The 69678-nt window shown below is 38.1% G+C and overlaps 1 long non-coding RNA gene across 1 annotated transcript; it reads right to left on the bottom strand.

Annotated features, from left to right (window-relative positions):
• Positions 1–2669: 2669 nt before the first annotated feature.
• On the bottom strand, positions 2670–28827 carry LOC121973463. The gene is made up of 3 exons (XR_006109620.1): positions 28619–28827; positions 3901–4255; positions 2670–2682 (listed from the first exon to the last, which is right to left on the bottom strand). It is a non-coding gene; the product is annotated as an uncharacterized LOC121973463 (long non-coding RNA).
• Between the last annotated feature and the right edge of the window lie 40851 nt (positions 28828–69678).

The following is a 69678-nucleotide window of genomic DNA, read 5'->3' on the forward strand; positions in this document are numbered from 1 at the left end:
CATCAAGGCATCATCATATCCATGGCCGAAATCTATATATCAAGCATCAACAAATCAATGGCCGAAACATGTCTATAAGGTATAGCATGAACATAACGTAATCATACCTTATCATGGCATATCATAATCAAGAGCATAACATGAAACATAGCATAATCATAAGGTGTATGCAATATGATTTTGAAAAACATGTATCCGAAAAACATGTGTATGTCTCATGATCTTTTAAACCATTTTCTTTTACATATATACTTGAAAATAATCTCAACATAAGGGGGATCCCGGCTATGTACCACTTACATATTGCGCGCAACCTTGTAGGTCCAAGGTAGCAAGTCTTGAACCCTACGAGGCAAACATACTAGGCCCTTAGTCCTAGTGGCACTTAGGAGCCCATCCCTAACGAGGTCCTTAGTCCCCGAGGCGCTTATGGAGCCCACCCTTGGTACAAGCCACTCACATATAAAGTAAAGTACATGTCATACATATCATGTATCATAAAAGCATGCATCACTTAGGCACACATCATATCATAAAAGTATGCATCACTTAGGCATACATCATGTCATAAAAGTATGCATCACTTAGGCATACATCATATCATAAAGGTATGCATCACTTAGGCATACATCATGTCATAAAGGTATGCATCACTTAGGCATACATCATATCATAAAGTATGCATCACTTAGGCATACATCATGTCATAAAAATATGCATCACTTAGGCATAGATCATAAAAACATGCATATCTTAAGCATAAAGCATATCATCAAGCATGCATGATTTAACCACATATCATATCATGAAAGCATGCATATTTTAAGCACTAAACATAGCATCAAGCATGCATAATTTAACCACCTATCATAACATAAGCATGAATAATTTAAGCACAAAGCATATCATATCATAAAAGCATGCATATCATATCATAAGTCATAAATCACAAGCATACATATTAAGCATAAGGGTGTATCTTGTGATTATCCTATCATAGGAAACATGGTATCATGTTTATCTTGGTTTTAAGCTTCCTAAACCCTTGTGGCCGAAACCCTTTAAAGCTCAATTTAGGTTAAACACAACATCCAAGCATGTGGCACCTAAATTATCATCATAACATTTTCATAGGAAGCATTATAAACATGATTAACTTAGTTTCTAAGTTCCTCAAGTCCCTAATATCATATGGCCGAAACCTTAAGGTGTGAAATAAGGTTCCATATGACATAAAAGCATGGACAACTTTAAATCATATTTATAACATTTTTTTACCAAGGAACAAGGTAACACATTTGACACATTTGAATTAGTTCCTAAGTTCTTTAAGCCCTTAACATATGTCATGGCTGAAATTTAACAAGTTCTCATTAGGGCTACAAACAAGCATACAAGCATGTGAACTTGGACTAACATTATGTATAAATTCATACAAGGCATCATCCAATAGTTATGGCCGAAACATACCCTAGCATCATTTTAGGTCATAAAACAACATATAGCAATTGAACCTTGGCTTTCTACTTATCATATTTCATGTAGAGTGACATGAGCATGTTTAATTTAAGTCCTAGGGTTTCTAGGGCATCTAAACCTTCATGGCCGAGACTTACAATGGTCCATTTAGGTCATGAAAAAATCATACAAGCATGTGACACAATCAATAGGTTATCATATTTTCATAAGAAGCATTTTAACACCTTTGGTTTAAATTCTAGGGCCTCTAGGTCATTTAAATCCTATTTGGCAGAAACTCATCAGTGTTTAAACTTGCTTCAAGTAACATAAAAACATATGAAGTCATACAAGTTTCATAGCATGTGTAAAGACAAGCATAATGAGCATACATATGAATTGTGTCTTAGGCTTTCTAGGTTTCTTTTTCTCTTTTTCTTTTATTTTTTTCTCATGGACGAAACCTACCATTCTTTAGCTAGGTTTTTAAGTGGCCTAAAGCATGAAAAACCTAAGTAAATTTCATGGTAAAATTTACTAAGAAACATATATATAAATTTGGTTCATGAACAAACTTGGACTCTTGTGGTCATACATGTCATATGTCATATAACAAATTTTTCTACACCCTAATTAAGCATGAGGGCATTAGATAACTTTCATATCTAAACATCACAGAGGTCTTGAGCATATTAAAGTTTTGTTTAAGCTTTTCTAATCTATCCATTTCATCATGGCCGAAAACCCTAAGAAAGAGTTCATGAAGTTCTAGCAATATTCAAACATACAACTTGTAACGACCACCCTTCTTACTACTACTACTCTCTAAGGATGACCGTTACTTAACTACTAACTCTACTTAACCGGTGTGATTAAAAATCACGTGGAAACCCTACCGAAAAATTTCGGCAGAGTCTCCCCTGTACCGGTGACCATAATATACACAGTCACAGGCGGCTGGAACACATATCAAACACACAAAAGGAATAACATCACCACGCAGTTTAATGAAATCAAATCATGCAAGCAATGAATAGAGGAAACAAAATAAAAACATACAATTAACTAACAGCGGAAGACTAAATGACTCATCTAATACATTCTTAATAAATGACGATCTTAATAAATTCCTAAACTAAGTCCCAAGGCTTCCATAGTCCTGGCATCACACACCATCCGCGCCACCTTGTCGCCTTCCTTGCTAAATCTTCTCTTTTCCTTTATCTGCAGTAAGAGGAAGTGTAGTCTATAAGCAAAATTTGCTTAGTAAGCGCTATCTAACTCACAAAACTCGATATGCATGTATATAAATAAAAACATGCTAAAACTGAATGCTAACATGAATAGCTACTCATGCTCATAAATAGCAAATAACAGTAAGCTAACTCATGCTCTTCTAATAGTAAAGAAACATACTGAAAGGCTAAACATGTAAGACAAGTCTATACTATCATGCTAGCATAAAGAATTTAACTCACTGAATTCTAAACACTTTCTGATTCTTATTAAACTTGCTTAAAAACTTATTCTTTTATTTCACTTAAAAACTTATTCTTTTATTTCACTTATTTAAAACTTATTCTTTAATACTTGTAAACTTTTGTAAACACATTGTTTTATTAGTTCAAAAGCTTATACTTATAATACTTCAAAATAATAATCAACTTCTTCTTGGGCCCAGGCATAGTACCATCTTATGCGCGTTCCCTAATAGGTTGGGGTAGCGAGCCACCAATCCTAAAAGAGCAGACCTCGGTCTACCAGGGCCGAGACCTCGGAATTTGTTTAACGACAACCTCGGAAGTCGGGTACTAGCCTCTTCTTAAAAGTAAAATACTTATAATCTTAATTACTTCTTCTTTAAATGCCTTGGCATTTTAATAGGCATCCTGTGTGCCAAAAATCCCTAAAGTCTCGACTTTGGGATCTACTTAAGGCCTCGGCCTTTTCTTTTCTTTTCTTTATCTTTCTTATACTTTTCTTTATCTTTCTTACACTTTTCTTTATCCCAAAATACTGTTAGGGTATTTTTCATATGCATCTATGAATGAAATTAACTATGTAACACATAATCATGTATAGAATACAAAAGAAATCTACACTTAAGCTCAATAAAAATGCTTAATAAAATTCTGCATTATAACTTAATAAAATCTGCATGTCATACTAAATTGAAGTGCCTAAAAATAACATAGTACAACACTTAAAACCTCATGATAATTAACTCTTAAAACAGAAATCAAATATACTCTTATGCATCTGGTATTTACTAGTTTTGTAAGTTGAGTTAAGCATGGATAAGCTTCGAAACTTCTAAGGAAAAACAAACTAGAACTAGAGACATAAACCTCATACCAAAACTGAAATACATTTAACAGAACTTAAACTAAATGCTAAAAGAAAATCTGAAACTGTACAGCAAGTTCCAACTCAAGCTAAAACCTGCTGGGATCTTCTCTTCAAACCTATGTAAAGCTTGTTTTGTTTCATGGTATACTAGTACAAGAACTTAATGGATCTCTTCTCCTCTTCTTTATCAAACTCACAGCAGCAAGGGAATATTAACCAAGCATGCTTATCACGGTCACACAGAAAAATCCAAATTAAAAGCTACAAATGCCAATTTCAAAGCTTGAAAGGAATCTTTCCACATACTTAACCTCTACCGTTCTTCCCCTTTCTTCCCTTGGGACTTACGGCAGCAACACAAAACAAACTATCCTTACAACATGCTACGAAATCATGGAAAACAAGAAATCCGAGAGCTACTCTTACCGCAGGTGAGTAAGCGTCTTACCTGATTCTTGAATTCAAACCGAAGGAGAAAACCTCTAGGGTTCGCGGAGATACTTCAAATTCCAACCCTTCCTCGTGCCCACGAGCTCTCTTCAACGAGGAGACCTCGAATCTGTGAAGAACCGACGGAGAGGAGTGCTCGCCGACCGCCGGAGTTGAGCCCTAAGCTCGGCTTCGTTTCCGCCCGAGAAGGAATCGCCGCCGCGCCATCGCAGAAGGGAAGAGGAGAAAAGGAGAGAAAGGTTCGGGGAAAAAGAAACTTAAGTTCTCTTTTCTTATCACTAGGGTTTCAATTTTAACATATATATATATCTCGCACCCTACCTTTTCGCGAAATACTCGCGAAAGAGTTGGTTGGCTGCGGTTTTGACCAAGTCCCAGGTCGCAGCTTCAATTCCTCAGCCGCGCACTTTTCGTTTCGATTTATTTTCAATGTTCCTAACTATACCTTATATAAATTTGTTCTCACATCTAGTTAACAAATCGAGCATAGCTCGGTTGGTCGGGCCGAGTTCTGCTTGGGCCGAGGAGCTCGGTTCGAAACCCAGCTTCTTCAACTTATTTTCCTTGCTATTATTCTCCATTACCATTTTCTACATCATATACATCTTATCTCATATATTATTAACAAAACAGCCATAGCCCAGATGGTTTAGCCGCGTCCGGTTGGGTCGTGTCTGACCCGAGACCACGGGTTCGAGACCTAGCTTTAAACACATTCGGTTTTTTTTTTTTTTAAACTTCTTCCTCTTGGTAAAAATACCAAACGAGCTCCAAAAATTACATAAAAATACTCTATAAATTCCTAAAAATCTCTAGAATATTTCTATAACATTTCTAAATATTTTTAAGAACGTTTAAAACTCCTAATGGAAAAAATTGGGTCGTTACACAACTCTTTTAAGATATTTGTATTCTATCACATGAGCATGTTTATTTAAATTTAAGGGTCTTCCTAACCCTAAACCCTTTCTTGGCCGAAACATATGAGTGGATTTTCTTTTAGTTCAAATATCTTCTAAACAAGAAAACTAATACATGATCCCTAATATTTCATAGGGAGAACCTTGTACTAGTTGGGTAAAACAATAAATTTCCCTAGCCTCTTAAAAATATTTTTGGCCGAAATTCTAGGGTTAAGTACTTCTCTGATCAAGCATCATATAGGTATAAAAACATGAAGAAGAACCCTTTTCCATGGCATAGAAAATCTATCATGTAGTGAAGACTAGTTAAACATCACTAGATTTTTGAAAGCTCTTCTTAGCCGAATTTTCTCAAACTTGTTTCTAGGTTTTAAAATCCTCATAAAATCCGAAAAACACATAAAAGCCTTGTACCACAGGTGAGGGGAAGCTTACATCCTTTTCGCTTGTGGATCTAAGGTATGGTGAAGAAGAAGTAGCCTCTTCTTCTAGTTCCTTTCCCTTGATTCCTTTGCTAAGTCCTCCTTGTATCTTAGGCTTTTTCTTAGGGAAAAATTTGGCTTTGGGGCTGAAGGTGGAGGAGAGGGGAACTGAGGTTTCGGTGAGGGAGAGGAGAGAATGAGAAAAATGAGAGAAAATAGAATTTTCCCTTTACATATTCTCTTTTATGTTAAGGGGGAAGAGGTAGCAAACTTAGTTTTTTTGCTTTCCTTCTCCCTTAGCCTTTTTTTCTATTTTATTTTTATTTTTATTTGTTTATTTATCCTCATCATTCATGGTGAAATAAGGGGGAATGAATCCCCTTAACTCCTCTTTAAGATTTCGGCAATATCAAAGAGGAAGAGGGAGAGAAAGGGAGGAAGGCAAGTTGCCTTTCTCTTGCTCTTTTCTTGTTTTCTTTTGGCTATCTTTTATTCTCACCTTTATCATGAGTTTCCCTCCTTTGCTATCAATATATTCTCTCTATCCCAATTTATTTCTACTAATTAATTCTATGAATTGTAATATAAGAGGTTCAAGGTTCAATCCTTGACCATCACTTCTTTTTATTTCATTTTATTTCTTTTTACTTCAACTCACTTCTTATTATTTTTCTAAGGCAAATTCATCATTCTCATATTTATTCTTAAAGCTTAGTGGGTGTTACAACCCTTACCTTTGAATTCCTGATTTTAAACTGAGTCACAGATTTTAGAATTCAGCAATGTATGTTGGAATTGATCCTTTGAATGCTGATTCCTTTGTCTAAGTTTCTGATTAATGGGATTTCAAGTGGAATTCTGTTAAGATATGTTCCTTACTCCATGCTAATACTTCCATGATTTGAATTGAGATCACAACAAGTGAAAACTAAAGAGGATGACTACTGCAAAAATATAAATGAATAAAGAGCAGAAATTTAGAGTGTAGAATTCTGCAGAATAAGGAATGAAGCATTTCTGTACCCATTTGGAAATCAATTTTAAGGAGCTAGAGTTGATGAAACTTGGAATTCTTTCGAGTATGCATTGATAGAGATCTTAAGAAGTAAGATGAAGGAGTATCAAGATTTTTGGCGGCTAAACAATACAAAGTTGATACAAAGTAAATTGATGTTGCTGAATTCCCAGAAATGATTTCTGAAATTTAGTCCAGCAGCAGAAAGTTTCTATTGTAATTCTGCATTTGTTGGAAGTTGCATCACTCTTAGTTAGTGTGGAGTAACCATAAACCTAAAAGAGAATTTAAGCTGATGCTCTAAGTTGCTGATTTCAGATGTTGTTGGAAGTAGAAGCTGATTTCTGCAATTTGTTACTGGAATTTTGGAGCAAGAGCAACAGATTAGGAACTGCAATTTTTTTTATTTGAGTGTGCCAGTTTTGTATCAATCTCCACAACATTGGTCCCTTTTGTTTTCAGTGACAACAACATAGACAATCTGATTTCTGATATTGCTGTTGTTGTGTTTCTGTAAAGGGTAGCAGTTGTGTATCAATTTGGACTAGTTATGTGCCAACTTTCTGTACAGCTTCCTGGTTATTGTTAAACTCAAAAGTGGATTTTAGCATGGTTGAATGTGATGAGTGCTGGGAAATTCAAAGAAGCTGGAAATTTAGAAATGCAGAATTTGGTATCAAGGTGTATCAAAAATCAGAAAAATTTAACTCAAAGTCCATCAGCAAGATGAAAGTTGTATTGCTGCTACCTCAATCTGTATTTTCAGTGCAGTAAATTGTAAGATGGGTCCTAAGCTAGTATCAGAACAAGATCAAGTGTTGATCAACAGTAGAGCAGTCCCTGTAATTGAGCATTAACATAGATCTGCAGCGTACCAAATTCTTTATGTAGATTCCTTAAAGCTTACATGCTGAATTTGTCAAGAGGAATTTTGTTAAGAGCTGTTCATTTTCTAAAATGCTGAAATTATATCCTGTTTAGTGCCAATATTTTGTGCTTTTGGATGTTATGTCAAAGGGCTGCTGTTGGAGTCAATTTTTTTTTAGGAATGAAGTTAACTGAATGGAGAGTTATGCAGCTAATGAGAAACTTAAAGTTGCTGAAGTTGGAATTCAAGAGCTCCAACTAAATGATTGCAATTTTCTGTGATAATAATCTAAGAGGATTTTCCTACACTTCTAACTGGGGAGTTTCAGAACTGAGAAGAAAAGCTAGAAGTGGCCTCTGTTATGATGAATTCAAATATGCAGAGAAAGAAAGACAAAGGAAAAATTGCAGTAAAGAAAAGCAGTGACTACAATTTGGCCAATGGATATCAGAACTGTTTTGTGCCAATAATTGATGCTATTTTTGATGGAATCAGTTTTAATTCTGTGTCCTTATCAGTATAATGTTGAAGTGAAGTTTTAATTATTCCAGAGCTGTTTGATACCCTTTGTTATACTTAATTCTTCATGATTCAAGCAAATACCTTAAATAAAGAGTATCAAATTTCTGAAACTGCAATTATAAATTGCATTATAGATATTATCAAAACTGTTCAAAACCAGCAAACCTTAAATCCAATTTTTGAATTGAGTCCTTGATCTGATTTTCTGAACCTTTTTGTTGAACTGTTTAAATGAATACAGGAGATCTACCAAAGAAGGCCTCAGAATTGATTAGTTTTGGCTTAAGAATTTGAGTTTGAACAAGGAAAATGCTTACTGATACAAAAGTCTGATGTTTGAATCTGTAAAGACAGAAACAGAGAAAAAGAAGAAAAAATCTGCAGTTTGGATACAAGAAATGTGTCTGGAAGAGTATCAAGATTGGAAATTCATGATTTGCTGCATTGTCCGAGACGACCAAATTTTAAGTGTGGGGGAGGGAACTCTTCTCCATAAGTTGAGTTGAGATTATTTGAGTCTCCAAGTGATGGAATTGAAGTGGAAAAACAGTGAAAAAAAGGGGCACATCAAAAGAGTATCAAATATGGAAGATAGAGTATCAAGATTCTATGTTAGCCATCAAATTGAAAGGGAGGTTAGCTTGATATTTTGAATTGGTAACGACAAATGGTATTCATCTCTTTTCACATCATAATGGTCAACTCATCAAGTATATTCCTCCAATACTCTCATCTTCTCATTTTCTTCATTAAATACTTTTCTTTTGCCTATTTCACTTACTTTTATTGTTCTTTTTCATGCCATTTTGATTCTTGTTGATAAATCCTTTTGATTCATGTATGCTATGTTTATAGTGGTGGAGAATTAGAAAATAAGCAAGCTTATGGTAGTGAAATGTTGTGAGTGACATTGAGTGAGTTCCACTAATATGCATTTTTGAGTGTGAGGGCTAGAATAGGTGAATACCTTGTGAGATTGCAACTTGCTTAATTTTTCAATTGGATTGAAACCACCATATTTACTGATTATTGTTTGAATTGTATTCATGATTGTTTGTGATCTTTAAGATGACCTTAGTTAATTACCTTTTACTATCTTCTAGGTATTACTAGGGAATTTTGTGGAGATGATTTTTAGTTTTCTTGACTTGAACGGGACGCCCAAGATTAAGTGTGGGGGATTTGATAACCATGATTTTTCTATATTGTTTTAATTCATAATGTATATTTTTCATGATCTTTTCATAACTTAATTTCACATTTTACCTCATATTTCATAATTGCATATGATTTTGGACCTAATTACAAATTAGCCTATTTTCATGGTATTTGATGCTAATATTTTATTATTATTTTGTAGGCATCAAAAGGGTCATGGACCCAATCAGATCAGGCCACGCTTGGGCTTAAATCTAGGGCTAAACGAAGCGATCAAGCCTTGAAGTGTTTTGGACCGTCCATTAAAGATCAAGTAGATCTGAGTCATCCGTTGAAGATCCGGCTCATCCAACCTAATGAGGAGTAGATCTGGATCATAGATGAAGATCAGTACCTTTTGATCCAGATCGGAGATGTTTTCCACCGTTGATCAAGCGCCGAGAATCCTTAGCCGTCTGATCAGAACTGAAGTTGTTTAAAACGTTGAGAAGCTACAATGTACACTTGGGCTCGGCGTGTCGTGATTTTGCTACAGTAGTTCTTCTTCTTCACCACTACACCAATGCTCCTGTTCCTCAAAACCAGATCTGAGAGCTAACTTCTTTAACGACGACGATCTCCAGCTACCGGCGTTCATCTTCCGGTGATCAGAGAGTGCTGGAGGGAGGTTTCTCGGCACGTCTTGGTTATGTTCATCGCCGCGATCCTGTGTAAGGGAGGTTTCTTGTTCAGCGATTTTCACATCCAACTGAGCTAAGAGGGAGGTTTCTTTGAGTCTTAGATCTCATTCCAACTTCCATTCCATAACATAACTTGAATGAATTGGCCATTTGATCCGGTTTGCAAAATTCACAGAGTCAAGCTCTGTTTTCTTTGGCTGGTGAGATTATCAGAAGGATGGGAGTTAGAGGGGAGGTTTCCAAAGACTATGAGCACCTACTGGTAATAGTTGGAGGTTAGAGATTAATTGTTGAAAGCTTGAGGGGAGGTTTCTTCAAGCATTTCTGTTGCTCGGCAGATTGTAGAGGTTTGAACTTGGATTTGGGTAGTGGAATGTTTAGGGTTTATGTTTTCTTTTAAATCATTCATGAATTGCTCAGATCTGAAGATCTGATAGGTAGCTTACACTTTAATCTTTGAATTTCCTTTCTTATTTCAGTTCTTGTTTGAATTTTCTTTGAAAACCCATATATGATGTCTTTCCTGTAATTCTGATTTTGTTTATGTGTTGCAATCCGAATCTTGATGAGAAATTGCATTTTAGATTCTGTTTGAATTAGAATTTCTGTTAACACAAGCTTGTTTAGTTTTGGTAATTTAGTTAGTTAATTCTTGTTCTTTACATTAGATTTGTGGTATCCGAGATGGAGTTTCAATGTTGAATGATTGACTTGAAATTCGGATTGTTTACTTCGGTTGTATGTTAATGATCATGTGTGAGAATAGATAATTTGTGAGTTGAAATTCTTGAGTTAATGATGATAGATTGATGCTAATTTGATGAAATGGAGGTGATAATGTTTAGAGGAGATCAACCTTACTTGAATCTGTTCTTGATCTCATGCGAAGAACTCAATTTGAATCAATTCTAGGATATGTATACATTTACTAGTTATCCTTGGAAAAATATGACTTGGGACTCATTACTACAACACTTGTCTTAATTTTAATGAGTTTCAATCTTTATTAATTTGGAGTGCCTCGTGACATGTGAAAAGGCCGACACCACACATCCGGTCTTCTCCACTCAGGAATCACACATCCTGACTTATCAAAATCACACATATGGTCTTCACCTATTGGGAATCGCACATCTCGACCCTTGCCAGAATCCTACATCTGGATTTTAACCTAATGGGAATTGAACATCCTAACTAGGTTTAGTCAAACCTACACACTCGGTAGCAAGGTTAGATAGCAACACATCTAACTTTAACCTATTTGCCATTCATCAAAACTTAGGTTTGACTATTGGTGCTGACTGGACCAACAAACTATGCTGACGTGGTGAGTTCTCGTCAAAACTTCATCCTTGAAGTTTATCCACGTCTGGGTATCCAGACCCCCTCCGGGCTCTTGGACCATTGACGTGGGTCGACCAGTCGTCACGCTCCAGCTCATCATGTCGATGAGTTTTGTCCGTCCAGGCACCTGGTGTTGGTTGCTACTCGAAAAACCTAGAGGTTCCACTGTACAAAAATTTTGTACAAAGGTCTGAACCTTTTCCTAGCTACCATGTGTTCTTTTAAATTAAATTTTGGATCACCTGCGGAACTTAACACGTTTGATCCAAAACTTAATCTCTTCGTTCTTTTAGGTTTTGGCATGGGTCTCCTGCGGAACTTAACACATTCGACCCAAATCACCTTAAGTTATTAATTCCATTAAATATTAATTTCCATAATTGGTTCCCAGTACTAACGTGGCGAGGCACACGACCTTTTTGGATATGGGAGCAACCACCACCGACTAGACAAAACCTTTTATGGAAAGCTAATATTTAATTTCCTAAAATAACTTTAGGTTAACCGAAAAGAACAATCAAATCACAAGGAAAAATAAAAAAAAGAACACAACATCGAAAAACATATTCGAAACACTAGAATCGTAAGCCTCTTGTATTTGGTATTATTTCCATAAATAACTAGTATGATGCGGAAAGGAAAAATTACTAGTTATACCTTCTAGAAAGACCTCTTGATCTTCTACCGTATTCCTCTTCTAACCTCGGACGTTGTGTGGGCAACGATCTTCCGAGATGAGAAACCACCAACCACCTTCTTCTCCTCCTAGCTAAGTTCGGCCAACAATAAGGAAGCTTTACCAAGGATGAATAACAAAACACCAACCAAGCTCCAAGAGATGCAAGCTTTCTCTCCTTCTTCTTCTTCTTCTCCAAGTAGTATCCGGCCACCACAAGAGCTCCAAGGGAGATGAAGCATTCGGCCACCACAAGAGGAAGAGAGGGAGAGGATGATGGCCGGCCACAACACCAAGGAAAAGAGGGAGAGAAATAATAGAGGTTGTGTCCCATGAAGGCACCCCTACCCCTTCTTTTATATTCCTTGGCTTTAGCAAATAAGGAAATTTATTTATAATAAAATTTCCTTAATTTTCTTTGACAATAATTAATTAAGAAAAATTTAATAAAATTTCTTAATCAACTAATCATGGCCGGCCACCTCAAATAGAAAAATTAGGAGAGTTTCAATCAACAATTAAAACTTCTTTATTTGTCTTTGGAAATTTTAAAAAATTAAATTTCCCTTTATAATCCCTTCATGGTTGATAAAAAGAAATTTCTATAATTTTAATTTTTCAACACGTGAATAATTTTTAAAGAAAAAAATAAAATATCTATCCAATCTACAAATAAGGAAAGAGATCTAATCTCTTTCTTTAATCTTTTGTAGATCCTTTTAAGAGAGATATTTTAATTTTAATTCTCTTTAATAAATTATATCTTCCACATAATAAAAATTAAAAATAAAAATCCTTTTTAATTTAATTATGGCCGGCCCTCTCTAGCTTGGGTTCAAGCTAGGACCATGCTTAGGCCGGCCCTAGCTTGATTCCAAGCTAGCTTGGCCGGCCCCCTTTAGGTGGGTATAGAAGGTGAGTATAGATGGGTATAATACTCTATAAATAAGAGGCTACGATAGGGACCGAGAGGAGGAATTGGTTTTGGTCTCCCGATCATCCGTGTTCATTTCGAACACACAACTTAATTTTATCAATAATAATTCATTCCACTAGAGAACTATTATTGAACTACCGCACCAATCCCAAATTACATTTTTGGGCTCCTTCTTATTATGAGTGTGTTAGTCTCCCTGTGTTTAAGATATCGAATGTCCACTAATTAAGTGAGTTATTGACAACTCATTTAATTAATATCTTAGTCCAAGAGTAGTACCACTCAACCTTATCGTCATGTCGGACTAAGTCCACCTGCAGGGTTTAACATGACAATCCTTATGAGCTCCTCTTGGGGACATTATCAACCTAGTATCTCAAGGACAAAGTTTCCTTCTATAATCAACAACACACACTATAAGTGATATCATTTCCCAACTTATCGGGTTTATTGATTCATCGAATTAAATCTCACCCATTGATAAATTAAAGAAATAAATATCAAATATATGTGCTTGTTATTATATTAGGATTAAGAGCACACACTTCCATAATAACTGAGGTATTTGTTACTTTATAAAGTCAGTATAAAAGAAACAACCTCAAATGGTCCTACTCAATACACTCTAAGTGTACTAGTGTAATTATATAGTCAAGATAAACTAATTCCTAATTACACTACGACCTTCCAATGGTTTGTTCCTTTCCATTTTGGCCGTGAGCTACTGTTTATAATTTATAAAGTACTGATAACATCATCTTTTATATGTGACACCACATACTATGTTATCTATAATATAAATTAATTGAACAACTACAAAAAAATGTAGATAAATTGACTAAATGTGATTCTTTATTTAACATAAATGTTTACAAAAGTTTAGGCTTTTAGTATACACTCCAAAAATCTCCCACTTATACTAATGACTAAGCTGCCATATCTTCTACCATACATCTGATTCTCATTCCCTCCACATGCCGATCGAAAGCTTTCGCCGGAAGGGCCTTAGTGAAAGGATCTGCTAGGTTATCCGCTGATGCAATCTTGGCGATGACAACTTCTCCTCGCTTCACGATATCTCGTATCAGGTGGTACTTGCGCTCTATATGTTTATTTGCCTTATGAGCTCGTGGTTCCTTCGAGTTTGCAACTGCACCGCTATTATCACAATAAATTGTGATGATTTTGGGTAAACCAGGAATCACATCTAAGTCCATTAGAAAGTTCCTGAGCCATACTGCTTCTTTAGTTGCCTCAGAGGCTGCTACATACTCTGCTTCCATGGTTGAGTCCGAAACGTATTTCTGTTTAACACTCCTCCATGAAATGGCTCCACCTCCTAAAGTAAACACATAGCCTGATGCAGACTTACTGTTGTCCCTATCTGATTGGAAATCTGAATCCGTGTAACCCACAGGGAGCAAATCGTCTGCTTGGTAAACTAGCATATAATCTCTAGTCCTTCTCGTGTACTTTAATATATGCTTTACCGCATCCAATGTCCTTGTCGAGGTTACTCGATATCTACGACCATGCCCACGACAAAACAAATATCATGGTATATAGCATTGCATACATAAGGCTTCCTACACCGAGGCATAAGGAACCGCTTTCATGTCTTCTATCTCCTTTGATGTCTTAGGAGACATCTCTTTAGATAGAGCTATTCCATGCCTAAAAGGTAAGAAACCTTTCTTGGAATCCATGCTAAAACGAGCAAGGATTGTATCTATATATGAAGCTTGGGATGACACAACATTCTTTTCTTGCGATCCCTTATTACTTTGATCCCAAGAATGTACACACTCTCCTAAGTCCTTCATATCAAATTGTTTGACAACCATACCCTTCGCCCGATAATATCTTGACATTGTTGCCAATTAACAAAATATCATCTACGATAGTACAAGAAATACCACCACGCCGTTACACTTCTTATATACACAAGACTCATCCGGACTTTGAATAAATCCATATGACTGGATTACTTCATTAAACCGGATGTTCCAAGATCTTGAAGCTTGCTTCAGTCCATAAATGGACCGATTGAGCTTGCACACTAGATGCTCTTTGCCTTTTTCAATGAACCCTTCTGGTTGCTTCATATGGATGTTCTCTTCAAGACTTCCATTAAGGAAAGCTATCTTGACATCCATTTGCCAAATTTCATAATCCATATGAGCAGCAATGGATAAGAGTATCCGGATAGACTTAAGCATGGCTACCGGTGAAAAGGTTTCCTCATAATCGATTCCCTCTTTCTGAGTGTACCCTTTCGCAACAAGCCTGGCTTTGAAGGTTTCTACCTTCCCATCTGTCCCTCTTTTCCTTTTGTAGATCCATTTGCATCCAACGGCTTTTACACCATCAGGTGGTTCTACAAGCTCCCAGACCTTATTAGAGTACATAGACTCTATTTCAGAATTCATCGCCTTTTGCCAAGATGCTGCATCTATATCTTGGAGTGCTTCGTCATATGTCCGGGGATCAGGTTCATGTTTACCTGGGATCAAGTCCGAAGACTCTCCCAAAAACATAAATCTCTCAGGCTACCTTACAACCCTCCCACTACGACAAGGCACTGTCTGTGGTTGTGTATCATGTGTGACACGTGTTGCAGTTTCTTGTGGTACTTCATCTTGTACTGTTGGTACTAAAATAGACGTGTCCTCTCTTTGTTAGAGTGTATACTAAAAGCCTATCTTTTGGTATAAATATTTATCTAGAAATAAGAATCACATTGGTCAAATGTCTACATTTATGATAAATGTAGTTGCTCAATTAATTTATATTGTAGATAACATGGTGTGTGGTATCACATACAGAAGATCATGTTATCGGTTCCTTATAAATTATAAACAGTAGCTCACGACCAAGATGGAAAGGAACAAACCATTGGAAGGTCGTAGTGTAATTAGGTATTAGTTTATCTTAACTATATAATTACACTAGTACACTTAGAGTGTATTGAGTAGGACCATTAGAGGTCGTTTCTTTTATACTGACTTTATAAAGGAACAAAGACCTCAGTTATTATGGAAGTGTGTGCTCTTAATCCTAATATAATAACAAGCACATATATTTGATATTTATTTCTTTAATTTATCAATGGGTGAGATTTAGTTCGATAAATCAATAAGCCCGATAAGTTGGGAAATGATATCACTTATAGTGTGTGTTGTTAATTATAGAAGGAAACTGTGTCCTAGTGATCTAGGTTGAGAATGTCCCCAAGAGGAGCTCATAAGGATTGTCATGTTAAACCCTGCAGGTGGACTTAGTCCGACATGACGATGAAGTTGAGTGGTACTACTCTTGGAGCTAGATATTAATTAAGTGAGTTGTCAGTAACTTACTTAATTAGTGGACATTTGTTATCTTAAACACAGGGAGACTAACACACTCATAATAAGAAGGAGCCCAAAATGTAATTTGGGATTGGTGCGGTAGTTCAATAATAGTTCTTTAGTGGAATGAATTATTATTGATGAAATTAAGTTGTGTGTTCGTCATCGGGAGACCAAAACCAATTCCTCCTCTCGGTCCCTATCGTAGCCTCTAGTATATAGAGATTTATACCCACCGCATACCCACCTTCTTACCCATCCAATGGGGCCGGCCAAGCTAGCTTGGAACCCAAGCTAGGGCCGGCCAAGATCAAGTGGATGAGTTATGTAGGTGGCCGGCCAAAGCTTGGGTCCCAAGCTTAGGTGGCCGGCCACTAGAATATTAAAAAGGATTTTTATTAAAATTATTTCTTATGTGGATATCATGATTTTAAAAGAGAGTTTAAAAATTAAAAATTTCCTTTTATAACTTTCTACAAAAGATTAAGAGAAGAGATTAATCTCTTTCCTTATTTGTAGTTTAAAAGGATGGTTTTAATTTTTTGGTAAAAACTTTCCTTATTTGTAAATCATCTACATGTTTAAAAGAGAGTTTAAAATTTGAAATCTTTCCTTATTTGTTGATTAAAGGAGGATTTTAAATTTTAAGAAAACTTTCCTTTTTAACCATGTTCATGATTTAAAAGAAAGTTTAAAAATTAATAATTCTCTTTTATTAGTTTCTACAAAAGATTAAGAAAAGATTTGATATCTTTCCTTATTTGTAGATTAAGAGAGATTTTAATTTTTAGAGATAACTTTCTTTTTATCCACATGTTTAAAAGAAAGATTTTAATTTATTAAATTTCCTTTTTATTAATCACCATGAAGGGAAAATTATTGGAGAAATTTTTTATAAATTTCTGGAGATAAATTAGGAAGTTTTAATTAATTAAAACTCTCCTTGTTTATAGCTTGATGGTGGCCGGCCATGTAAATTGAGAAAAGGAAAATTGTTTTTAATTAAATAAAATTTTCTTTTTCATGGCAAAAGAATTAAGGAAGTTTTTAATTAAATTTCCTTATTTGCCAAGACCAAGGATTATAAAAGAGGGGGTAGAGAAGGCTACATGGTGAACAACCTCTATTATTTCTCTCCCTCTTTTCCTTGATGTTGTGGCCGGCCAACCTCTCTTCCTCTCTTCCTCTTGGTTGTGGCCGAACCTTCTCTATTGGCTTGGAGCTCTTGTGGTGGCCGGATACTACTTGGAGAAGAAGAAGAAGAAGGAGAGAAAGCTTGTATCCCTTGGAGCTTGGTTGGTGTTTTGTTCTTCGTCCTTGGTGAGGCTTCTTTGTGTTGGCCGAACCTAGCTAGGAGGAGAAGAAGGTGCTTGGTGGTTTCTCATCTCGGAAGATCGTTGCCCACACAACGTCTGAGGTTAGAAGAGGAATACGGTAGAAGATCAAGAGGTCTTTCTAGAAGGTATAACTAGTAATTTTTCTTTCCGCATCATGCTAGTTATTTATGGAAATAATACCAAATACAAGAGGTTTACGATTCTAGTATTTCGAATATGTTTTTCGAAGTTGTGTTCTTTTGTTTTATTTTTCCTTGTGATTTGATTGTTCTTTCCGGTTAACCTAAAGTTATTTTAGGAAATTAAATATTAGATTTCTATAAAAGGTTTTGTCTAGTCGGTGGTGGTTGCTCCCATATCCAAGAAGGCCATGTGCCTCGCCACATCAGTACTGGGAACCAATTATGGAAATTAATATTTAATGGAATTAATAACTTAAGGTGATTTGGGTCGAACGTGTTAAGTTCCGCAGGAGACCCAAGTCAAAACCTAAAAGAACGAATAGATTAAGTTTTGGATCAAACGTGTTAAGTTCCGCAGGCGATCCAAAATTTAATTTAAAAGAACACATGGTAGCTAGGAAAAGGTTCAGACCTTTGTACAAAATTTTTTGTACAGTGGAACCTCTAGGTTTTCCGAGTAGCAACCAACACTCTTAGTTCTTCTAAAACAACTTTACTACTGGGCTTGTGATCCATTATATAGTCTTCTTCTAAAAACTGGGCATTGGTGCTAACAATGACCTTCTGGTCTTTAGGACTATAAAATAAACCTCCTTTCGTTCCCTTGGGATATCCCACAAACACTCGAACTTCTGTACGAGATTCTAACTTATCAGCATCTGGTTTCAGCACATGTGCTGAACTACCCCAAATCCGAATATGTCTTAGACTGGGTTTTCGCCCATTCCATAATTCTGTGGGAGTAGAAGAAACTGATTTAGAAGGTACTAAGTTCAGAACGTATACTGCTTTTTCCACAGCATATCCCCAAAATGAATTTGGTAATTCTGAATAACTCATCATTGATCTAACCATCTCCATAAGAGTCCTATTCCTTCGTTCTGCTACACCATTCTGTTGGGGTGTTCCAGGTGCAGACAATTGGGATTGAATCCCGGCCTCTGATAAGTAATTCCTAAACTCTCCTAAGAGGTATTCGCCACCACGAGTGTCTTGATACTTTTACCTAGTCGTTTCTCCACATCAGCCTTGTATTCTTTGAACTTATCAAAGCACTCGAACTTGCGGCGCATTAGGTAAATGTATCCGTATCTTGAATAATCATCTATAAAAGAGACAAAATATTCAAGACCACCTCTTGCTTGGACAGACATAGGACCACACAAATCAGAATGAACCAATTCTAACACTTCTTTGGCTCTATACCCCTTGGCTTTGAACGGCCTCTTGGTCATTTTACCTTCCAAGCAAGATTCACAAGTTGGAAAATTTTCCAACTCTAATGAACCCAAAAGTCCATCGGCTATTAGCCTCTGAATCCTACTTAAGTTAATATGACCAAGCCTTAGATGCCAAAGATATGCTTGATTCATTTCCGAAGGTTCTTTTCTCTTATTTGAGTTAGAAGATGAGTTATAAATTTCCATTTTTTGCTTTGTGGGAGAAATTGGATTTAAAATATATAAATTGCCAACTAATGTACCAGAACAGATAATCACTTTATTTCTCTTAATAACTACATCGTTACTACAGGAAACTGAATATCCATCTAAAAACAGTTTAGAAACTGAAATTAAATTTTTTCTAAAACTGGGTACATAAAGACAATTTCTTAAAACCAAATTTTTATTTCTACTAAAAGATAAGTAGACGTCTCCCACTACAACAGCTGTCACCTTAGTAGCATTGCCCATGTAGACGGTAATCTCTCCTTCAGATAGTCGTCGGGTTTCCTGGAACCCCTGCAAGGAATTGCAGACATGATCAGTGGCTCCTGTATCTACACACCAGGTGCTGGTAGATAACACCGCTAAACATATTTCAACAACTAGAGCATGAGATATACCTTTGTTGTTCTTATTCCTACGAGGACAGTCCGCCTTCCAATACCCTGACTGCTTGCAGATGAAGCACTTGCCCTTCGGCTTCTTCATTCCAGCTTTAGGTCCTGTACTCTGAGATTTATTCACTTTCTTTGTTGAACCAACTTGTTTCTTCTTCTTCTTTCCTTTCGGCTTAGAAGTAGAACCATTTTCAACATAGTGAATATGAGAGTTGTGACGAAACAATCCTTCTGCTGCCTGAAGTTCTGTCAGTAGTTCCGCCAATGAATATACCCTTTTGTTCATATTGTAATTCAGGCGGAATTGCTCAAGACTTCTAGGTAGTGTTTGGAAGATCATATCGATCTGGGTTTCCCCATCAATTTCTCCTCCAAGAATCTGTATCTCGTTCAGATAAGCCATCATCTTTAGGATATGATCCCTCACAGTAGTACCCTCTTGCATGGTGGCTGTCATTATCTTTCTCATGGCTTCTTGTCTGGAAGCCCTATCCTGATTGCCTCTTGCATAGTAGTCATAAGCTGTTGGTAAATCTTGATGCTGATGTTGCAATACATTTGACATTGAAGCCAAAATGTAACACCGCGCCATCTCATCTGCTTTTACCCATTTCCTATGATATTCAATCTCCTCTTGGGTAGATTCACCAGTAGGTGCTTCAGGACAAGGCTCAGTCAGTACAAATTTATAGCTTTCAGCAGTAAGGACAATGTCTAGGTTCCTTTTCCAATCTATGTAATTAGGTCCAGTAAGTCTATTCTGTTGAAGTATGATGGACAGTAGGTTGAAAGTCATCCTAAGAATCACAAATAACTTTTGGTCAGAACTCTAAATTTAGATTAATATTGATTCCTCAAACAATACTATTTTAAATTAACCAACACCTCAAACCACCGTGAATTTTGTATGCCACGATAGTGTGGACGTATACAAATTCAACATTTGTAAAAGGAGGGTTTTAACCCATTAATTTTATTATCTTGTCAACCTAACTTTTTGACAAATAAAATTAATAGTTGGTATCCTTTGGTCACACAAATAATAGCAATGACTTCGATGGGAAGGATACTATTAGTTGTGCCTAAGTGTATACCATTACTTGACACTAAGTCCATTAATAAGATTGTGCCCCTTCCGATGGGGAAGATCACACGCTCTTAATTAACTTCCTATAGTCATCCCAAATGGAAGTTTGTTCTAGTGATCCACAAACAAGCTCATCCGATATGGAGGAAGGCACTCAGAGCCAACGCGCAAGCTTGTTTGCATCACTTACAAACCAGTAATGGAGACTATGGATTTTACTTAAAAATCCCTCTCCCACTTAGTTATTTATAAATGAGGAATTTTAACTATGCTAGCCTACTAAACATGTATACTAACATACACACATAGCACAATATAAAAGCAATAAATAGAAAATCTAATTTTTAACTATTATGGCTTTTATCTATAATTGTCCTCCGTGTGTTGTCATCCCAAGCTGCTGCCATATTTGGCCACCGCCATCGGGTCTAGCTGTCGCATCCATCTTGCTCCTTGTTCCACTGCGCCTCTGGTCCTCAGAAGGTTCCAAGTTTTGCAAGATTCGATCCGCGACATAAATAGAATTTTACAATTTTGATCCTATATTCCATAAAAGGAATGTACATGTATCTAGATCAAAAATAAAATACTAATAAAACTAAATACAGCTCCTGCTGTATTTTATAATACAATCATGCACACACATATAAATGCCCTTAACATGTCCAAGGATCCAATCACACACATAAAACTATAAGCCATAATAGTTGGATCCTGCATCCACAAAGTTAGCACATCCTACATTATTCTGCCTAAATTATGTATGACATGTGCATAATTAAACTAATACCAAATACACAGAGGCAAAACCCTAGCTCTGATACCAATTGTTGGTTGCTACTCGGAAAACCTAGAGGTTCCACTGTACAAAAATTTTGTACAAAGGTCTGAATCTTTTCCTAGCTACCATGTGTTCTTTTAAATTAAATTTTGGATCGCCTGCGGAACTTAACACGTTTGATCCAAAACTTAATCTATTCCTTCTTTTAGGTTTTGACTTGGGTCTCCTGCGGAACTTAACACGTTCGACCCAAATCACCTTAAGTTATTAATTCCATTAAATATTAATTTCCATAATTGGTTCCCAATACTGACGTGGCGAGGCACACGACCTTCTTGGATATGGGAGCAACCACCATCGACTAGACAAAACCTTTTATGGAAAGCTAATATTTAATTTCCTAAAATAACTTTAGGTTAACCGAAAAGAACAATCAAATCACAAGGAAAAATAAAACAAAAGAACACAACATCGAAAAACATATTCAAAACACTAGTAACGTAAGCCTCTTGTATTTGATATTATTTCCATAAATAACTAGTATGATGCGGAAAGGAAAAATTACTAGTTATACCTTCTAGAAAGACCTCTTGATCTTCTACCGTATTCCTCTTCTAACCTCGGACGTTGTGTGGGCAACGATCTTCCGAGATGAGAAACCACCAACCACCTTCTTCTCCTCCTAGCTAAGTTCGGCCAACAATAAGGAAGCTTTACCAAGGATGAAGAACAAAACACCAACCAAGCTCCAAGAGATGCAAGCTTTCTCTCCTTCTTCTTCTTCTTCTCCAAGTAATATCCGGCCACCACAAGAGCTCCAAGGGAGATGAAGGATTCGGCCACCACAAGAGAAAGAGAGGGAGAGGATGATGGCCGGCCACAACACCAAGGAAAAGAGGGAGAGAAATAATAGATGTTGTGTCCCATAAAGGCATCCCTACCCCTTTTTTTATATTCCTTGGCTTTAGCAAATAAGGAAATTTATTTATAATAAAATTTCCTTAACTTTCTTTGATAATAATTAATTAAGAAAATTTTAATAAAATTTCTTAATCAATTAATCATGGCCGACCACCTCAAATAGAAAAATTAGGAGAGTTTCAATAAACAATTAAAACTTCCTTATTTGTCTTTGGAAATTTTAAAAAATAAAATTTCCCTTTATAATCCCTTCATGGTTGATAAAAAGAAATTTCTATAATTTTAATTTTTCAACACGTGAATAATTTTTAAAGAAAAAAATAAAATATCTATCCAATCTACAAATAAGGAAAGAGATCTATTATCTTTCTTTAATCTTTTGTAGATCCTTTTAAGAGAGATATTTTAATTTTAATTCTCTTTAATAAATTATATCTTCCACTTAATAAAAATTAAAAATAAAAATCCTTTTTAATTTAATTATGGTCGGCCCTCTCTAGCTTGGGTTCAAGCTAGGGCCGACCACCCTAAACCATGCTTAGGCCGGCCCTAGCTTGATTCCAAGCTAGCTTGGCCGGCTCCCTTTAGGTGGGTATAGAAGGTGGGTATAGATGAGTATAGTACTCTATAAATAAGAGGCTATGATAGGGATCGAGAGGAGGAATTGGTTTTGGTCTCCCGATAAAATTAAGCATCTCGTGTTCGCCCCGAACACACAACTTAATTTTATCAATAATAATTCATTCCACTAGAGAACTATTATTGAACTACCGCACCAATCCCAAATTACATTTTTGGGCTCCTTATTATTATGAGTGTGTTAGTCTCCCTGTGTTTAAGGTATCGAATGTCCACTAATTAAGTGAGTTACTGACAACTCATTTAATTAATATCTTAGTCCAAGAGTAGTACCACTCAACCTTATCGTCATGTCGGACTAAGTCCACCTGCAGGGTTTAACATGACAATCCTTATGAGCTCCTCTTGGGGACATTATCAACCTAGTATCTCTAGGACACAATTTCCTTCTATAATCAACAACACACACTATAAGTGATATCATTTCCCAACTTATCGGGTTTATTGATTCATCGAACTAAATCTCACCCATTGATAAATTAAAGAAATAAATATCAAATATATGTGCTTGTTATTATATTAGGATTAAGTGTAACGACCCGCCTTCTACTGACTAGGTTGTAAGGCGAATCGCTACAATACTGCTGTACTAACTGTACGGAAAACTGAGCTAATTTAAAATTTGCTAAACTAATTACTGTGAAGTCTTAACTTGACGTTCTAAGAGTACCTAAGTGTTGTACACATGCTAGGAGAGACAATCTATGCCTCTTGGATGTCCTGCTAGCTGTAATCAGACATTTCAACCGATCCGTGAGTCGATTGAGCCATCGGAATGATTCATAGATCGTTCCAGCTGATACTGGCACGGAGGCACCCTCTGGATCGGTCGGAAGACCGATCAGTGAGCCTCCGTGCTTCTACTGCGTTCTGTACGCAACTGGATCGGTCTACCGACCGATCCAGATGGTCCCTGATCGGTCAAGGAGACCGATCGGTGACCATCTTTCGCGACCCAGCAATTCTGTACGCCGCTGGACGTAGCTGGATCGGTCTACCGACCGATCCAGGAGTACCCTGATCGGTCGGTAGACCGATCAGTGCACTTCCTATGTTTCTGTTCGCATCTGGATCGGTCGGCTGACCGATCCATAACCCTTGTCAACTCTCTGTTCGTGCCTGGGTCGGTCGGCTGACCGATCCAGTGGCACCAACCCATTTCTGATCGGTCGGCTGACCGATCAGGGTTTCTGATTTCGAACCTGACATTCTGAATTCAGAAACTGGGTCATGCCAACTCCACATATAAACTATCTAATGCCTAATAAAAATTCTAACCACTTGCAGTTAACATTCCAGCATGGTTACTGACATTTTAAAACATTCTTTCATAGTTCAATGCGTTCCAAATCTAAATTGCATGAAAATGAAAATATCAAAACTAATAAGCTGAAAGTGCTGAACGTAAATGCTAATGAGTTCTAATGCATAAATAAAGCTTGTTAGATCCCTGAGATCTTTCATTCCAGTTCCACACACACATCCTCATCTGCATTGACCTCCAACCTCCACTGCTAGTCCATTTTCCTTTTTCCTGTATCTGCAGTATAAGGAGAATAGTATCTGTAAGCTTAAAGCTTAGTAAGAAACCATCTACCTCACTAAAACATGCAATGATGCGATTATGTTTTTAAATCATGCTGTTTGAAACATACTGAATATGCAAGCATGGCATGGCATGGTATCATACAAAGCATAAACTGGAACTGAAACATAGCATAGCATATAACTGAACATGAAACTGAACTAATCATGCATATCTCTAAATCTGTACATGAACTCAACTCATGTAAACTGAACCTGAACTGAACTAAAAGCTAAATTAGTGTTCTCATCACTGGTTTCAAATTTGAAAACTATACATATAATAGATGAAAATACTAAACATGCTGCTGGGGCCCTGGCAACTGTACTTACTGTGCGCGCATCCCTACGAGACCCGGGATTGCAAGTTCCGAATCCAGCAGGGTTACTAGGTTATCTGAACCTAGGGACGACTGTGGGAGTCCAGCCCATGGATATCTGATCCAAGTACAGTGCCAACTGAATAAAAGTAAAATACTGAATACTGTTTTATTTTACTTTGCTGTTCTAGGTTATCTGAACCTAGAGCTAGGTTATCTGAACCTAGAGGCTACTGTGGGAGCCCACCCAATGGATATCTGATCCATATAGCTGTAATAACTGATAATAAACTGAGTAAAATGTTTCTAATACGTTTTACATGCTGTTAGGACGCCTACTGGTGCATCCTTCTGAACTAGGCATTCTACCGAATGCTTGGTGTGCACTTAGAGCACACCCTATAACTGAAAACTGTAAAACTACTAAACTAACGCCAAAACTAACAAGCGAGAGCAATTATACTGCAGGTGAGGGGTTTCTTACCTCGTGTGCAAAGATTCTTACAAATCTAAGCGTTAGGTTTCCGGAGACGAAGACCTTCTCGACGAGCTGCTTGCGTCTACGCGTTCCTCTCGCGGAGGGGAACGTCCTTGTATCGAAGATCTTGCCGGAAGGTGCTCTCGTGACCCTTAGGGAAGGAACCCTAGGTTCCTTTTTGCTTGTGCTTGGGGCGCCGAGAGAAGAGAGGAACCGAGAGGAAGAGAGGCGTGAGGGCTTCGGTGGAGAGGGATTTTGCCGAACCAAACTTCTCAAATAAACCAAACCCTCTTTAAGTTTTTAATTTATATTAAGTGGTTTAATGAACCCAACTCTAATATAAATATATTTGGTTCTCCTTTCTTTCAGCACGGCCCTGCTGGGTACACCGGTTACTAAACTTATCCGTAAACCATAGGTCTCGGATTCGATTCCCGCCTAAGCTATTTTACGGTTCCAATTATTTTTGCTACTTCCGCTACTCGGAAAATTCTGGAAAAATATCTAAAAATTCCAGAAAAATCATAGAATAATTCTAAAATAAATTCAGGAATTTTTCGGGCTTTACATTAAGAGCACACACTTCCATAATAACTGAGGTATTTGTTCCTTTATAAAGTCAGTATAAAAGAAACAACCTCAAATGGTCCTACTCAATACACTCTAAGTGTACTAGTGTAATTATATAGTCAAGATAAACTAATTCCTAATTACACTACAACCTTCCAATGGTTTGTTCCTTTCCATTTTGGTCATGAGCTACTGTTTATAATTTATAAGATACTGATAACATCATCTTCTATATGTGACACCACATACTATGTTATCTACAATATAAATTAATTGAACAACTACAAATAAATGTAGATAAATTGACCAAATGTGATTCTTTATTTAACATAAATGTTTACAAAAACTTAGGCTTTCAGTATACACTCCAACACCTGGAGCAACTCCGGGTGCCCAGACAACCAGGGTGCTTGGCCCGACACCTCCCTTGCGAAAACTCATCCAAGCACCCGGAGCAACTTCGAACGTTTGAATTGATTTTTCTGCTACCTCTACTTCTTGCAAAATAAAGTTAGTCTAGATAATAATATATGAAGTATAATAAGTTATGATAGCTTTCGGACAGTCTGGTCCTGACTTTGAGTTTCGCTAAAACTCTAGGTCGGACTGACGCCTACTATTCCCTCTTCGGGGAACACGCCCTCACCTACTCCTCTCAAGAGAGATTATCTTTTTCCAGATCGGTCTTCTAGACCATCTGGACTTTTGCTCATCATCCAAGACATTAGGTGTAACGACCACCCTTCTTACTACTACTACTCTCTAAGGATGACCGTTACTTAACTACTAACTCTACTTAACCGGTATGATTAAAATCCTTGAAGAAACCCTACCGAAAAATTTCGGCAGAATCTCCCCTGTACCGGTGACCAAATCAACAATACAAACAAACTATACTTAGCCACAGGCGGCTGGAACATATATTTTCACAACCAAAAGGAATAACATCACCACACAGTTTAATGAAATCAAAGCATGCAAGTAATAAATAGTGGAAACAAAATAAAAACATACAGTTAACTAACAGCGGAAGACTAAATGACTCATCTAATACATTCTTAATAAATTCTTAAACTAAGTCCCAAGGCTTCCATAGTCCTGGCATCACACATCCCTCGAACACCTCCTTGTCGCCTTCCTTTCTATATCTTTTCCTTTCCTGTATCTGCAGTAAGAGGAAGTGTAGTCTATAAGCAAAATTTGCTTAGTAAGCGCTATCTAACTCACAAAAACTCGATATGCATGTATATAAATAGAAACATGCTAAAACTGAATGCTAACATGCAAAGCTACTCATGCTCATAAATAGCAAATAACAGTAAGCTAACTCATGCTCTCCTAATAGTAAAGAAACATACTGAAAGGCTAAACATGTAAGACAAGTCTATATTATCATGCTAGCATAAAGAATTTAACTTACTGAATTCTAAACACTTTCTAATTCTTATTAAACTTACTTAATAACTTATTCTTTTATTTTACTTATTTAAAACTTATTCTTTAATACTTGTAAACTTTTGTAAACACATTGTTTTATTAGTTCAAAAGCTTATACTTATAATACTTCAAAATAGTAATCAACTTCTTCTTGGGCTCAGGCATAGTACCATCTTATGCGCGTTCCCTAATAGGTTGGGGTAGCGAGCCACCAATCCTAAAAGAGCAGACCTCGGTCTACCAGGGCCAAGACCTCGGAATTGAACACCTGGATTTGTTTAACGACAACCTCGGAAGTCGGGTACTAGCCGCTTCTTAAAAGTAAAATACTTATAATCTTAATTACTTCTTCTTTAAATGCCTTGGCATTTTAATAGGCACCTTGTGTGCCAAAAATCCCTAAAGTCTCGACTTTGGGATCTACTTAAGGCCTCGGCCTTTTCTTTTCTTTTCTTTATCTTTCTTATACTTTTCTTTATCTTTCTCACACTTTTCTTTATCCCAAAATACTGTTAGGGTATTTTTCATATGCATCTATGAATGAAACTAACTATGTAACACATAATCATGTATAGAATACAAAAGAAATCTACACTTAAGCTCAATAAAAATGCTTAATAAAATTCTGCATTATAACTTAATAAAATCTGCATGTCATACTAAATTGAAGTGCCTAAAAATAACATAGTACAACACTTAAAACCTCATGATAATTAACTCTTAAAACAGAAATCAAACATACTCTTATGCATCTGGTATTTACTAGTTTTGTAAGTTGAGTTAAGCATGGATAAGCTTCGAAACTTCTAAGGAAAAACAAACTAGAACTAGAGACATAAACCTCATACCAAAACTGAAATACATTTAACAGAACTTAAACTAAATGCTAAAAGAAAATCTGAAACTGTACAGCAAGTTCCAACTCAAGCTAAAACCTGCTGGGATCTTCTCTTCAAACCTATGTAAAGCTTGTTTTGTTTCATGGTATACTAGTACATGAACTTAATGGATCTCTTCTCCTCTTCTTTATCAAACTCACGGCAGCAAGGGAAAATTAACCAAGCATGCTTATCATGGTCACACAAAAAAATCCAAATCAAAAGCTACAAATACCAATTTCAAAGCTTGAAAGGAATCTTTCCACATACTTAACCTCTACCGTTCTTCCCCTTTCTTCCCTTGGGACTTACGGCAGCAACACAAAACAAACTATCCTTACAACATGCTACGAAATCATGGAAAACAAGAAATCCGAGAGCTACTCTTACCGCAGGTGAGTAAGCGTCTTACCTTAGGCTTTTCTTGGACTTACAGCCGGAGAAGAAAGCTTCCAATGCTTCTAGGGCTTGCGGAGGATCTCGCAAACTCGCCCTCTTCCTCATGCCTACTGTTCCTTCTTGACGAGAGGAGCTCGAATCCAAGAAGAGCTCGTGGAGAAGTCCCCTTTGGCCGGCCGCTGAAGAGAAAACCTTAATCTCTTCTCGGCTTCGTTTTCGCCCGATCCCGCGAGGAAGAAGGAAACGGGATTTTAGGTCACCGGAATTAACAAGTAAGTTCTCCTTTTTTATAATCTCCATATTATGTTAACTTGTTAAATAAATTTTCTTACCTTTTCTAAACAAAACTGACAACTGGTTCACTTGGTGGGCTGCGTTCTGCTTAAAGCCCAACTCGTGGGTTCAAATCCCAGCTGCAACCATTTTATTTCCTATTATTTTATTGTTCCTACCTACTACTTAATACTAATTTATTTCCATATTTGATTAACAATGACCGTTGGCAGAGTTGGTTGGCTACGTCCGGTTAAGATCTGGTTCAAGTCCGAGGTCTTGGGTTCAAAACCCAGCTTCAACATTTTTCTTTCTCCTTTTTTTTTTAAACTTCTTCCTCTTGGTAAAAATACCAAACGAACTCCAAAAATTACGTAAAAATACTCTAAAAATTTCTAAAAATCTCTAAAATTTTTCTATAGCATTTCTAAATATTTTTGAATTACTTTTGGAGCTCAAAATGAGGAAATTTGGGTCGTTACATTAGGACTTCATGCTGGACGTCCGATCCCTAGCCCGTCTAGTCTTCCACTTGGTGTTTGCGCCCCCTAGGATTTTCACCTGACATCCTCGACTCTAGGATTTCTCCCAATGTCCTAGACCTGCAAGACTTTGCCCAATCCTAGACCAGGATTTTGCTGCCTAACCACAGCTAGGACTTTCCACCTGCCTAACCGCAGCTAGGACTTTCTGTTAGTCCCTTTGGAGGTCGGCAAGAGGGGAGGGATGAATTGCCCTACAAAATAAAACAACCTTGGTTTGCAATCAAGAGATTGCTAATCCAAGGAAAATAAGGCACACTACTTGATGTCTCCTTCGGGGGGAGTAGCCTCTTACAGTGTTAACAACACAGACAGAAATGTAAAGCACAGAGAAATGAATTACAAGTGAATTGAATAAACTGTGCAGAATAGTGCTATATTTATAGTACTGTTCGGGGCGTCCCAAAGGGTCCGGGCACCCTGGGGGGATAAAATTTTATCTTCCAATGTTTAGATCGAGTCAAAACTTGATCTGGTCAAAAAGTCAGGTCGAGCGCCCAGAAGGATCCCGAGCGCCCCGGACTGGTCCAGGCGCTCGGAATGGTTCCGGGTGCCTGAACTAAGAAAGTCAACAGGATTGACTTTTATCGGTCCGGGACCTCTGCTCCGGTTTAGTTCGTCTCGGTCTGGGTCTTTCGCTCCGGCTCCATTATCTTGGGTGATATCGGCCATCTGGAATAAGGCTCACTCGAATCTAAGTTCCAGCCTTCTCCTCGAGCAGTCTTCCTCTCTAATTTCTTGTCCCTCGAACGTCGCGTATGTTCTTCTCGTCCACCGGTGTACTCTTCCGCAGTCACCTCGTCCCTTGGATGCACCGAGCCCGTCGGCACTCTCTCATGTCGTCCTTCTCGTTAGCCGCGTCTTCCGCTCGACTTCCTATGCTCCTAAGCTCCTGCATACTTAGACACAAGGGTTAAAACAAGCAGGACTTAATTTAACTTGTTTGATCACATCAAAACACCTTGGGGTTCCAACAATCTCCCCTTTTTTGATGTGAGCAACCCAAGTTAAGTTAGGGTAAACCAAACATAAAGTAAAAACAATTAAGTTTGCAAATAAGTGCAAATATGATCTTTCAATGAAATTATACCTCGCCCTAGACTTAACATACTTCTCCCCCTTTGATCACATAAAAAAAAATGGGGTTCCTTAACAAGTCTAAGGTTAACTTTTAAAAAAATTCTAAGTTAAAAGAAAATTTAATTTCCAAATTTAAAAATAAATTGTGTTCAACGGAATAAGTAACTTCCAAAAAAAATTTCTAAGTTAAATTTCTAAGTTAGAAACATATTGTCAACAGAAGAAATTTTCATAAGTGTTGAAGCAAAAGAAAATTTCAAAGGGAAAAAAAAAATCATAAGTAAAAAAGAAATTTAAGGCAAATTGCAACCTAAAAAATTTCTAAGTTTTTGAAAATTTTAACTCAGACAAAAATATCTTCTCAGAATTGATTAAGTAAAAAAATTTATGAAAGAGAATTTTTCTAAAAAGAATATTTAAAAATTTCCAAAAAAATATTTTAAAACTTTTTTTTATGCATTATTTAATTCTAAATTTAATGTTTTACCAGAAAGTTAATTAAATATTTGATTTCAATATTTGGGCTTCTAGGTAGTGGCGAGGCACTAGGCCTTCTTGGTTATTGGAGCAACAACCATTTCCTTAGACAAAGTCTTATAAAGAAACTATCTATTTAATTTTCTCGCTGAGAAAATGCTAAGTTTTAATTTTGAATTTAAATTAAACAGGTTTTTGGAACCCAATAGAGGTTCCTTCCTACAGGGTTAATCAAGAATTTTCTAGGCACATAGACTTTTGATATTTTTCTGATTTGACTTTGGTGAAACCTATAATACCAGTTTAATCCTCTATAATTTTTAAAAGCGGAAATATTCGAACAGGTAGACTTTTTCAAATTTTCTATTTCTTCTTTTAATTTATCATTTTCAAATTTTATTTTATCAAAGTCTTCTATTAAACAAGATTTTGCCAAAACTCTTTTATTTCTAAAATTTCATTTTTTTAATTTGGTATTTTTATTTTCTAATTTGTACATGGATTTTTCCATATCCTTGATACCAAAATAAAGCTGATCAGGAGGTAAGAAGCATACCTCACTTACCATATCAGACTTGAAGCCTGACTCTCCCCCTGCTTCACTGCATTCATCTAAAGTCGCTCTCCCTTCATCGATGATAGGTTCTGATGTACTTTGCCCTAACATATTCTTGTATCTCGGACTCAGATGATGAACTATCATCCCAAGTAGCTTTTAGATTCTTGTGCTTCTTGGGTACCTTGACTTTGTCCTTCTTGAGTTCTGGACAATCCTCTTTTAAGTGTCTTTCCTTTTGACACTGGTAGCAACAAACCCTTCTTCTATTTCTCGGATTCTTCTTATTTTGCATTTCTTTAAATTTATTAGATCGAAAGAATTTTCTAAAGTTTCTTACCATATACGCTTCTTGATCTTTTTGGTTGCATTTAGCGCCATAATCTGGCTTGATTCTTTTGTTGTCCCTGCACATCTGGTTTTATCTAATTCAAGAGTAGAAAATAACTCTTCTAAGGTACTTACCTCCAGGTCCTTTGAAATGTAGTAGGTGTCGATGATTGACATCCATTCTAGAGTTCTGGGAAACGTGTTGAGTGCGTAGCGTATGGTGTCCCGGTTGGTTACCGTTTCACCGAAGTTCTCGAGACCGATAATTAATTCCTTTACCTTCGCGTGTAGATCGGCTACCTTCTCACCTTTTTCCAGACGGATGTGTTGGTGTAATTTCCAGTAGGTCAAGGTTGACCTAGTTGACCAAGCATAAACCTTGGTCATGGTTTCGATGTTTGATAATACAGAAAGACATGTAGACATGGACAATGCAGGTGCAGTTGTCCATGCGGAGAGATACTGATCAAGGTCTGATCAGGTTGAATGAAGAAGAGTCAAGTAGGTCAAGGTTGACCGGATACTTGACTGGGAAGTCCTAACTGGGATGTTAGGCAGAGTGAAAATCCTAGTGAGTGAAGCTAGGTGGAAGTCCTGGTGAGTGAAGCCGAGGAAGTCCGGTGAGTGAAGCGGGCGCTTGGGAAATGAGTGAAGCCGGTGAAAATCCTAGTGAGTGAAGCTAGGTGGAAGTCCCGGTGAGGCAGCTGGAAAGTTCTAGTGAGTGAAGCTAGGCGGTTGGGAAGTCCCGGTGAGTGAAGCCAGAATTGGGAAGTCTTGGTGAGTGAAGCCGGGCAAGGAAAGTCCAGATGGAAGGCAGTTGGGAAGTCCCGGTGAGTGAAGCGCAAGGAAAGTCCTAGTGAGTGAAGCTAGGCGGTTGGGAAGTCCTGGTGAGTGCCGGGCAGGAAAATCCGGATGGATCAGGTGATCGGACATCGGTGTTGGAAAGACCAAGTGGGTCAAAGGATTGACCGGACACTTGTTGGGAGTCTTAGCGGTCAAGGGTGACCGGATGCTAAGCATGATGTACCAACAGTCAAGGTTGACCGGATGTTGGTTTGGAAGGTTTGGGACTTGGTTTGGGCAAAGCAAGCTCTGGATCGATCGATCGGGAACATCTGGATCGATCGGTGACCGATCAAGAATTAAACAACGAGCTCATCGGTGTTATCGATCGGCCGCACCGATCGTGAAACAACGATCGAAGGCAAAAGTTCGGGAGAAAGGAAGGAATGCATGCTGATCGGTCCTGGACAGATCGAGCTCGATCGGTCCCGACCGATCGAGTATCTCGACCGATCGGTGAAGCTCGATCGGTCAGAACTATCCGCTAGAGCCAACGGTCTTCTGTCTTCTGGCTTCTTCTTCACAGGTGGATGCAGGTATAAGAGGGCTGAGGGCTTCTACAGTGCGGTAACTCTCTCACTCTTCTTCTGGTCCGAAGCTTCTGCTTCTTCACTGTTGTGCTCTTGAGCTTTGCTGAGCTCCGAAGCTTCGGGTGAGCTTCTTCGACTGAGTTGCTTGTTGGCATTAATCCATGAAGTTGGTGCTTCATCCGGGACTTCAGTCGACGAGAAGGCAAGCGAGTATTTGTACATTCATTGTGTATTTTGTTCTTGCTCTTCTTTGTATTTCCATATTGCTGTTGCAAGTTATTGTGGCGAGGTTTCTCCACCCACAAGGAGTACTTATTAGCCGATTCTCCGGGGACTCATCCACCGACGGATTGATAGGGCTCGTCCACCTTACGGACACACCGAGGAGTAGGAGTATCATCTCCGAACCTCGTTACATCCATCGAGTTTGAGGTTTGCCTTTCTCCATTTTCATTTCTATTGTTTTATTTTCCGCTGCGCTAACCTGATTTGTAGAAAGAAACGAACGATTTGGGGTCGGCTATTCACACCCCCCTCTCTAGCCGCGATCATCGATCCTAACAAGTGGTATCAGAGCGAGGTTGCTCTTCGTCGGATTAACACCCGGGGGAGCACAAACTAGAGATGGATCAACTCGGAGAAGACATCACCATTCCACCTTTCTATGACCGCGACGACTTCGCATATTGGAAGGTAAGAATGAGGTTTTTTCTTATGACTAACCTTGAAAATTGGAGTTGTGTTCAATTAGGTTTCAAGCCTCCAATGGATAAGGAAGGAAAACCACTCGAGAAGAAGAAGTGGACAAGGGAACAAATCCACCATTCCACAATCAACGATGAGGTAATGAAAGCATTTGAATTCTCATTACCTAATGACATTCTATGTAAGATAGGTGGATACAACGATGCCAAGGAGTTGTGGAACAACTTGGCAAAGTTCCATGAGGAGAACTCCACTTCAAGTCATGAAGAGGAGTCAAGTGAGCCAAGTAGCTCACTTCGTGGAGGAATGGATTTAGAAGTTGAGGGCCACTCAACATCTAAAGAAGAAGAGGAGGAGAGTTCTTCTTCAAGTTCGGAGCAAGAAGAAGAAGCTTCTACCTCCGGAAGGGATGAAGGAGAGAGCGTTCATCCATCCTCAACTCTAGGTAACTCAAGCCATTTAGTTTCTAGCAAATTACACATAATGTGCTTTGAGTGTAGGGAATTTGGACATTACAAGAGTAAATGTCCAAAGAGGGTTAGAAAGACTTCACCGGCGCCAAAGGTCAAGGAAGCCGGAGTCCCAACACGCAAGGGCAAGGAGCACGTGGTGTGCTTTCAATGCAAGCGAAGGGGACACTATAGGAGCCAATGTCCGAGGGGGAGGCAACCTCACAAGGACAAGAGATCGAGCACATGTATAGGGGGAGCTAAGGCAAACCCTAAGGTAATCTCTAAGACACATTATTGCAATAATAATAAGACACATGCTAGTAGCCTTATTGCTATTGTTAATAATGGTAAGCATGATAACATTAGAAATCGATACACATGCTTAGGTGCCAAACATGTTAGCCTAGATAAGGACAACTCTAGAAATGTCAACCCTAGGATTAACTCATCTAAGGTTAAGGAGAACTTAGACAGGAATCCCAAATCAACTAGACACATGCCTAGGAATACCTCAAAGAAAAATTAAAAATTAAAAATTGAGGTATTAGAGAAGGAGAATCAAGTCTTGAGGTCAAGACTTGATACTTTGGAAAAGGCTCTTAAGAACTTGGAGAAGTCATCTCTAGGGTTTAAGGGTCAAAAACCAATGTCCAAGGACAAGAAAGGTTTGGGTCACAAACCTAAGTCCCAAGTGGTCAAGCCCACTTATCATAATGTTCCATTCGATTATGGAACAAGACCTAGGGCTAGAAAGACCATCACCAAGGTCACAAGGGGAGTCACCCCTAGAGTGGATCTTGATGAGTCCCAAATGACCAAGGCTTTAAAGCCTAGGAGGGTCATTAGGAGGGTTGCTAGGGAAGACATCCCTAGTGAATATTTAGTGAACTCAATGAGCTCCAATAGGTATTGGGTTCCTAGGAGCGTGATTTCATCACGCTAGATGAGTTAGGGTGTGCCAACCTTACTTGAATAGGTAGTTAACCTAATCATGGCAAAAGGTGGCACTTTAGGATTTTTCAAGGTATAATCAAGCCTTGAAAATGAAAGTGAAAATTATTCCTAAAATAATTAGGATGTGCCAACCACATTTGAGGAATTTCTCTAGAGTCAATCTAATTGGCACATAGTGATCTAAAAATCTTTAGTATATGATTTTAGGTCTATTACACTTAGGAATATGGAATTTATGGCAAAATGATCAAAATTATCAAAAATGGCAACTAAAGCTAGAATTAGGTATTTTCTATATATGTTATTTGCCATATATTGTGTGTCATATGCCATGTCATGACATCATATTTATTTTATGATCATTTAAAATGTCATGATAATGCTTAAGTTAGTTAAATGTCATGCTTTATTTAAGTTTCATACTTTATGCCATGACATCATGACATTGGCACATGTTTCCATTTATGATACAATTATATGCCATGTCATCATCTTGTGCATTAATAATCAATGAAATTGATTTAAGGACTAAAACACAATTTGATATGGAGATCAAATTGTTATTTAGAAAAATACATGAGAACTTAGATTAAGCTAACCTAAACTCATATCTCACATCAAAATTGACTTGGATGTGTTTGATACACCTTAGATGTGTGTGAAATATTAGGATTGTGAGTTAGGATCAAGGTACATAGTTCTTGTACCTAGATGAGCCTAATTCTAATTGGGGATCATAGGGAAAGCTTATGTACAAGTCATGTACATTTAGCCCTAAGATTATGATCCTAAATTGAAGGGTTTAAAATCATTTCAAAATTGATTTGAAAAACCTTGATGAAGCTTTTCTAGTGATAGCATTCATCATTGAACAAGTTGATACAAAGATAAGTAACTTTGAGCTATTTCAAAGACTTTTGAACTTTGTATCAAGATTTGAAAATGGAACTTATTTTCATAGAAAACTATTTTTCCATGATAGTATATGTTATGAGGAGTGTATCCTCAAAATTTTACAATTTTTAGAATTTTCTGTGATTTTCTAGAGGTTTCTAAATTTCGGGAGAAGAAATCAGAAATCACCGATCGGTCCAGGGGTGCCTGGATCGGTCACCGTGACCGATCCAGGGAATCCCTGATCGGTCTGGTGACCGATCAGGGCGTGCCAACCTGCTGAATTTCGACTGTTTTTCTGAAATTGCAGCTATGGAAGTGGTGTTTTAGAGTTCTAAAGGTTTGAAACTCTCCAAGATATTGTTGGTGCAATGGTTAAGGGGGAGTTGACCTTTAGGGGGAGTTTTACCTATTAGTCAAGGAGGAGTTGACTTTTAGGGGGAGTTTTTACTCGTCGAAATTTTTGAGGATGAGTGATATGGGATTATCACTAAGTTGATTGTTGAATTTAGTATCAAGGGAAAAATTAAGGGTTTCAATGAAAGGTATGGGACTTTCATTAGGAAGAAACTCTTGACCTTGATTCACTCCTTTTGATGTGTGTCAAAAAGGGGAAGAATGTCTAGAGAATGTTCAAGGAAGAACATTGGAGTTAGTGGGAGAGTTTGTTGATCACGACGAGTGAAGTTGTGAACAACGATAACTTACTCTTCAGGGGGAGAGTTTGTTGATGTGTGCCAATAGGGGGAGAATGAAGGGTTTAAGTTAGGCCTTCATTATCTAAGAAGGAGGTTGGCTTCTTCGAAGGAGAATGTAAGGTTGTAACTTATGTTTCATTACCTAGTGGCATGAAGAAAGTTGAGGCTATTGGATTAGCCTAACTTAAAGGTATTGTCAAACATCAAAAAGGGGGAGATTGTTGGTGTAATTTCCAGTAGGTCAAGGTTGACCTAGTTGACCAAGCGTAAACCTTGGTCATGGTTTCGATGTTTGACAATACAGAAAGACATGTAGACATGGACAATGCAGGTGCAGTTGTCCATGTGGAGAGATACTGATCAAGGTCTGATCAGGTTGAATGAAGAAGAGTCAAGTAGGTCAAGGTTGACCGGATACTTGACTAGGAAGTCCTAACTGGGATGTTAGGCAGAGTGAAAATCCTAGTGAGTGAAGCTAGGTGGAAGTCCTGGTGAGTGAAGCCAGGCAGTTCGGAAAGCCAGGCAGTTGGGAAATCCTGGTGAGTGAAGCCAGGTGAAAATCCTAGTGAGTGAAGCTAGGTGGAAGTCCTGGTGAGTGAAGTCAGGTAGTCGGAAAGTCCTAGTGAGTGAAGCTAGGCAGTTGGGAAGTCCTGGTGAGTGAAGCCAGGCAGTTGGGAAGTCCTGGTGAGTGAAGCCAGGCAAGGGAAAGTCCTGGTGAGTGAAGCCAGGCAGTTGGGAAGTCCTGGTGAGTGAAGCCAGGCAAGGGAAAGTCCTAGTGAGTGAAGCTAGGCAGTTAAGAAGTCTTGGTGAGTGAAGCCGGACAAGGGAAAAATCCAGATGGATCAAGGGTGATCGGACATCTGATGTTGGAAAGACCAAGTGGGTCAAAGGGATTGACCGGACACTTGTTGGGGAGTCTTAGCAGGTCAAGGGAGTGACCGGATGCTAAGCATGATGTACCAACAGGTCAAGGTTGACCGGATGTTGGTTTGGAAGGTTTGGGACTTGGTTTGGGCAAAGCCAAGCTCGATCGATCGTGGATCGATCCGTTGATACTGAGTATCCGGATCGGTGCGGTGACCGATCGAACAAACAATAGCCTCTTGAGTGTTATCGATCGGTGCACCGATCAAACAACGATCGAAGGCAAAAGTTCGGGAGAAAAGGAAGGGAATGCATGCTGATCGGTCCCGGACCGATCAGAGGCTCTGATCGGTCCCGGGACCGATCAGTATCCTCACGACCGATCAGCCTGATCGGTCAGAACTATCCGTTGTGAGCCAACGGTCTTCGGCTTCTTCTTCGCAGGTGGATGCGGTATAAGTGCGGGATCTCTCTCACTCTTCTTCCGGTCCGAAGCTTCGCTTCTTCACTGCTGTGCTCTTGAGCTTTGCTCGAGCTGGTGAGCTTCTTCGACTGAGTTGCTTGTTGGTATTCGTCCGTGAAGTTGGTGCTACATCCGGGACTTCAGTCGACGAGAAGGCAAGAGAGTATTTGTACATTCATTGTGTATTTTGTTCTTGCTCTTCTTTGTATTTCCATATTGCTGTTGCAAGTTATTGTGGCGAGGTTTCTCCACCCACAAGGAGTACTTATTAGCCTGTTCTCCGGGGACTCATCCACCGACGGATTGATAGGGCTCGTCCACCTTACGGACACGCCGAGGAGTAGGAGTATCATCTCCGAACCTCGTTACATCCATCGAGTTTGAGGTTTGCCTTTCTCCATTTTCATTTCTATTGTTTTATTTTCCGCTGCGCTAACCTGATTTGTAGAAAGAAACGAACGATTTGGGGTCGGCTATTCACACCCCCCCTCTCTAGCCGCGATCATCGATCCTAACAGGATGTTCATCAGTTTGTTCCAAAGGATGTCTCTTCTTGCTAGTTTGGCTTCGGACGTGCCTTCGTGAAGCTCCAGGAATTTTTTCTAGAGTTCTTTGGCCGACGAGTAGCTTCTGACGCGGTTGACTTCTTGAGGCGGCAACACGCTCAGCAGGTGATACTCCACTCGGTTGTTCGCTACGAAATCATTCTGCTCCTTCTTTATCCAGAGACTCTCTTCTTTTTCTTCTCCATGTTGATTAGTAGGAGCTACAAAATCATATTTTATAATTAGACGAATTTTGAAATCGATTTTCAAAAATATCTCCATACGACGCTTCCAGTGTGTGAAGTCCCCCTCGAATTTTGGTGGAACGATGCTTGGTCCGACCATCTCGTTGCTTCGATCAGCGGTTAGTCCTCCTGAAGCGTCCTTGCTCTGATACCACTTGTTGGTCTCTTTGGTGGCCGACAAGAGGGGAGAGGTGAATTTCCCTACAAAATAAAACAACCTTGGTTTGCAATCAAGAGATTGCTAATCCAAGGAAAATAAGGCGCACTATCTGATGTCTGTCTCCTTCGGGCGGAGTAGCCTCTTACAGTGTTAACAACACATAAAAAAATGTAATGGATTACAAGTGAATTGAATAAACTGTGTAGAATAGTGCTATATTTATAGTACTGTTTGGGGCACCCCGAAGGGTCCGGACGCCCGCGGGGGGGGGGGGGGGGGGGGGAAAATTTTATCCCTCAACATTCAGATCGAGTCAAAACTTGATCTGGTCAAAAAGTCAGGTCCGGGCGCTCAGACTAGGAAAGTCAATAGGATTGACTTTTCTCGGTCCGGGACCTCTGCTCCGGTTTAGTTCGTCTCGGTCTGGGTTTTTCGCTCTGGCTCCACTAGCTTGGGTGATCTCGACCATCCGAAATAGCGCTCACCCGAACCCAAGTTCCGGCCTTCTCCTCGAGCATCCTTCCTCCTCGGTTTCTCGTCCCTCGAACGTTGCGTATGTTCTTCTCGTCCACCGGTGTACTCTTCCATAGACACCTCGCCTCTCAGATGCACCGAGCATGTCGGCTCTCTCCTGTGTCGTCCTTCTCGTTAGCCGTATCTTCCGCTCGACTTCCTGTGCTCCTAAGCTCCTGCACACTTAGACATAAGGGTTAAAACAAACAGGACCTAACTTAACTTGTTTGATCACATCAAAACACCTTGGGGTTCTAACACTTTCTACCTGCCTAGTCTCAACTAGGACTTTCCTTTGCCTAAGGTCACTTAGGACTTTACTGCACACTCAGTTCAACTTGTTAGAACAACAACATAGCTTAACTTTGAACCTTTGCCAATATCAAAACACAAGTTTGATTAGCTAGTGCTTTCAGTATTAACAATCTCTCCCTTTTTAATTTATGATAAAATAGTTCAAAGTTAAATAAAAACATACAAAATAGTAAGGCATGTAGAACAAATAACAAGTAAATTTTTAAGTAACATTTTTCAAGACAAAAATAAAATGTTACTCACTCTCCTTTAAGTATTTCTTTTTCTCAAAAATGAAGTTTTTTTACTTTACTATTAACGTCTTTCTCCCCCTTTGACATATATAAAAAAAAACTACTAAGTAGAGAGAAGAGTTGTTAAAAAAAACTTTAAATTTGAAAGATTAACTTTTTAATCTTTTTCCTTTAAGCTCCCTTTGAACGTAGCACTTAACTTTCTTTTGAAAAATATATTTAGCTTTAAAAAAAACTTAGCTAAATACTTAGCTTTGAAAAGGAATTCTTTGAAAAATACTTAGTTAAATACTTAGCTTTAAAAAGAGTTTCTTTGAAAAAAAACTTAGCTTTGAAAAATACTTAGCTAAATACTTATCTTTGAAAAGGATTTCTTTAAAAAATACTTAGTTCCGAAAGAATTAAAAAAAAAAAAACTTAGCTTATGAAAAAGATTTCTTTAAAATTCTAAAGAAGTAATTGATTTTGAAAGTGCTTAACTTATAAATCTTCTTTTGAAAAATAGATTAACTTTTGAAAATATTTAATTTTTAAAAATATTTAATTTTTTAAAATATTTCATTTTTGAAAATATTTCTCTCTTCCAAATAAAAAAGTAATTAGTTTAGGTTGTAGGGATAGTGAGCTTAAGTAATTTAATTAATGTCTTGATTAATGACTATAACCCTAGAGTTCAAGCATGAAAAATATAAGTTTAAAAGCATGAAAGTAATTATCTATTTTCCTGATTTTCCATCTCATCCATTCTATATTATCAAATATATTCAGCTTACGAGTTTATGTGAGATGAAGTTAGGTTAATTTAAAAGTTGATTTTAAGTTTGAAAATATTATCTCTAACTTTGAAAAATATTTAAATTTTTAATTTAAAAGATATTTAATTTTGGATTTTGAAATATATTTAAGTTTAATTTTGAAAAAATTTAACTTTAAAAATTAAAAATATTTAAGATTGAATATTTAAGTTTAAAATAAAATAAGTTTGAATTTTAGAATATTTGAGTTTAAATTTTAAAATAATTAATTTTAAATTTTAAAATATTTTAGAATATTTAAGTTTAAATAATTAAATTTTAAATTTTGAAACTTTTAATTATGATTTAAAAATAATTAAGATTTAAGATTTTGAAATTAATTAAAATTTAAAAATTAATTATGATTTGAAAGTTAATTTCTGAAAGTTAAATTAAGTTTAATTTGATTAGGTTTAAGTTTAGTTAAGTTTGATTAAGTTTAGATTAAGTTTGATTAATTTGATATTTTTTACTTTGATTTAAAGATTAAGTTAGGTTTAGGTTTTAATTAACTAATTTTAAACTTAAATTCATCTTACCCTTTTTCTAGATTGTGAATTAGGGAATCTTATCTATTTTGTGAGATGTTTAATGTTATCTTTAATTTTGATTAAAATCTAAGGATTAATTTTCATTTGAGTTAGACTAAGGTTTAATAGTTAGTCAATTACACATCTATTACAATAATTGGCTTCCAAATTGTGGCGAGGCACTAGACCTTCTTAGGTATTAGAGCAACAACCATTTCTAGACAAAACCTTTTAAAGAAATTGAATATTTAATTTTCTTTCTGAAAATCCTATGTCTAATTAGTCAAGTGTCAACCAAGCCTAAATCCTTATCTACCATAATCTAAGCATGTAAAAGAAAAGCAGTAAAGCACACATCAAACAAGTCTATTTAATAATGAAAATAGTCTTTTTATTGGCTCCCCTTGGATCATAGTCTCGATAACGTCTTTCAAGATAGTGGATTTGATCCTTGGGAATCCAATATTGATCAAGTCTAACTTGATTAACTAAGTTAGACTTTGAGGTCCATGCTTGGATAAGTAAGATTTAAATTTGTGTTTTACCTTATATCCTAGTTCGGATCGATTATATACGGTTCTTTATTTTCCAAGGGTCAAATCAAGATTCTTGGAACCCAAAGTGAACCATTCCAACGAGTTCCTAAGTTCCTTGACTTGACTTTTCAAATTAGAATTTTCTTCCTCAAGTTGTTGGACTTGAGTTGAAGTTTCAACTTGAATAGATTCGGTCAAGGATCTTGGGTTAGTCACTTTTTTGAAGGCTTTGACCTTCTCTTGGAGTGACTTGACCTGGAGGTTGGATTTAGCCAACTTTCTATACAAGTAGAAAATTAAATTATATGATTTAATTAAAGAAATATTTACAATAGATTGGGAATCTTCTGAACTAGATACGAATCTGTGGCTTTGCTCAGACTTAGCTTCCTATTTTATCTCAGACTATGATTCAATCTTGACAATATGAGTTTGTATCGGTAGTGCCAATAAGCTTAGTTGAGTTTGTTCTTCTATGTCTGACTCTTCCGATGACTCGGACAACATTGCCTTCAATTCTTTCCTTCTTCCTTCCTTCACGTTCAAACACTCCGACTTGTAGTATCCTTTCTTATTGCACCCGTTGCTAGTTATTTCTAATTTGGACTTTGTGGTTTGCTTCAGACCCGGTTGCTTACTCTTGGATTGGATCATCTTTTTCTTCTTAAGCATAGTCTGAACTAGGTTTACTAGTTCAATGATGATCTCATCTTCCTCTTCAGAATCTGATTTGTCTTTTGATTCAAGTTCCGGTTGGTACTTGGGCTTCACCTTCTTAGTCTTGATTTTTCTTGCAAGTAACGTGATACCTTTCTAGATCGGAGTAGCATTAGATTGTTCATGCAATTCAAATTCTGAAAATAGATCATCTAATCTAATTAAAGAAAGATCCTTAAATACTTTGTAAGCATCTACCATCGATGCTCATAAGGTATTCTTCAGAAAAGTATTTAACGTGTACCTTATTATATCATGATTCTCTACCTTCTGGCCAATCGCGTGTAGTCCGTTAAGTAGGTATTGGATCCGAGCGTGTAATTGGTTCACCGATTCACAATTCTATATTTTAACATTATATAACTTATTTAAAATTAAGTCTTGTTTGCTTACCTTAGTGTCGGTGGTTCCTTCGTGCAATTCCATTAGCTTTTCCCATAACTCCTTGGCGCTGTTGAAGGGGCAAACCCGGTTCAACTCTTCTTTGGTTAAGCTACATTGGAGGGTCTAGATTGCCTTGGCGTCGACCTCGATCTTCTTCATCATGCTTTGGTCTCAATTTTCACATGATACTAGTTTTCCAATGTCGTCGAGTGGTAGTGAGAAGCCGGTTTGAATGATGATCCACATTTTGACTTATGTTTTCAAGTGGTACTCCATCCAGCCTTTCCAATAACCGAAGTCCTCGTGGGAGAAAAGAGGCAAACAAGGGGTACTGTAGCATTCTTGGTGGGTCATAGATAAAAAGAATCTCGCACACACAAAAATAGAGATTTATCCCAAGGCTTGGTCTGAGATTAGCAGTGTGGTATAACGAACTTATGGAAAAACTAAAGAGTTCGAGTGGTGTTGCACCAACATTGAGGAACAAAAAACTTGATTGAGAAAAAATTATCGGAAGAGATGATAGCACCAATTCCGATTGACTCCGAAAATCTCAAGATGCAAAAATCAAGAAAAAGGTGTAAGAATATATTCACTAGCAAAAAAATATAGAAAAATTTGCTCTAACTGTGGTTTCACCAATTCAGAGTGACCCTGATCTGATATCAAATGTATGATCATTGCGCAAGAGGGAGGGTGAATAGCGCTCGTGGCTTTCACATTCATTTAAAAACTTTCGAGAGACAAACACAGCGGAATAAGGAAAACAAAATCAATACTAACAAGACCAAGTTTTACTTGATTTAGAGCCTGTGGCGACTCCTACTCCAAGGCCCATGACCGTCGATCACTTTCGTTGGGCAATCACTATCAATTTGAATAAGTACATATATAGATTTACAATGTTTAAAGAACTGTAATAATGTAAATGTACTGACAACTATAGATTTGAAGAATCATCCCTTAAGTCATTGGTGTAGCATTTGGGCATCGTAGAAGCATTTTCTAGCAGCGCGAAGGAGAGAAACTTTTATCAAATTATATATTGAAGTTGTTGGTCGAAGCCTCCTTTTATAGCCCCGTCTGAGCGCCTGTATTCCCTCGCGGGCGCTTGGACTATGCTGATATGGCGAGCTCTCATCGAAACTTCATCCTCGAAGTTTATCCACGTCCGGGCGCCTAGACCACTGATGTGGGCCAGCCAGTCATTGCACTCCAGCTCAGCATGTCGATGAGTTTTGGCCGTTTGGGCTCATGGAGCAACTCTGGGCACTCGGACCGCCAAGGTGTCTGGCTTGGCACCTCCCTTGTGAAAACTCCTCCATGCGTCCAAATCCCTTCTGGGTGCCCGGACCGACTTTTCTGCTACCTCTTCTTCCTACAAAATAAAGTTAGTCAAGACAATAATATATGAAGCATAATAAGTTTTAACAACCTTTAGACTGTCCGGTTCTATATTTATGTTTTGCTAAAACTCTAGGTTGGACCGACGTCTACTGTTCCCTCTTCGGGGAACAATCTTCACCTACTCCTCTCAGGAGAGATTACCTTTTGCTAGACTGACCCTCCAGATTGTCTAGACTTTTGCTCAGCATCCGAGAAATTAGGACTTCATGCTGGACGTCCGATCCCTGACCCGTCCAGTGTTTCACCTAGTGTTCATGACCCCTAAGATTTTCACCTAACATCTTTGACTCTAGGATTTTGCCCAACGTCCTCGACCCGCCAAGACTTTGCCCAATATCCTAGACCAAGACTTCATTACCTAACCACAACTAGGACTTTCTACTTGCCTAACCGTAGCTAGTACTTTCCACATGCTTAGCCTCAACTAGGACTTTCTTTTTCCTAAGATCACTTAGGACTTTTCTGCACATTCAGTTCAATTTGTTAGAATAATAACATAACTTAACTTTGAACCTTTGCCAATATCAAAACACAAGTTTGATTAGATGGTACTTCAACACCAACAAACAGTTACCGAAGAACATGCAGTTTTAATTGGATGACTGTAGTTGGGCCTAATCTTATGGCTTGTGTTTAAAAACTCTAAGTGGTGTAGAGACAAGTCACTTTGTGCTTCGTCTTCTTCGATCCTCTCTCGGCGATTTCCTTTGACCAACTTTCTTTCTCTCGATCTAAAACAGTAAGTTCTATTGAGGATCTTGGGCCAACTAGAAGGGGGGTTGAATAGATGTTTACATCAATCATTCGCTTCCTACATATTCATTAGTGCATAGTGAAAAACAAACAAACAAATAAATACAAAAGCTAAACTACAAAGACAATAAGAGCAAACCACTACACGTTCATTTATGTGGTTTGGAGATTAGGGTTCCTACTCCATGGCTATCTGTAAGGTGGGCAATCCCTATCCATCGGTGGATTAGTCTCTGGAACCTCCGGCTAGATCAAGCCTCCTTTTCGGTGGAGAAACCTCACCACAACTCGATCAAGATGCTTGGATCACACAAAAACTTGGAGACTCTAATTAGGCTTTAACTATGTCTAATTTTATCACCCAAGGCAGCCACCCCAATCTCCATTATATAGAGCTTGGGGAAAATACATAGACTAAGAAACCGTTACCAGTCAACTAGTGTCTCCATCAGTCAACTGGTGTATCGTTGGACACACCCAACAACACTCCACCAAATCTGTGATTCTGTCAAAGACTCTTTACCAGTCAACTGGTCCTTGCACCAGTCGACTGATGTCTTAGCTGTCGGGTACAGAAACATTCTATACTCTGCCCCAATTGATTAGTCTAGACACCAGTCGACTGGTAAAATCCTAAACCTAGGATTTCCTTTCCTTAGTACATTTCTCTTGCACTCGGACATCCTCATGACTCACTAAACTCTTCCTCGCAGCCTTGACCTCTTGCCTTCAAGCCTCTTTCTTTTAGCTTTTGTCCCTTGGATGCATTCAAGCTCATGGCTTGTCCCAATGTTATCCTTCTCATATGCCTCGAAGTGTGCTTCCCTTGGCTTGTCCTTGCTGCTTTGTCTACGGTCCCTCGGATGCTCCATTTTTCATCGGACCCGAAGCCATCAAGCTAAGTTATATATATATTCTGCAAACTCGCACAACTCAAATATATATATCAAATACAAGGATAAACCTAACTTAAACCCTTTTCCTAAACATCAAAACTCATGGTCACACCGGACCCTCAAGATTGCTTCCAACAATATCTCCTTTTTTAATATTTGGCAATACGTTTAAGTTAGGGAAACATAATAACAATCAACCATATCAATGAAATATGTAACATGCATTAGAACCTATCACAAGGCCCCCTCTACAACTAAACTCCTTATTGAGCTAGGAATTTTACCGTAAACCGTAAATGTATTTAAGGTTTTCCACTTAAACCTTACTTCTCCTCCTTTGCCTAATATCAAAAAGCTTCCAAAAATATCCCAATTGTCAAAACTTAATCATCTAAACTGACCCTAAACTCATGTATTTATTCTCCAAGGATCTCATACACATATACGAGTTGTCCCGGTCAACCCAAGATGAAAAATAGTTTCAAACTTGTATCAAGAGATTGCCCTAGATCCTAGTCAACTATCCTTATCAAAATAACCTCATAGAACAGTTCAATGCTCGATGAACACTGCCACCAGTTGATTGGTAACTGAGTTAGTCGACTGGCACTTATTTTCAGCCTAAAATAATATTTCTAACCCAACTTCAGAAATACACTAAAAATTCCATAGATATTCAAAAATCTCCAAATTTTATGGGTAGATTTTTTTACCCGTGTCTACTTAGAAAAAATATATTCCAAAATATATCTATCATGTATCCCAAGATTGACACAAAATATAAAACTATCTAAATGGTTTAATTGAACCTTGACCTAAAGTCCTAGTTTTGGCTTCCTCTTGATGTATTTGCCCAAACCAAATCACAATGCATATCTAGCATTAATTTATATGGTATCTATACATCCAAAACCAATTGTCATACAATATGAACCCAATGTCATATTTCTTGCATGAAACTGATCTTAATTGTGTCAGTTCCTTAAATTTGAGACTCAAGTCTATCTCCAAATCACTTGGCACATTCCATGATCCATCTAAAATCCTAAGCAATGTCCACTTGAGATCCATTAGCCATGAGCCCCAAATTATCTCTTTGAGCTCCCCCTAAAGCTCTTAAACTTAGCAACCTCTCTAGGTGACTCATCTATTGTGGCTAAACCAAAATGATGCTCCTTAGAAGTTTCCTTATCTTCTTGACCTTGGACACTTCATCCTTGCCATAATTATGTGCAACCCTTGTATATTTCTTCTCATTAGCCTTGGATAACTCTCCCTTACCCTTAGAGGGACTAGATCGGTATCCCAAACCTGATCTATCATTATTGGATCTTTATCTACCCAATACCATACCTAACCCTTTAGATCCAACATTAAATCTTTCTAGATTTTCTCCAAATTATCAAGCTTTGCCTTCAAAGTTTGATTCTCCTTTTCTAAACTCCTAATTCTACTCTTGTTGTCCACCTTGGACATTCCTAGACTTACACATCTTTCTAGACATATGCCTCCCCTTCTTGGCATTTTTGCCTAAATTCTACATTACTTTCTTCTCCTTATGTAATGAGAATTTAACTTGTCTAGGTTTATCATACATAGGTACCTTAGGGTTAATTTCAAAATTTACCATACTTCTATAATGATACTTAAAGCCAAAATTTTTCATTACTACATGATGATAATCATTATCTATCCTAACATGCATGGGAAAATAATTATTTGAATTACAATTCAATGTAGGGTATACCTCCCTTACCCTTGAAGCTCCTCCTCAACTTGAACTTCTCTTCTTCTTCCATTTCTTTAAATGCACTAGCTTCTTGATTTCTCTCTTCTTAGGACACTTGGTGTGGTAGTGATCTTTCTCCCCACACATGAAGCACACAATGTGCATTCTCTTCCTCTTAGCTTCTTCATTCCTACAACCCACATTAGCATCAAAAATAACTTGAATGAGTTTAGGGTTTGCTTCTTTTACCTTCTTGAGTAATGTACACCGACTCTTGTAGTGCCCCTTCTCATTGCACCTGAAGAAAATAATGTGATCCTTTGACTTCACTTTGGCAGAGGTGCTAGTTGGGTTGACTACTTCCAAGACCTCTTCTTTATTCGTTTTGGCTTCTTCTTCAACCTTTGATGACATTTCCTCATCCATAATTGTGAATGACATTTTCTCATCCTTCTCCTCCTTGGATGTTGAACATGAGTCAGCTTCCAGTTGCTCCACCTCCACTTGAGCCACTACGTCCCTTTCCCCAGACTTTTCCTCTTCGTTTGTAGGCATAGCTTCTTCACTAAGAACCTTCTTCACTTTGCTCAACAAATCGTGGGCATTTACGTATTCTCCTACATGACTCACAATATCATTAGGCAATATACCAATCAAGATTGATATTATCTTTTCATTTGCCTTTGATCGTGAGGTTTTCTCCTTGGTATAATAATGTGGTTAGAGTCTCTTCCCTTTCTTGTCTCTCGAAACTTCAAATGGCTCCTCGATAATCATCATGGTGTCCCAATCCATCTTGAACAAAGCCTTCATTTTTACCATCCAAAAGGTGATATCCCATAGACTTCCCCCTTCATACTTTAGCGGAATAATCAAATTGTCCATCCTTAGCTTCCTCGGCAATTAGTTCGACGGAGAGCATTCTCGCTCTGATAGCATTTGTTGAGGATCTTGGGACGATTAGAAGGGGGGTTAAATAGATGTTTACCCAAATCATTCGCTTCCTATGTATTCATTAGTGCACATCGGAAAATAAACAAACAAATATGAACACTAAAGATAAACTAAAAAGACAAGAAGGGCAAACAATTACATGTTTGTTTACCTGGTTTGAAAATTAGGGATCCTATTCCATAGCTATCCGTAAGGTGGACAATCTCTATCCGTCGATAGATTAGTCCTTGGAACCTCCTGCTAGCTCAGGCCTCCTTTTCGGTGGAGAAATCTCACTACAACTCGATCAAGATGTATGGATCACATGGGAACTTGGAGACTTTAATTAGTCTGTAACCAAGTCTAATTTCATTACCCAAGCCAGCCATCCCAAGCTCCATCATACAGAGCTTGGGGAAAACACATAGGCTAATTTTTCCATTACCAGACGACTGATATTTTCATTAGTCGACTGGTGTATCGTTGGACACACTCAATGACACTATAGAATTCGAAATTCTGCCAACGAATCTTTACCAGTCAACTGGTCCTTGCACCAATTGTTGATGTCTTAGCCATCGGGCATAGAAAGATTTTGTGGCCTGCTCCAATCGATTGGTTCAGACACCAGTTGACTGGTAAAATCTTAAATCTAGGGTTTCCCTTTCCGAGTATATTTCTCTCACACTCAGACCCTCAGAACTCACTTAACTCTTCCTCGTAGCCTTGACCTCTTGCTTTCAAACCTCCTTTCTTTGGCTTTCATCCCTCGGATACATTTAAGCCCACAATTTATCCCAATGTCATCCTTCATATATGTTTCGAAGTGCACTTCCCTTAGCTTGTCCTTGCTGCCTTGTCCACGATCTCTCGAATGTTCCATCCTTCACCGGATCTAAAGTTATCAAGCTAAGTCATATGTGTATCTTACAAACTTGCATAACTCAAATACACATATCAAATATAAGGATAAACCTAACTTAAATCCTTTACTCAAACATCAAAATTCATGGTCACACCAGATCCTCAAGATTGCTTCTAACAAGTTCTACCTTGGACTACTTGCCGCTTTTCTTACATTCTCGCTTGGCTCAAGAATCTGTTGCCTCTTGGAACACTTTTACTCATTCAAATTTTGATTGTAGTGATCAAGAGGTTCTTCATCTTTCATTTGAAATCCCTAGGAACTACCATATTGCCTTCCAACCTCCCAGGATTACCCTCATCACCCTCCTCTGGACTTTGTTACATTCTTTAAGGACCAACTTAAAGCTGGCTTGCGTTTTCTAATTCCCAGTTTCCTTTCTAAGATAAGCCATTATTTCAACATCCCTCTCTCTCAATTTGCTCCCAACGCATTCCACAACATGTACGAGATGTTTATTCTGTTTTTCCTGTATGACATCCCACCGACTCATAATTTTCATTTCTTTTTGTACCCTAAGAAATTAGACCCGGGGGTTTTTTATTTTAGTCTCATCCTAAAGAAGTATTCTTCAAGGAACTTCCCTCCTCCAATAAAGGATAAAAATCCTATTTCTTTTTTGTCGAACTACCCGAGCCTGCCTCTTGGCCAACCTCATGGCTGTCAGACCTTCCCCCTCTTCCAGAATTGGGGAATTTTAAGTTGGACTCGACCTTCCTCTCGTACTTGAAGAAACTAGGAGGCATTCAATTCAATGCTCCCAAGTTGCTGTGTGGGGGCCTCCTTTACTTGTTCGGATTAAGTTCTGTTCGGACAAAGCTTTCATGCTCCTTCAGTAAGTCTTATCAGCCTATCTATTAAGTTGACACTAACTAAAGTCTTTCTTGTTTCATGCAGTAGATGCTTTCTTCAAGTCCATAGCTTCCGAGCGTCTTCTGTTACATGAGGACCAACTACTTCAGATAGAACAATTGCTACTAACCAAATGAGAGCAGCATCCAGTCAGTCCTTTTAGTGGGATGCCCAGTAGCCAAGTGACTGAATCTAGTGAGATAGCCACACAGGAAGAAGTGTCGATCGACGCTCTCCTAGCCTCTGAAGATTCTCCATCTAAGGAGGTGAAGGCACCATTGAAGAGGAGGTGTAAGCGGTACCTGCTCATCCCTGAAACACAAGTCCCTGAGGGTTGAGCATCCCCTACAACAGTCTCTTCACCACACCTTACACCCATCTAGGAAGAGACTCTAACATAATCTTCCGAGAAAACTTTGTCCGCTCATCCTTCAATGTCTGCTCCCTTCTCAAGCAGTTCAATTCAGGAGGTCACCTCCCAGCCTATCACCTCAATAATCCACTGCTCTTCCCTTCACCCCGCTTGCCAAGGCTCCCCAGCTACAAATTCTAATATCGAGCCCAAGAAGTTCTACAAATTCTCCATCATCTATGATCTTTCGTTTTCCTCGATGATAGTCTCCCCGTCATCTAACCCACCAGCCAGTGATCACAATTTATTGAAGGGCTCGTTGATGGAGCCTGGGAGGCGGCTATGAATCGGCTGACTGACTTTACGTAGGTCGGGGTGATAGACGAATATTCTTTTGATTTAACTACGGTATAGTTTTCACCCTTTGGTTATCTTTCACTTTGAGCATTTTTGGTGATTTTCATTCTGCAGCAATGGGCATTCGAGATGGGAATGTTATAAAAATTTACAACTTTGGCACGAGAAAATGAGACTTTGAAAAAACACTTAGTGGAGGCCGACTCTATGTATACTCCCGCTCTATCCCCACAAGAGCCTCAATATCAACTTGAGCGACTGAGTTAACTATAAAAGGAACTTTGAGAGGCTCAAGCTTCGAGTAAAACTGAGGCAGAGCGGGTAGAAACATCAGAGGCCGCCTTGAAAATCGTAGAAGATAGGCTCCGTTTGGAGATAACCCGTCGAGCGAACATAGTAGCTGAGATGGATGGGAAGATATTAGAAGTCCAACACCTCTCTACCCAACTGGAAGAGTTAACAGTTACTCAAGCAGCGGAGTTGGTAACCCAAACTCAATTGGCGGCCAAGCGACAAAAAAAAACCTGGACGCCCAAAAGGCGGAGCTGGAGTTGCTCTGGGTAAACTTAGAGGGCGATAGGAATGCTTTAACTGCCTCAAAATCTGAATCAACTTGTCTCTCTTCAGAGCTAACAGCTGCCTAGGCGAAGATAGTAACATACCAAGCGGGAGAAGATGAGCGGTTTGAAGCAAGAAAGACAACCCTCTTCCAATCATGTGACTTCGTTGTGCCCATCGTCGACTCCGTCAACAAAACTCTCCTCCATGGGGTTGGTAGTGCAGTGACACAACTCAGGGAGGGGGCTACTTAGTATCCGAACCTTCGACTTATTTTCTCAAGAGCCAAAGGATAATCAAGTAGTGCCCGCCTGACTTCTTTCCCATTTTAAAATCATCTTCTTTAATTTCCTCATTAATAGAGTTTATGTAATTGAGCTTTCCTTCCAGGTAACTAAAATCCTATTTTCATTAATTTACCTATGAGTTACGCTTAGTTGTTTTACTGTTATTTTTTCTCATGTGTTCAACTTCTTGTACTAAGTGACTCAGAAGTCTTATCCCTTGTGATAAAACTTCAAACGTATGACCGTGTCTTTAACTGGTTGGGCATATGCGCCTAGTCAGGTGTATGATAAAGATCGCTCGAACAAAAATAGAGCCTTCTTGAGATATACAAAATGAAGTCCGTCCGAGTATATGATTGACTAAACTCTAGGGTTCGGCTAGCCTTAAGGCTGATCGATTATTTGGTAAATTTCACTTAAGCGCCTGAGAAATGAAATATTAAAAACTCATCCAGGCTTAGGACTGATTAAGGTATAAATGCCTTGAGCATCAAACACTAAAAATAAGAGTTCATCTCGATGTGTGCGATGACGTTTCAGAGTGATGATTTACCTATCACATCCATTATAAATGTGCGTTCCTGATTGATGACAACCGTTCAGACACCTTATTTCTATGACACAACCAATGGATAATTCTCCAGGTGCACCCATTTAGACTTCTAATCTAATGATCATGATTATTAATTCACCTTTTTGTCCCCATGATCCAATGGTCTATATTAAATGGGGATTTGAAGGGGTTCCTTAGAAACCCTAACACCTTCATCTTCTTCATCATCAGTGCTAACAAACCTTTTTCTTTCATGAACTATGGTAAACTTTCTTACCTGCCTTCTTGACTTTTGCCATGGATACTTTTGGCTTATGGTATTCTAGTCTTGCATTGAGTTTTATGGGGGTAGATTTAGACCATCTCTGATTTTCATATGAAGTCCCCCATTCTATGCACATAATCATACACACCGAGTGAGACCATCTCCACTTTGCCCCTGCTAGTTATATAACCATCTTCAAGGAACAAGTTTTGACAAGATTGCGCTTTCCTATTCCTTTATTTTTCAACGAAGTGAGCCAATACTTTCATATTCCACTTCAACAACTACTTCATCACTCCATTCATTTGATGTGCGGAATGACCATCATATTTCGCCTATTCGAGGCTCCTCTTTCTCCCCACTGTTGGTTGCTACTCGGAAAACCTATAGGTTCCACTGTACAAAAATTTTGTACAAAGGTCTGAACCTTTTCCTAGCTACCATGTGTTCTTTTAAATTAAATTTTGGATCGCCTGCGGAACTTAACACGTTTGATCCAAAAGTTAATCTATTTGTTCTTTTAGGTTTTGACTTGGATCTCCTGCGGAACTTAACACGTTCGACCCAAGTCTCCTTAAGTTATTAATTCCATTAAATATTAATTTCCATAAAAGGTTCCCAGTACTGACGTGGCGAGGCACATGGCCTTCTTGGATATGGGAGCAACCACCACCGACTAGACAAAACCTTTAATAGAAAGCTAATATTTAATTTCCTAAAATAACTTTAGGTTAACCAAAGAGAACAATCAAATCACAAGGAAAAGAAAGAAACAAAAGAACACAACTTCGAAAAAACATATTCGAAATACTAGAACGTAAGCCTCTTGTATTTGGTATTATTTCCATAAATAACTAGCATGATGCGGAAATAAAAATTACTAGTTATACCTTGTAGAAAAACCTCTTGATCTTCTACCGTATTCCTCTTCTAACCTCGGACGTTGTGTGGGCAACGATCTACCGAGATGAGAAACCACCAACCACCTTCTTCTCCTCCAAGCAAGGTTCGGCCACAAAGGAAGAACTTCACCAAAGAAGAAAACCAAAATACTAACCAAGCTCCAAGAGATGCTAGCTTTCTCTCCTTCTTCTTCTTCTTCTCCAAGTAGTATCCGGCCACCACAAGAGCTCCAAGGAAGGGAGAGAGGTTCGGCCACCACAAGAGGAAGAGAGGGAGAGGATGGCCGGCCACACCAAGGAACAAAAGAGGGAGAGAAAATAATAGAGGTTGTGTCTCATGAAGGCACCCCTACCCCTTCTTTTATATTCCTTGGCCTAGGCAAATTAGGAAATTTAATTACAATAAAATTTCCTTAATTTTTCTTGACATGAATTAATTGAGAAAAATAAAACAAAATTTCCCAATTAACTTGAGATGACCGGCCACATCATTGGAAACAAAAGAGGACAAGTTTAATCAACAATTAAAACTTCCTAATTTGTTTCCGGAAATTTTAAAAAATAAAATTTCTCTTTTAAATCTCTTCATGGTTGATAAAAGGAAATTTCTATAATTTTAATTTTATCAACATGTGAATAATTTTTAAAGAAAAAATAAAACATCTCTCCAATCTACAAATAAGGAAAGAGATCTAATCTCTTTCTTTAATCTTTTGTAGATCTTTTACAAGAGAGATATTTTAATTTTAATTCTCTTTAAAATATATATTCCACATAATAATAAAAATTAAAATTAAATTTCTTTTTAATTTTATTTGGCCGGCCCTACTAGCTTGGGTTCAAGCTAGGGCCGGCCACCCAATAATATACCTAGGCCGACCCTAGCTTGGTTCCCAAGCTAGCTTGGCCGGCCCCTTATTGGTGGGTATAGAAGGTGGGTATAGAACTCTATAAATAAGAGGCTACGATAGGGACCGAGAGGAGGAATTGGTTTTGGTCTCCCGATAAAATTAAGCATCCCGTGTTCGCCCCGAACACACAACTTAATTTTATCAATGATAATTCATTCCACTAGAGAACTATCATTGAACTACCGCACCAATCCCAAATTACATTTTTGGGCTCCTTCTTATTATGAGTGTGTTAGTCTCCTGTTTAAGATATCGAATGTCCACTAATTAAGTGAGTTACTGACAACTCATTTAATTAATATCTAAGTCCAAGAGTAGTACCACTCAACCTTATTGTCATGTCGGACTAAGTCCACCTGTAGGGTTTAACATGACAATCTTTATGAGCTCCTCTTGAGGACATTATCAACCTAGTATCTCTAGGACACAGTTTCCTTCTATAATCAACAACACACACTATAAGTAATACCATTTCCCAACTTATCGGGTTTATTGATTCAACGAACTAAATCTCACCCATTGATAAATTAAAGAAATAAATATCAAATATATGTGCTTGTTATTATATTAGGATTAAGAGCACACACTTCCATAATAACTGAGGTCTTTGTTCCTTTATAAAGTCAGTATAAAAGAAACGACCTCAAATGGTCCTACTCAATACACTCTGAGTGTACTTGTGTAATTATATAGTCAAGATAAACTAATATCTAATTATACTACGACCTTCTAATGGTTTGTTCCTTTTCCATTTTGGTCGTGAGCTACTGTTTATAATTTATAAGGTACTGATAACATCATCTTCTGTATGTGACACCACATACTATGTTATCTACAATATAAATTAAATGAACAACTACAAACAAATGTAGATAATTAGACCAAATGTGATTCTTTATTCATAATAAATGTTTACAAAGCTTAGGCTTTCGATACATTCCAACAATCTCCCACTTATACTAATGACTAAGCTGCCATATCTTCTACCATACATCTGATTCCATTCCTTCCACATGCCGATCGAAAGCTTAAGGGCCTTAGTGAAAGGATCTCGTAGATTTCCTGATACAATCTTGGCGATGACAACTTCTCCTCGCTCCACGATATCTCACGTGGTACTTGCGCTCTATATGTTTACTCGCCTTATGAGCTCATGGTTCCTTCGAGTTTGCAATCTGCATCGCTATTATCACAATAAATTGTGATGATCTTGGGCAAACCAGAATCACATCTAAGTCCATTAGAAAGTTCTGAGCCATACTGCTTCTTTAGCCGCCTCAGAGGTGCTACATACTCAGCTTCCATGGTTGAGTCCAAACGCATTTCGCTTAACACTCCTCCATGAAATGGCTCCACCTCCTAAAGTAAACACATAGCCCGATGTAGACTTACTGTTATCCCTATCTGATTGGAAATCCGTGTAACCCACAGGGAGCAGATCGTCTGCTTGGTAAACTAGCATATAATCTCTAGTCCTTCTCGGGTACTTCAATATATGCTTTACCGCAGTCCAATGTCCTTGTCCAGGGTTACTCGATATCTGCTGACCATGCCCACGGCAAAACAGATATCGTGTCTCGTACATAGCATTGCATACATTAGGCTTCCTACAGCCAAGCATAAGGAACTGCTTTCATGTCCTCTATCTCTTTGATGTCTTTGGAGACATCTCTTTAGATAGAGCTACTCCATGTCTAAAAGGTAAGAAACCTTTCTTGGAATCTCGCATGCTAAAACGAGCAAGGATTGTATCTATATATGAAGCTTGGGATAGACACAACATTCTTTTCTTACGATCCCTTATAACTTTGATCCCAAGAATGTGTGCACATTCTCCTAAGTCCTTCATATCAAATTGTTTGGACAACCATACCCTTACGTCTGATAATACCTTGACATTGTTGCTAATTAACAAAATATCATCTACGTATAGTACAAGAAATACCACCACGTTTCCGTTACACTTCTTATATACACAAGACTCATCCGGACTTTGAATAAATCCATATGACTGGATTACTTCATTAAACCGGATGTTCCAAGACCTTGAAGCTTGCTTCAGTCCATAAATGGACCAATTGAGCTTGCACACTAGATGCTCTTTGCCTTTTTCAATGAACCCTTCTGGTTGCTTCATATGGATGTTCTCTTCAAGACTTCCATTAAGGAAAGCTGTCTTGACATCCATTTGCCAAATCTCATAATCCATATGAGCAAGAATGGATAAGAGTATCCGGATAGACTCAAGCATGGCTACCGTGAAAAGGTCTCCTCATAATCGATTCCTCTTTTGAGTGTACCCTTTTGCAACAAGCCTAGCTTTGAAGGTTTCTACCTTCCGTCTTTTTCCTTTTGTAGATCCACTTGCATCCAACGACTTTTACACCATCGTGGTTCTACAAGCTCCCAAACCTTATTAGAGTACATGGACTCTATTTCAGAATTCATTGCCTTTTGCCAAGATGCCGCATCTATATCTTGGAGTGCTTAGTTAGAGGATCGGGTTCATGTTTACCCGGATCAAGTCCAAGACTCTCCCAAAACATGAATCTTTTAGGTCGCTTCACAACCCTCCCACTACGACGAGCCCGTCTCGTGGTTGTGTATCATGTGTGACACGTGTTGCGCCTCTTGTGGTACTTCATCTTGTCTTGTTGATATTGAAGTAGACATGTCCTCTCTAAGTTCTTCTAAAACAACTTTACTACGGGCTTGTGATCCATTATATAGTCTTCTTCTAAAAACTGGGCATTGGTGCTAACAATGACCTTCTGGTCTTTAGGACTATAAAATAAACCACCTTTCGTTCCTTTGGGATATCCTACAAACACGCGAACTTCTGTACGAGATTCTAACTTATCAGCATCTGGTTTCAGCACATGTGCTGGACTACCCCAAATCCGAATATGTCTTAGACTGGGTTTTCGCCCATTCCACAATTCTATGGGAGTAGAAGAAACTGATTTAGAAGGTACTAAGTTCAGAACATATACTGCTGTTTCCAGAGCATATCCCCAAAACGAATTTGGTAATTCTGAATAACTCATCATCGATCTAACCATCTCCATAAGAGTCCTATTCCTTCGTTCTGCTACACCATTCTGTTGGGGTGTTCCAGGTGCGACAATTGGGATTGAATCCAGCCTCCGATAAGTAATTCCTAAACTCTCCTAAGAGGTATTCGCCACCACGATCAGACGTAGTGTCTTGATACTTTTACCTAGTCGTTTCTCCACATCACCTTGTATTCTTTGAACTTATCAAAGCACTCAGACTTGCGGCGCATTAGGTAAATGTATTCATATCTTGAATAATCGTCTATGAAATAGACAAAATATTCAAAACCTCCTCTTGCCTGGACAGACATAGGACCACACAAATCGAGTGAACCACTCTAACACTTCTCTATACCCCTTGGCCTTGAACGACCTCTTGGTCATTTTACCTTCCAAGCAGATTCACAAGTTGGAAAATTTTCCAACTCTAATGAACCAAAAGTCCATCGGCTATAAGCCTTCGAATCCTACTTAAGTTAATATGAGCAAGCCTTAGATGCCAAAGATATGCTTGGTTCATTTCTGAAGGTTCTTTTCTCTTATTAGAATTAGAAGATGAGTTATAAATTTCCATGTTTTGCTTTGTGGAAGAAATTGGATTTAAAATATACAAATTGCCAACTAATGCACCAGAACAGATAATCACTTTATTTCTTTTAATAACTACATCGTTACTGAAAGAAACTGAATATCCATCTAAAAACAGTTTAGAAACTGAAATTAAATTCTTTCTAAAACTGGGTACATAAAGACAATTTCTTAAAACCAAATTCCTATTTCTACTAAAAGATAAGTAGACGTCTCCCACTGCAATAGCTGCCACCTTAGTAGCATTGCCCATGTAGACGGTAATTTCTCCTTCAGATAGTCGTCGGGTTTCCTGGAACCCCTGCAAGGAATTGCAGACATGATCAGTGGCTCCCGTATCTACACACCAGGTGCTGGTAGATAACACCGCTAAACATGTTTCAACAACTAGAGTATGAGATATACCTTTGTTTTGGTTCCTACGAGGACAGTCCGCCTTCCAATGTCCTGCCTGCTTACAGATGAAGCACTTGCCCTTCGGCTTCTTCATTCCAACTTTAAATCCAGACTCGAGATTTATTCACTTTCTTTGCTGAACCAACTTGTTTCTTCTTCTTCTTTCCTTTCGGTTTAGAAGTAGAACCATTTTCAAGATAGTGAATTTGAGCATTGTGACGAAATAATCCTTCTGCTGCTTGAAGTCCATCAAGAGTTCCGCTAATGAATAAACCCTCTTATTCATATTATAGTTCAGTGAACCGCTTTAAACTTCTAGGTAGCGTTTGAGGATCATATCGATCCGGGTTTCCCATCAATTTCTCCTCCAAGGATCTCATATCTCGTTCGGATAAGCCATCATCTTTAGGATATGATCCCTTACAGAGTACCCTCTTGCATGGTGTCATTATCTTTCTCATGGCTTCTTGCCTAGAAGCCCTATCTTGACCAAAGAGTTCCTTGAGATTGTTCATAATATCATAAGCTGTTGGTAAATCTTGATGCTGATGTTGCAATACATTTGACATTGAAGCCAAAATGTAACACCGCGCCATCTCATCTGCCTTTACCCATTTCTTATGATATTCAATCTCCTCTTGGGTAGATTCACCAGTGGGTGCATCAGGACAAGACTCAGTCAGTACAAACTTATAGCTTTCAGCAGTAAGAACAGTGTCCAGGTTTCTTTTCCAATCTATGTAGTTAGGACCAGTAAGTCTATTCTGTTGTAGTATGATGGACAGTGGGTTGAAAGTCATCCTAAGAATCACAAATAACTTTTGGTCAGAACTCTAAATTTAGAATAATATTGATTCCTCAAACAATACTATTTTAAATTAACCAACACCTCAAAACACCGTGAATTTTGTATGCCACGATAGTGTGGACGTATACAAATTCAACATTTGTAAAAGGAGGGTTTTACCCATTAATTTTATTATCTTGTTAACCTAACTTTTTGACAAATAAAATTAATAGTTGGTATCATTTGGTCACACAAATAATAGCAGTGACTTCGATTAGGAGGATACTATTAGATGTGTCTAAGTGTATACCATTACTTGACACTAAGTCCATTAATAAGATTATGCCCCTTCCGTTGGGGAAGATCACACGCTCTTAATTAACTTCCTATAGTCATCCAAAAATGGAAGTCTGTTCTAGTGATCCGCAAACAAGCTCATCCGTTATGGAGGAAGGCACTCAGAGCCAACGCGCAAGCTTGTTTGCATCACTTACAAACCAGTAATGGAGACCATGGGATTTATTTAAAAATCCCTCTCCCACTTAGTTATTTATAAATGAGGAATTTTAACTATGCTAGCCTACTTAAACTTGTAAACTAACATGCACACACAGCACAATATAAAAGCAATAAATAGAAAATTTAATTTTCAACTATTATGGCTTTTATCTCTAATTGTCCTCCGTGTGTTGTCATCCCAAGCTGCTGCCATATTTGGCCACCGCCTCCGGGTCTAGCTGTCACATCCATCTTGCTCCTAGTTCCGCTGCGCCTCTGGTCCTTAGAAGGTTCCACGCTTTGCAAGATTCGATCCGCGACATAAATAGAATTTTACATTTTTGATCCTATATTCCATAAAAGGAATGTACATGTATCTAGATCAAAAATAAAATCCTAATAAAACTAAATACACCTCTCCTTTATTTTAATACAATCATGCACACACATATAAATTGCCCTTGACATGTCCAAGGGTCCAATCACACACATAATTAACTAAAAGCCATAATAGTTGGATCCTGCATCCACAAAGTTAGCACATCCTACTATTATCCTGCCTAAATTATGTATGACATGTGCATAATTAAAACTAAATACCAAATACACAGAGGCAAAACCCTAGCTCTGATACCAATTGTTGGTTGCTACTCGGAAAACCTATAGGTTCCACTATACAAAAATTTTGTACAAAGGTCTGAACCTTTTCCTATCTACCATGTGTTCTTTTAAATTAAATTTTGGATCGCCTGCGAAACTTAACACGTTTGATCCAAAACTTAATCTATTTGTTCTTTTAGGTTTTGACTTGGATCTCCTGCGGAACTTAACACGTTCGACCCAAGTCTCCTTAAGTTATTAATTCCATTAAATATTAATTTCCATAAAAGGTTCCCAGTACTGACGTGGCGAGGCACATGACCTTCTTGGATATGGGAGCAACCACCACCGACTAGACAAAACCTTTAATAGAAAGCTAATATTTAATTTCCTAAAATAACTTTAGGTTAACCAAAGAGAACAATCAAATCACAAGGAAAAGAAAGAAACAAAAGAACACAACTTTGAAAAAACATATTCGAAATACTAGAACGTAAGCCTCTTGTATTTGGTATTATTTCCATAAATAACTAGCATGATGTGGAAATAAAAATTACTAGTTATACCTTGTAGAAAAACCTCTTGATCTTCTACCGTATTCCTCTTCTAACCTCGGGCGTTGTGTGGGCAACGATCTACCGAGATGAGAAACCACCAACCACCTTCTTCTCCTCCAAGCAAGGTTCGGCCACAAAGGAAGAACTTCACCAAAGAAGAAAACCAAAATACTAACCAAGCTCCAAGAGATGCTAGCTTTCTCTCCTTCTTCTTCTTCTTCTCCAAGTAGTATCCGGCCACCACAAGAGCTCCAAGGAAGGGAGAGAGGTTCGGCCACCACAAGAGGAAGAGAGGGAGAGGATGGCCGCCACACCAAGGAACAAAAGAGGGAGAGAAAATAATAGAGGTTGTGTCTCATGAAGGCACCCTCACCCTTCTTTTATATTCCTTGGCCTAGGCAAATTAGGAAATTTAATTACAATAAAATTTCCTTAATTTTTCTTGACATGAATTAATTGAGAAAAATAAAACAAAATTTCCCAATTAACTTGAGATGACCGGCCACATCATTGGAAACAAAAGAGGACAAGTTTAATCAACAATTAAAACTTCCTAATTTGTTTCGGAAATTTTAAAAATAAAATTTCTCTTTAAATCTCTTCATGGTTGATAAAAGGAAATTTCTATAATTTTAATTTTATCAACATGTGAATAATTTTAAAGAAAAATAAAACATCTCTCCAATCTACAAATAAGGAAAGAGATCTAATCTCTTTCTTTAATCTTTTGTAGATCTTTTACAAGAGAGATATTTTAATTTTAATTCTCTTTAAAATATATCTTCCACATAATAATAAAAATTAAAATTAAATTTCTTTTTAATTTTATTTGATCGGCCCTACTAGCTTGGGTTCAAGCTAGGGCCGACCACCCAATAATATACCTAGGCCGGCCCTAGCTTGGTTCCCAAGCTAGCTTGGCCGGCCCCTTATTGGTGGGTATAGAAGGTGGGTATAGGTGGGTATAGAACTCTATAAATAAGAGGCTACGATAGGGACCGAGAGGAGGAATTGGTTTTGGTCTCCCGATAAAATTAAGCATCCCGTGTTCGCCCCGAACACACAACTTAATTTTATCAATGATAATTCATTCCACTAGAGAACTATCATTGAACTACCGCACCAATCCCAAATTACATTTTTGGGCTCCTTCTTATTATGAGTGTGTTAGTCTCCCTGTGTTTAAGATATCGAATGTCCACTAATTAAGTGAGTTACTGACAACTCATTTAATTAATATCTAAGTCCAAGAGTAGTACCACTCAACCTTATTGTCATGTCGGACTAAGTCCACCTGCAGGGTTTAACATGACAATCTTTATGAGCTCCTCTTGAGGACATTATCAACCTAGTATCTCTAGGACACAGTTTCCTTCTATAATCAACAACACACACTATAAGTAATACCATTTCCCAACTTATCGGGTTTATTGATTCAACGAACTAAATCTCACCCATTGATAAATTAAAGAAATAAATATCAAATATATATGCTTGTTATTATATTAGGATTAAGAGCACACACTTCCATAATAACTGAGGTCTTTGTTCCTTTATAAAGTCAGTATAAAAGAAACGACCTCAAATGGTCCTACTCAATACACTCTGAGTGTACTAGTGTAATTATATAGTCAAGATAAACTAATATCTAATTACACTACGACCTTCTAATGGTTTGTTCCTTTTCCATTTTGGTCGTGAGCTACTGTTTATAATTTATAAGGTACTGATAACATCATCTTCTGTATGTGACACCACATACTATGTTATCTACAATATAAATTAAATGAACAACTACAAACAAATGTAGATAATTAGACCAAATGTGATTCTTTATTCATAATAAATGTTTACAAAGCTTAGGCTTTCAGTATACATTCCACACCCACTTGTTTCATTATTTTTTCTATCCTCAATGAGTAGTCGAGGGTGTTTTTCACTTCCGCGCTTGGTCGAAAATTGCCTTTTTTGAGAGGACCTTTGCTTAGAGCGATAACTGGAAGGATAAGTATTTTTTTTTCATCCATATCCCTACCCTGGTATCTTAGGCACATGCCTGGTGATAGGACCTTCCACTTGCGCCAACCTTGGGTGACATTGACAAGGAGCCCTTCCTCCATAGGGCCATATCAAAATTAGCCGACCTGAAGTTTGATATCTCTGTATTGCTTCAAGAGGAGCTGCTATATATGATCGGATTAAGTCCATATTGGACTAACCTCCTCCTTTGGTAAGGAATATTTTTTCCTTGTTTTGCTTATTTTGTATGAAGACTCCTCCCTAGGGATGGCAACAGGCCAAGTTTAAATCCGGCCCCATATTAAACCCGCCCCCATTCGGGGTAGGTTTAAACCTGGTCAAACGGGTTACATGCATGTTTAAACTCGTTGACCGGGTTTATAAGCAGGTTTAGGGCTGATTATGGGTTTCAATGAACCTGCCCTATATATATATATATATATATATATATATATAGTGGGTTGGAAAGTCCAACTCGACCCGAACTTGTCGAATTTTGAGCTGGGTCGGGGTAGGGCAGGTTGAAAAAGTAGGTAGTCAGATCCAGATTCGAGTTCATTTTTTTCTAGCGGGGCAGATTATGAGATTGGCCAAACCCGGCCCGAACCCGACCCATTTCCATTCCTACTCCTCTCTTATTTTTTCTACATCTCACAAATATTACGTATACAACGACAACTATCTCTAGAGCTTTCCTCTTCCAGTATACCCAGGTAGATGAAGACACTCTAAACCAACTAGGCAAAGCCATCTTGTGGAATCGTGAGGTAGAGCTAACATCTTCATCTTTTGGCCACCTTCTGCTACCGATTGCCTCTCCTAAGTCGTCAGATTCTGGCATGTCCCTCAGCTTTCGACGTAAAAGGTGTCGATCATATTTTCTTCATTTTGTCCTACAACTCCGCCAAAGGCCTATGGAAAAATTTTTTGGAGCTCCATGAATGTTGCTCAGAGGACAAGTTAGCAAGATGAGACATCCTCCGGAACCAGCTAATTCATATCTTGTTTTATTATTGGTAGCTCAGTAATTTAGCCGAATAAACAATTGTATTCTGCTCTCCCTGGATGATATCATAAGATTCCTATTCCACTGCCCGATCGAGTGGATGATCCATCCATGTATATCTTCTAAGTTTTTTCATGTTTGGGCTTTTGTATTTCTGTTATAAAATCAACTAAGGCCTGAACTTTAATGGCAACTCGAGGCTAATATTGTATATCATACTCACTAAGCTCTGTGGTCCACTTGATCAACCGCCCTGAATCCTCTCGGTTGACAAGTACTCGGCCCAAGGTGCTATTAGTTAGTACAATAATTGGATGAGAAAAGAAATAAGGGCATAACCTCCAGGCGGCTAAAATCAATCCATACGGTAACTTCTTGAGTGTAGTGTAGCAACACTCGGTACCTTTCAATAAATGACTTAAGAAATATACAGATTGTTGATCTTTCTCCCCTTACCTTACCAATACTGACCCGATCGCGTGCTCATTGGCAGACAAGTAAACCCACAAAGGCTCGCTCGCTATTGGTTTAGCAAGTATGGATAGGGTGGACAAATAACTCTTCACTTCAAAGGCTTTGTTACAGTTGGCAACCCATTGAAATTTGATTGCTCGGCGAAGTATTTTGAAGAAGGGCAAGCTCCAGTCAACCGATCGTGAGATGAAGCAAGATAATGTTGTGATTCGACTAGTCAGTCTTTGCGCTTCCTCCAAATTATGCGGTGAATCCATGTCTTAAAGAGCCTGTACTTTGCCTTGGTTGCCTTCGATTCCCCTCTTGATCATAATATAACCTAGGAAATGCTCGCTCTTTGTTCCGAACATACATTTGCTGGAGTTGAGCTTTAGTCCATACTGGCTTAAAGTTTGGTAAGTTTCTTCTATATTGGCACACAAATCTGCCGCTCGGAGGGACTTAATAAGAATGTCGTCCACATACATCTCCATGTTCTACCCGATTTACTTTCAGAATACTTTGTTCATGAGCCGTTGGTAAGTTACTCATGTATTATTTAATCTGAACGACATGACATTATAATAATAAGTTCCTTCAGCAGTTATGAAGCTAACCTTTTCTTAGTCGTCTTTGGTGAGTGAGACTTAATGGTAATCCTGGTATGCATCCAGCATGCATATACGTTTACAATCGAAAGTTAAGTCCACCACCTGGTCAATGCACGACAAAAGCTAATAATCTCTATGGCACGCCTTATTGAGGTCTGTAAAGTTAATGCAGACTTATCATTTGTTTCCTGCCTTAGATACCAGGACCACATTAGCTAACCAACTCAGGAATTGTACTTCACGGATGTAACGGGCCTCCAGCAGCGTGTTCACTTCTACCTAGATGATTTTATTCTGATCGACTCTAAAGCCCCTCTTCTTCTGCTTGACTGGCCGAGTATTCGGGTTGACATAGAGTGCGTGCTCCATAACTGTTGGTCAAACACCTTTGATTTCCTTAGGCATTCAGGCAAAAATATCATTGTTACATGCGAGACACGCGATCAGCTCTGCTTTAAGCTCTGGAGCCAAGTCGGCAGCTATTTGGATGGTTACTTCTGACCGACCGGACTGAACCTGTACCTCCTCTTTCTCCTCATAAACAAGTGTAGGAGGCGCCTCCCAGATGGTATTGACCTCCATCCGATGGACCTTTTGTTGGTTGGTCCTAGGAAGATCGTACCAGTTCCACTGTACAAAAATTTTGTACAAGTGTCGAACCTTGCCTAAACAACCTATTGTATTCTTTAGAAATTAAATTAGGAATCACAAACGGAACTTAACATTATTGATTTCAAATTTAACTTATCTGTTCTTAATGGTTTAGATTTGGATCGCAAGCGGAACTTAACACTATTGATCCAAATCCACCTATGTTATAAAGTTGATTAAATATTTATTTCTAAAATCATCTCCTAAGTCAAACATGGCGAGGCACTAGGCCTTATTGGGTATGGGATCATCCACCTCTGCCTCGACAAAGCCTTTAATAGAAATTCAATATTTAATTTCCTAAAATAACATTAAGTTTAACCGAAAAGAACAATCGAATCACAAATTCGAAAAACAAAAAAAACACAACTTCGAAACAAATCCGAAATTCTAGAATCATATGCCTCTTGTGTTTGGAATTCTAACAAAGAAGAACTAGTATGATGCAGAAAATAATTACTAGTTATACCTCTTTTTTGTATGCTAATAACCTCGAGATCTTCTGCCGTATTCCTCGCCTCCTCTTGGACATCGTGTGGGCGACGATCCTCCAAGAGGAACACCACCCAAAGCTTCTCCTCCTTCTCTAGTATTTGGCCACCACCACCACCAAGGAACAAAAGAGAGCAAGGGGAAAAGAAAGAAGAAAGGGGTCGGCCACAATGAAGAGCTCCAACAAGAGAATAAGAATTGATTTATCATGAGGCCTCCCCTCCCCTTCTTTTATATTACTTGCCCAAGGCAAATAAGGAAAAGATTTTTACAAAAATTAAAATCTTCCTCTTGTTTTTCCTTTTCCCCTTTTATTTTTTCCTTTTCCTTCCTCTTGATTGATTCAATCATTGATTGGTCGGCCCCTTGCTTGGGCACCAAGCAAGGGTGGCCGACCCCTTAAAAGAGGGAAAAAAAACTTTGTAAAAATTTTATAAGTAAAGAAGGAAAAGCTCTTATAAAATTTTACAACCTCTCTTTTAATTCCCTAAAGTGGATGTTAAAAAAGAAAAGTTTTAAAAATTAAAACCAAGTTTTAAAATTTAATACTTCTCTTCTAAAATTTCCTTTTTTTAACATGGTTACAAAAATAGAAAGTTTCAAATTTAAAACTCCCTTCCTTTTTTCTAAAACCATGAGGATGGTTAAAAAAAGAAAGTTTTAAAACTTTTAAACTTTCTTTTAAACCATGTGGCCTAATTCAAATATGGAAAGTTTTATATTTTAAAATCTCTCTTTTAAAACTTGTAGATATCTACAAAGAGAAGATTTTAAAAATTCAAAACACCCCTCCTAGTTTGAATTTTGTGGTCGGCCCCTTTTACAAAACTTGTGGCCAACCCCTTTAGAGAAGATGGTGGCTGGCCCCTTGGCTTGGTCACCAAGCCTTGGGCCGACCCTCCTCTTGGAAACCAAGATGGACTTTATATGAGTAGATTTAAGGTTTCATTGAGGCTATGACAGGAACCTAGAGGAGAAATTGGTTTTAGCCTTCCGACGAGCTTGAGTATCCCATGTTTGCCCCAAACACACAACTCAAGTTCATCAATAATAACTCATTCCACTAGAGAGTTATTATTGCACTACTGCACCAATCCCAAATTACATTATGGGCTCCTTTTTATCATGAGTGTGTTAGTCTCCCAGTGTTTAAGATATCGAATATCCACTAATTAATTGAGTTACTGACAACTCATTTTAATTAATATATTAATCCAAGAGTAGTACCACTCAACCTCATTGTCATGTCGGACTAAGTCCACTTGCAGGGTTTAACATGACAATCCTTATGAGCTCCTCTTGGGGACATTCTCAACCTAAATTACTAGGACACAGTTTCCTTCTATAATCAACAACACACACTATAAGTAATATCATTTCCCAACTTATCGGGCCTATTGATTTATCGAGCTAAATCTCACCCTTTGATAAGTTAAAGAAATAAATATTAAAATATATATGCTTGTTATTATATTAGGATTAAGAGTACATACTTCCATAATAACTAAGGTCTAGTTCATTTATTAAGTCAGTATAAAAAGAACTTATCTAAAATGGTTCTACTCAATACACTTAGAGTGTACTAGTGTAATTTATTAGTCAAGATAAACTAATACCTAATTACACTACGACTATTCCAATGGTTTGTTCCTTTCCATCTTAGTCGTGAGCAACTGTTTATAATTTATAAAGAACTAATAACATGATCTTCTGTGTGTGACACCACATACCATATTATCTATAATATAAATTAATTGAACAACTACACTTAACAAATAAATGTAGACATTTGACCAATGTGATTCTTTTATTTCAAAAAATAAATGTTTACAAAAGCTTGACTTTTAGTATATACTCTAACACCTTTCGGGCGATATTGACTTCAGTTTTTATTATGTCCACATAGCACTTGCATGCTATTAGTTGGTTTCCTTTAACTTCCCTGACATGGTCATCTATGGAAAATTTTATTTTTGACAGAAGGTTGATACGACCGCCCGGAATTCGTTTAGGGTCGGTGGCCCAAGAATAATATTGTAGACTAAGGGTGCATCCACCACTATGAAGGTCAATCGGTTCATCCTTATTAAGGGCTCCTCCCCTAAAGATATGGCTAGCTTTATTTAATTGACCAGTTGGACTTCGTTGCCCGTGAAGTTATATAAGGGCATCGCCATAGGCTGAAGCTCGCTCAGCTCTATCTGTAGTTGCTCAAACGCTTATTTGAAGATAATATTGACAGAGATGTATGTATCAATAAAAGTACGATGGATGTTATAATTGGCTATAACCACATTAATTATAGCATCATCATGGGGTACTTGACCCCCTCTAAATCTTTTACCCTAAAGCTGACCTCGGGTCCTCATGCCTACTCTTAACTGCAGCTGACTGTGTGGATCTCCAAATTGGCAGGCATGCACCTTCCTTACCCAGTTGGAATCCCTATCGGTCGGGCCCCTAGTAATTATGCCAATATCTTCCTGAGTGGAATTATTGTGGTTTTCTTCTTGCCGCATCGGGAGTTGCTCCTATTGGGCTAGGGTTGGGGCATGAGACTGGTCTTCCTGCCACTGAGGTGTCCTTTTGCGTTGATTGGCACCTTAGTAATCTCTCCTGAATGGACCATTAGGCCGCTGATATTGTTAGTGGTTGGGAGACGACGAACCTTGGTGGTATTCTTGGTTACCGACCTAGTGATTCCCACGATTGTAATGATAGCAATCCTGGCTCTCATGAGTCGCCAAGTGATGGTATGTACAGAATTTGGGTGGAGCCCATATAAGGGGTTTGGGGCATTCCACCCGCCCGATCTCCACATGTTGCATAGCTTAGCTCTGGATGACGAGGTTGAGGACCCGTTTGGGGTCCTTTATGCGGAGGTGGGGGAGGCGGTGCTCAGCACTCGGGAGTAGAGGCCTAAGCGGGCGCAAAGACTTCCTCTTCCGAGTAGACTATGATTCCTCCATATTAATGTACTTAATCGTCTGGCTAAGTAAATGGTTGAAGTCTCTAGGTGGCCTCCTAATGAGAGAGTGAAAAAAGT

Source organism: Zingiber officinale, chromosome 4A, assembly GCF_018446385.1.
Source record: "Zingiber officinale cultivar Zhangliang chromosome 4A, Zo_v1.1, whole genome shotgun sequence".
NCBI lineage: Eukaryota > Viridiplantae > Streptophyta > Magnoliopsida > Zingiberales > Zingiberaceae > Zingiber > Zingiber officinale.